Source organism: Anopheles bellator, chromosome 1, assembly GCF_943735745.2.
Source record: "Anopheles bellator chromosome 1, idAnoBellAS_SP24_06.2, whole genome shotgun sequence".
NCBI lineage: Eukaryota > Metazoa > Arthropoda > Insecta > Diptera > Culicidae > Anopheles > Anopheles bellator.
Window position 1 is genome coordinate 52,571,292 of NC_071285.1, and position 63,569 is coordinate 52,634,860.

The following is a 63,569-nucleotide window of genomic DNA, read 5'->3' on the forward strand; positions in this document are numbered from 1 at the left end:
CCAGTAGCGAGGAGGAGCGTCCGCCAGTCGCCAACGGGACGGCTGACTGCGCGGGATGTGGCTGTTGCATGCTGAAGGACTTGGGTAGAGTCGAGCCACCAGCCATTGGGCCGGGACCCTCACGGATCACGCTGTACCCGCCGGTGTCGTATTGCTGCTGACGTCGTCCGGAGCGTACCGAAGCGGGAAGTGTGCTGGATTGGTGCGGTCGCCGAATCCTGGAGTAGTGTGGACTCGGTGACCGGCGTTCCGCGTAAGGATACTGCTCGGTGTCGGTGCTGCGACTGGATCGACTGCGCCTGGTCGGTGAGAGTAATGCCTCGTGGCTCTGGCTGATTGATAGGCGGGCAGCGCTGAGACTACCGAGGCCGAGCGCATCACCGGAAGGGACGCCTACCATCGGGATGGAGTACGGTGGATTGCGGAGCGTCTCGTAGGTCGGTTCTCGCGCTTTCAGTAAAGCGCTGGCCGCCGACGGCATCATCCCGACGTAGGTCGGTGGCGTCTCGTAGATCTTGCCACCCGCCATCAGGTGCGTTCCGGCGGCCACGGGTTGCTGCTGCCCCGGTGGCTGACTGCCCCGCTTGACCGCGCTCACGTGCTTCATGAAGTCCTCGGCATACGGTGGGGCCGCATAGTAACCGGCCCCAGACGGATCCGGTGCGTGCGATGCCCGCGAGCCACTCTTGCTCCGTGAGCCGGCGTGCGTCGTGGTATCGTCAAAGTCGGACGAAAAGTAGCTCGACGAGCAGTCACAGTTGCGGCAGTCCGAGTAGCGGCAGGTGTCGGAGAAGCTACACTTGTCCACCTCCACGCTGCACCGCCGGCAGCTTTCGGACGCGAACCGGCAGCTCTCGGAACTGCCAAAGTAGCGCCGATTCGCCGGGTACGAGAACAGCGAATCACCCAGGCTGGAGTCGGACATGTTCCCTCCGGTGCGCCCGTACGGCTGACTGGCGGGTTGGCCACTCGCCGGAGGAGCCTCCGCCCGGATGCTGGGGTGAGTGAGGTGTGGCTGCTGAGCAGCTTGATGGGTTTGAAGCTGCTGCTGCTGTAACTGCTGTCTGTACGACCCATCACTCCGTCCGGACGCTTCACTCAGGATCGATGCGTTCGAGCTGACCTTGTAGAGCTTCGCACCGACCCCGGTGGATGGCGGTGGAGCTCCGGCCACTAGCTGCTCCTCCAACGGTGGAGCCCTCTGCTGGTAGACCCCCGTCGTCGAGCGATGGTAGAGTGGCTGATCGCGCTGCAGCCGCCGCTGGTGAAGTGAATCGCTCGATGAGGACGATTTCTTCCGGGTTCCGGCGAGCTCCTGATAGTAGTCGGACCCGGAACCAGACACAGTGCCAGGCTTCTGATGGAGCGGCTTCTGGTAAATGTGCTGTGCGGCCAGATCCTGGCCACCTCCTGGGGGTCCAGGCATGGTCCCCTGGGGCGGCTGGGGTTTGTAGTAGATCTGCTGCAGCGGACTGTAGTCGGAGCTGAATGCGACCGGGGTCGTTTCAAGTTTGTAGACATTCGGATTGCTCGGGTTATACGACTGGTACTGGAGCACGTTCCGGGACGCGTACAGGGCCGAGGTGGCACCATTCAGGTCCTCAACGCTTCCAACGTATCCTTGCTGCTGCTGTGGCTGTTTTTGGCGGCTCTGCTGGACTTGCAGTTGCTGCTTCTGTCGCTGGTACAGTTCGTCCATGTCCAGCGATTTGGAGGCCTTCGTCCTGGAGGTCAACCCGGTGCCGGATCCGCTGCCGGCAGACGAACCACCGGAACCGTGCTGCTTCAGCTGTTCGTAGATATTCTGCTGTTTCTGCTCGGCCTGCCGTTGCTGCTGCAGCTGGTGGTGATGGTGTTCGTGCTGCTGGGCCGTATGCTGAGCGGCACGGCCATGGCACAGGTCACAGCTGGCATTACTGCACTGCTGGACGCACAGCTCGCAGTCGATGAACTGGATTTTCTCATCGTTTGCCTCGCGACGCTCAGCGCCCGTCGTCTGCGTCGATGGATCCTGCTGTGGGACCTCTTTCAAGTAAATTCCCTGCGACTTGGGACGATCCTCGAAGTAGATCTCTTCGTAAATGTTCTCCTCACACTTGGCCGACGGCCGCCGTACCTCATCCGGCCGATGGTCGGGTGGACTTCCCGCTTCCATCCCGGCTACCGGAGGTGGTGGTTCCGGCAACGGAGCCGCTTGTTGCCCGTCGGCAACCGGGGCCACTGGGGCCGAGCGTTGTTTGAGCAGATTCTTTTTGGACGACTTCAAACCCTCCTTCAGGAGGTAGTAGTTGAAGCTCTTGATGCCGATCTCACCCTTCAGGAACCGTTTGCCGATTTGAAAGCGCCCGCCTTTCGAGGAACCCGGTTCTCGATCGCCCGCTTTGGATCCGGGCTCCTCCGGATGCAGTGGGTCCTCCAGCGGCTCGATCGGTATCGGAACTACATCCCGTTCGATGGTCTGCCGTCGGGTGGGATTCCGATTCTTTCGGCTGCCACGTTGCTGTTCCGCGTCATCGACGGTCGTCACGTAACTCCGCCGGTCTAGACTTCGTCCTCGAGCTCGATCCAAGGTGGTTGCTTTCGCCGGCAGTGCATCCGAACTGCTCGACTCGTCCGTGTTCAGCAGGCGGTTCAGTAACTCAGCGCTCGTGTGGTGGTTGTACTTCTTGCGCCGTGGCTTCACTTCCGGCACATTCAGACCTGCGCGCCGTATCGACTCTACGTCCAGCTTATAAAAGTCTTCTGAGCCTCCTGCCCCAGTGCCGCTGATGTGCAGACTACCGGAGCCACGCGAATAGTCCTTGCCGACCGAGTTGGACTTTTTCTTCGGTATCATGTAGAACTTGCGGCCCGGATCGTGCTCGGGGCCACTGTTGCGGCGCATCGGAAGCGCCAGATGGCGCACATCCTCCGTGTACGCCGGATCGTTGATGAACTTCTCCCTCACCGAGGACGATGAACGCTCCTTCAGCTGTGACGGGGGAAGGAAGAATTGGAAGTTGTTGTTCGCTGTCGTTAAATTTAAGATGTTCTCAAAAACGCTTTTCTAATGAAATTAAAACGGAAGCACTCGAGTTAAGCCCGATTCGGGCGGATTAATTTGCTCACCCGAAACTTGCTCTTCTTGCGCTGCTTCTGGGCTCCCGGTACCGGTGCACCGGTCGGGTCTACGAGAGACCCGGCGGATCCGGCCGCGATGGCAGCCATCGGTGGCGCAGGGTGATTTATGATCGGTAGCCTACGCCACCGGTACTCGGCAACCTGGGGAAGTGCTAATGAAATGTGTGGTCATATTTAACCGAACGGTGCAGCTTCAATTCCTAACACGTGCCGTCGATTGTTTGTCGAACTGGATTTTCTGAAACGAATTAAAATATTAAAGTTCATTTTAGTGCACGATTCATATTATGCGTTTCAATTTGACAGTGGTACTTGGAGCGGCTGAAAAGATTGTTAATGTTGGTCGGACCCGAAGGAGTTAATTTGCAGATCCCAGAGGCCCGCTTTAGAAGCCCTGCCCTGGTTTTTGTTCGCTTCAAGGACATTCATTTCATGGACTGAGGAATGGCAGACGTGCAAAAGAAGCACCCAATTCGAGAGGATTCGTCAAGATTGGCACATTGATTAATGATGCACCCGAAACGCAACCGGATTGCGACCCCGGACCTCGTTGCAGTGGTTCAGCCTCAACGTCTGTGCTGGTGACAAAATGATTTATTACAAGAGGCGACTAAAGTGACACACACGTCGGGTCGGACCCCGACTGCCGACTGTCACCAATTTAATGCCCGTTTACACAAACCCTTAACCTGTGCACCGTTAAGGGAAGGATTCGGAAATCGATCGGGCATGCAGATCGGCGTTCGAAGGCTGCCGCACCAGTAACGTTAAGGTGGGTTGCGTTGAAGTCTTTAAGCAAACCTTTGCACAATGACTGACGAATGGCAATTTTGGATTATTTTCCTCTTTTGTGTTACAAAAATTACGGCGAGGTCTTAGCGTAAGCGAACGGAATGAAGGCAAACGCCGTCGCCGTTTCGTGACGTTTCAAGGCGGGTGAATTGTTGGTAGAGCTAAAAGGCTTACAAAGTTCCCGGCCCTTAATCCGCGCTCTGGCCAAGTCATGGGAAATCATGGGCCAGCGTTATGGGAAGTCGTAGCGAAATAAAAAACAACGTTGTCTGTCGACTACTCAACGTCAGCGCGACTCGTTGGTCGAAGCTTGACAGAAGAAAAACTATCGTCTTAAAAAGCGCTCACCAGGGCGGTTCACAATTCACGGCTCGATGGACCTGACAACGCAGAAGCTTGGCCCGGTCTGTCACTAATATTTCTTTCGCTCTGATATTCCTTCGGCTGATCCGTTTTTTGCAACCAAATCACCTTTGTACGTTGGGTAGATTCATGTTTCGTTTCGTGAAATCTGAACAACTGCAAAGGCGGATGACTTTTTGCTGCTGGCAAGTGCAAGGGCTTACCATTCTTGCTTTATTCTAACGCCACTTACTTTCGCTAGACATCGCAATAAACTGGAGGACACTGAGACGGAGGAGTTGCACCCAGTATGTGGTTTCCGGGGATGCAAAAAATCAATGAGAAACTATCCTTACTAGAATCCTGTTCTTTATGGACGATATATTTTGCCAACTCGACTGTTTCATGTGACAGCTTAGATTTCCGGATGTCCTATTTCCTCTTTCCAGTTACTTTGGTATCAAATCTGATTGAATAAGGGACTTGATGTTTGGTGAAGTTTCTGTTCGGAGCCGTTGGTCAACAAGTAAGTAGGTACTAAAATAGTTACAAGTCCTTGAACAAACTTCATGAACCTTTAAAAGTAATGCAATACGTGTCCTTCAAGTCCATCAAAATCAACTAAGAACAACGAAATCATCAGCAACCCCATTAAAGCAGTTTTCCATATTGAAGTTGGTTTGAAGAGTTGGGACGTAGCTTCTGTTTAATTATTCGCTATTTATCGAAACGTTGAACGGTGGCAAAAATAAGACTATTTAAGACTTACACCCTATTTCGACCCCAACCTACTGTCCGATCATGGAAAGGCCATCGAATCAACGTACGAAAAGTGTGCCCATTCCATCGAAAAGAAAGTTCTAATTTTAATTGGCCCTTGCCGTGCTGATGAAGACCGGACGGCCTGCGCCACTGCAGCATAATCCGATTCTTCCGGGGAAACAGAACAAATTTAATGATCTAATGAGCGTCGCTTCATTTTGAAATGTTTCGCCACGGCACGGCTTTGATTGACCCCATTTTTCTGCTTCGCTCCGTTCCACGAAGAAGGCTCCTCAGCACGGTTCACTTCCGCCGTTCCCGTTGAGGCCAAAGCATCCCGAAGGAGCTCCTGGAGACCTCGGTCTACCGGGTCCACTTGGAATTCGATGAACTCCAGAACAAGAACATAACTTTGCAATTAGACTTCATTCAGCAGCAGTCGCCTCGATTTAAACGAAGCACAACATTGGAAAGTGCAAAACCAACATCTTTAGTGCAGCAGTGGCCCCGGTGGCAAAGAAATCAATATCTTTTGCCGAGCTCGTCTGAGCGGTCCATTCGGGCGCCAACGGAACGGTAGACTTAATTACGGTTGGCTGGAATATTTCCCAAACGAAAGGACTCTAACCTGCAGTCTGGAAGAATCTGGAGATTTCTTTTAATTCCTATTCTAGCATTCACTCCTTGTAAAAACCATCCATTAATGCACGACGTGCGAATTGTTTGTCAAACGAACGATGTTTCCGTAAATCTCGGCCACGTCGGGGAACCACTCAACGGCCAACTAGCACTGGGGTCGTTATCGGTGCTGCGGATCGCAAAATACAGGAGCCGCACGGAATGGTGTTTAGTTTTTCATGTGGTTCCATTAAAACTACAAACCAGGACCAGGCTCTGGGGCGTTCCATTTCATCGCTTGCCGCCTTCAGAATGTTGCCGGGTCGTTGCCAACTCACTGCTGCTGCGGGCGCAAGATTTCCGCCGTTCCGGGTAATGGTTCGGCGTGCAAAGAATTGGATTAACCGCAAGCTTGCGCATAGGAAAGCGATAAAAGATGAAAACCTTCGCATACATTCCGCATACTGGGCCAATGTCTTGGGCCCAAAGGCTCTTAAAATATTTCGCAGCCCTACCGGGAACCCTCGGGCTGGGTGAATGTGTGTGGAAAGAAACAACAATCTCCAAGAATCAAGAATGGCACCGTACGGGAGGCTCGCCCTTGGGTGGCGAAGCGCAAGGACAAAGAGTCACGGACCGCAAGAAACGAGCCCCGAGGACAGGAAATAAAAGCATCCATTCCAGGGCGAGCCTCGGAGACGTCGAGCAGAGTGTCACAACCGACAGCGTCCGCTCTCTCGCTCTCTCTCTCTCGCTCTCTCTGTGTTTTAATATCCCACGGCGAGAAAGGAGGTCCTGGCGCAGCCGTCTCTGCCGTGGTTAGCGTGCTGTAAATCGTTTACTTGGCACCCAACGCTCCCAGCCGGAGGTGCGCCATCCGGGAAACATCCGACTCTCGTTAGACTCCTCGCCCCTGGACCGCGCCCGAAATAAAAGCAGCAAAAGAACACCGCACCAGTACAAGGACCTCTTACATTTTTGCACATTCTGACGAACAAGAAACCTTTTCGGCTAGCTTTATGACTGCGCTGCGAGTGCGCCAAGGACCAATACACTCCAGAACGCGCGCCTGCCGGGAGATTCCACACGAGTGCCTTCCGATGAAGAAGTTTCGCCGGCGCTTAGAGCCGGGTGCTGATGGCTGCCGTTATCATCCTGGCCCTCGGTTCGCTGCGCTCAGCCAATGGTGCTGCCATTTAGCGAGATAGTTTTAGCCAAACACATGGCTCCGGAGCAGCGGCTCGAGTCGCTCCAGCTTCTCCCAAACGTGCCGGTTGCGATGTATTGTTAACGAGGTGTGCTGCGAATCTGGTGCCTTCCTTCGGTCGGTGGGCCACCAAATCAGTCCAGCGTGAGAAGCAACCTGTAGTGTTTGCAGCAACCCACATGGCATGGGGCCTTCACATGTGCAACCGGCATAGGAGGAACTTGTAATGAGAAATTGAAGAGCAGGCACACTTCACCAGGTGTCCCTCTGGCCAGCCGTCGTCGTAAAAGGAAGCCCAACAAATTGCAGGCGCGATAGTGTGAAGAGCCATTGATTGGTTGGAAAAAGGTTGCTATCGATTTTTCTGCCGCAGATGAAAGCGATGTTGTTTTTCCGACCAGCGTTGGGTCCAGTGTTGTTTGCCAGAGACCACCAAGCTGCTTCGAGTGGCACAGAAACGGCGTGGAGTGATTTGATGTGTTTTCGGGGCACTTTTATGAGATTGTCTGGGTTGCGCTGATGGTGGTGTTTTTCGGTTCGGTTTATTATTTGTTTGTTTCATTCCACTCCAAACTATTTTATGTTTGTGTCTGCTTCATTCACCCACAAGATGGAATAACCCACACCCACAAGATAATGTTGGATAAAATATAAACATTCCGGATTGTAGAAGATTTTTTTAGTTTAATATATTTTTAACTGCTTCAAAATGATAGTTTATGTGGATGTTGCTCAAATGCAAGTTCAAAGAAAAGAAAAACATAATAGTTTAATAATCTAAATCTGAATTAAAAGAATGTTCAGCTCAATTCAAGTATGTTTCAACGATATTTGCATAAATGATTTTCTTGATTGTAAATCATCATTATCCTATTTAATCATGGGAATAGGTAGGTAGATATTTTGTTCTTTACATTTTAATGCAATATGCTTACAAACAATAGAGTTCTGCGCAATTTGTAGATGAAAAGGACTCCGAAGTAAGTTTATGTTTTATGCTCGCATATAAAAGCACATTAAATCCGTATAAAGGTTTACCATTTGGCTCAACCGTCACTAGAGACGAAAAGCTCCAGCTATTCCAGGACCCAAAATAGCACGACCAATGACCGACGGTCCCAGCTGTAAATTTGTGCCGGTAAACGACCAATTAACAAATCGTTAAAACTGTTGATCTCCCACAACGGGCGGAAGTACTAAACAGCTTATCCACACTCGTTCCGTACGCCGTCCGTACCCGTGGAGATGAAGCCCCTGCGACGGTACTTGATTTACGGTGCTCGATGGTGGGGCACCGGGGCGGTAATCAATTTCCGTTCATTATTATATTTGACGTGAGTTTTTATTTTATCCACAACAAAGAAAATGGGAAACATAATTCGATTCATGTACGCCATCACCCTTTCAACCGGGAGCGTTATTTCGTGGAAACCTGGAACACTGCCAATCAATTACTTGTGCGAACGACGATAAAAATTATGCGTTAATACCAATCTTTTGCACATGTTCTCTGTCTTGCTGACATCGATTGGATCGAAACGGAAAGTATTACTTATTCCGCCTATCGTTCTTTTGCATTCCATTTTAGATGTGTTCGTCACATCAAGCTTACGAGTCGAGCGATACCGTGAACGTTCCGTCTGTGGGCTCTGGGCTTCCGTCTCGAAGGACCAATTCCAATTATCCGCTTATCGGTCCATGTGCGTCTTTCGTCGTCTAATTTCAAGAAAACCCAGCTTTCCCATTTCCGGTGACGAGCGACACACAAATTGTCTACCGGCATGCGGCACCATCCCCGTCATCGATCAAATTTATTCCCTTGGCGTGCGGTCCCTCCCGATTTCGGTTTTTTCTATTCGAGACCGACAACATCCGTGGACACTGACGGACTACATCGATTGACGTAACGGTAATGAATCGAAATGTGTCACACCACATGGGTTTGTGAGCGGCAGAAGAAAAATAAGAACACTCATGATCGAGATGAAGAACGGGCAAGTGAACTGCAACAACACAGTTTTAGTCTTATCGACATTAACTACAAATCATATTTGACGGCTCCCGGGACACAACATGAAATCAATTTACTTCTCGTTTGACAGTAAAAAAAGACAGAAGCGACAGCACGGTAGAGATTGGAATTGAGTAGCGCCGAATGAGAGACAACCTTTTTGAATTTAAAATCGCCACCCATCCCTGTTGAGCCCTGTTTCGAGCCCTGCAAGTGACCAGCTGCAGTTTACAAATTTAATAAAAGCTCTCTGGGCCAGAGCAGCGTCATGCGACCGTTTCTACTCCAGCTACAGTACGGTGGCCATCCGTGCTGTGCATTGTGCTGTGTATTGTTTTTTATTACATTGCACTCCACTTTCTGGGTCTTATGAAATAGCAAACAACCGTCCGCGTTCGCTTCGCTTGTGTGACCATCGAGGGCCCTTGGCCGCGTGTGGCGCAACGTAAGTATCGTAGTACGATGCAGCCAGGATCAACAACAACAACCAGGGTTTCAATTTCGCCATCGCTGGCCCGTGCTCCCCACTCAGCAGAAGGCAGCAGAAAGTAGTGGAGCAAATAGAAGTGTGGTGAAAATTGCAGTGAAATAGCGTTTCACTCCACCGTAAGTAATGTGCTGTGCAGTTCGGTTGGCTCAGGTTTTCGCCAATTTGATTCATGCCTTCCATGTGCCGGGGGCTGGCCGGTTGGCTGGCACGGCACTTGTGGTCCGAAAGCATTCGATAAAAGAAACAAAGTTTGCCGGGAAGCAATTGTGATGCAAATAGATATTTGCGTTTCCCCAGTGAGAGGCTCCATTTTGGTACGTTTTATTACGCGATCGTTTGACATTAATTAAAAACGTGTTTTATGGTAGAAACAATATTGGCATCAGAAAACACCATTCTGCCAATCAATGTGTAACGAAATCAATGTAATGAACTGTCGTGCATAAATATAAAGGCTCCTTCTAGCAACACTAAATATAGTTTGTGTCACGGTTCGGACGGCGAACCGAGATCGTTTCGGTTCGCTGGCTCACCAGCTGGTCGAAAGTCACGACGGCACGACGGCAGCACTCGAGAGCCCGACGCAGGCTGTCGCATGATTGACATAAGACAGGCCCTGGCACCTTACCACCCGACACCAGGGCGTGCTGGCGGAATTTTCTCCCTGACTTGAGGCACGTTCCGCCCAATGAATAAATTACGGAACTTCGGACCTCGGTAGGGCCTCGTCAGTGTCAAGGGGAATGGCAAAAAAGCTAGGCCAAACTAGCCCGCCATTGCTGCGAGCGTGTAATGCAATCAGTCATCGCCAGAGCCAACCAGCGTATCCCAGCGTACGCCGCCGGCAACGTCTCGATAAAATCTAATTAAAGAGCGAAGCTTATTGGCTCCGTAGCGCCTGTGTTCGGCAGCTGTGTTGGTGCTGGCACATGGCAAGATCAATCGGCGTGAGAGGGATGATTATTATCATTTGCGGGCCTCAATTAGTCGCTTGAGAGGAGGCTTGACAATAATTATTCAATTTTCCCCATCGCTGTCCGATTCGATCTTCCGTTCCGGGTGGCGGGCGTGTCGGGGCAGCTAACGCAGAGATTATTTGTTCGAATCAAAGCGAATAACAAAAAGATTGTTTAACGATCGCATTACTATTTAAACGATCTTACAGGCCACCAGGCGTCTCCATCATAATCGCATTCAGGTACCAGGCGCCTCCATGCGGTTGGCACGGATATTATTAAAAACTAGATGTAATTTTACCATGCCGTTCGTAATCCTTAGTTTCCTCGTGCCTACGGGGAAATCTGTGCCGCAACCTGCAATGTTTCGTAACAGTTAGCTTCCAACCAGCTCTTTTCATTAAACTTTCTCTCCACTTCCTTTCACCACCACGGCAGTGGCTTCCAGTTCCGGGGCAGTGGATAATGAAATGAAAGAGGCCGTTTTTCTGCGAAATTATTCATGACTGACGTTTTCAGCACGCACGGAACGCCTGTCACACCGGTGTCTTCGCCCGAAATCCTTGTCTTTTACAGCTGCTGCGCAAATTGGCTTCGGTCTCGGTCGCTGCTCGGACGGGGCCACTAAGTAACTGTCTGGAACAGTTGTTTCAGGTTGGCGGCACCCATCGTGCAGAGGATGTGCGTTTACTTACGCTTCTTCAATGAAGCGCTAAAGTATACGCCCTCGATGATCAACCACGTCGCTTCCCACACACTCTCGCCAACGGTGCAGACACTTTTGCAGACACTTTGACAACTTAAGTCACTATTTCAACGTGTGCTCATAACGAACTGGAAAAACAAGCGACACCGTAACTCGACAGTGTCTGACGAACTCACTACGCCACGCATGGACACGCACAACGCGACCGGTTCGAGGAAGCTCTTAACGGACACGACACTTTTGCCCGTCCTCCCGAAATGCTGTTCAGCGCTAAGGCAATGAATTATCTCGCACTCCACGCTTATGGCACACTAGTTTTGGGACGTGTTCCGAGAAGTGGAGCGTGTGTTGGGGAAGTTTGAAATGATTTTCAAAATTTTCCGAAATGGGCCATGATTGAAAGCGAAAAGTTTAGCTCCGCTTCGTGTGAGGGCTTCAGTTTCCTTAAAGTTGTTCCACAAAGCGTCCAGTGGATAAATGTTTAATAGCAGGGCACGTGCAGGGCACCGATAGGATGTAACGTAAGGATTCTATCGATCTCTTACCCCATTCAAACGGTGGAACCGGTTCGCTTAGTAATCCTAGGCCATGGTTGAGCACGTGCCACAATGAGGTACATGAGACGTGCATTAGAAACCCTAGTTGGGTAACAGCGTAAGAAACAATAAACCCGGCGGCTGTAGCTGATCGAAACAAATCGATGTGCCAACAGCAACCATTAGCCATTTTGCGAGCGGATTTTGCAATTTGAGAAACAATTTTTCAATCGCTTTGCAAACGACAGCTCCCGTTCGGACCATTGGGTTAGCAACGAATCGAAATTTGTACCAACAAATGTAGCCGTGGTGGTGGTCACCGGCCGCATGCCAAGCGTTTGACCTTGAAGGTTTACTGACACGTGCGCTTATCTCACACGTGTCCGGTTCATTTCTAAGGAACCTAGTAAGGGTGCTGCTTGCGCAGCCATGTGTAATGGTTGTAATGGGGTTGCCAATGCCACATTTTTTTATTTCCAAACAAACATCCACCAGTATTATCATCCTTTCAACATCCATCTCGGGTTGACGGTGGGATGGCCATTCGATCGGAAAATAAAACATAATTTTCTGTCATTTCTGCTTACTACGGTTGGCTTTGTCCTTGACGCAGGCCCTGCGTGAAATCCAGAATACTGAATAATTCATCATTTAGTGAAAAGAGGTCCTGGCTTGGGTTCGGCGCTGCCCAGGACTCGTAGCAGCAGTAATGTTTATCGTCGGTCCAACCTTCCAGCAATCGCGGGGTTTTGGATTTCCTGTTCTGTTTTGGTTTGGTGGTTTGCTCGCTGAAAGGGTCTTGGACGCCAAGTGGCAAGCTCCATCGAGCAAACATTGTCATAATCTTGATCCACTTGCCAATCGCCGGGCACGCGAAAAAAGCCATTGTCAGGCGCCTTCAATTTGTCTCCTCGGCATAAATAAGAATCCGAGGCCGATTCGCGGCGCCGTGGTATCCGTTAAAGGAGCTCGTAGATCATCGTGATATTGCACGTTTTATGATTAAGAAGCACTCGGGTGGCGTCTTTTTAGCGATAGCACATTCGTTTGATTTCCGATCCGATCGGATAATTAAACATTGATAGTGCTTTAACCCTGACGCAATCGCTGTCGTATATCAGACAGCTTGTTAGTCGCTCAATAGCTTATGTTAAAGCCACATAGTTAAACATTTCTTTCACTGCATTTCTGTCCAAATTCGGAACGAGTTGTGTGAACAAAGAGAGAACGAATAAGCCCTGATTGTAGACACACAAACCCAAGAAACTGGTGCCTAAAATACCCGATGTCAATTAGAGGCGTTCGTTTTAACAAACATAGACTGGGCAGGTTTCCTGACTGCGGTTCGTGCGTGCATTATCTTTCAAACGAGGTACTGTGTGCGTGTTTGGCCCTGTCGATAATGAGTTCCAAAGACACTTGGAAGCCTCTCAGGGACACGTGAAATTAAAGCCACTGTTTAAAGTCGACATTGTATTGGGGTCCGTAGCAAGGAATAATCATCGGAAAATGTTGAAGGTTGACATCAAACGGCGACCGATCCATCGTTGTCACTTTTCATCAACAGTGACCCCAGAGAGAGAGAGTGCCTCGTTTATTTATGCCCGGCGCTACGTGACCCAAATAGAGAAGGAGAACGCACTTTTAAACATGCCTTGGAAATGCTTCGATGAGCGACGTAACCTTTCCTTCGGCCGGGCGGAGGCTGTTCCATATTCCTACGCAGCCAAAGAGAAGCTCGCGCTATTGGAAAGGTCGTCCGGTGGGTGCTCATTACGCAGAAGCAAGAGTAACTGAATAATTCCACAAACCAGGTACGAACGGAGGATCAGACATATTTGGACAGGTTTCGACCAGCGTTGGAAGGACTGAATGTTTGAAAATTGTCATAAAAATAAGTTAAGAAGCCAAATACGATTCTTTTTTAATCACCACAGTCCAACTGTTTGTGGTGACGAGTGGCAGGCATTAACGGAACTATTTACACTTGCCCCTCAGCAGTCAAATTAATTAACTGGGACGATATTTTGTTTTCAGGTTCACAATCTGGGCGCTCAGGAAATGGACGGAATGGGCCAACATCGTTCAGTAATCAGTTTCGTACAAAAACCGGCAATAAAACCGTCTGGCATGTCAGCAAATATGCGAGCTCCGAGACCACGAATTTCGCTTCCCGGACCCGGACCAAAAGAGCCGTCGAATTGACGTGGTTTTTTTACGGCCCGAGGATTGCTGGCGAGCCAGAGGCTTGCCAGCCAGGCAGTCGGCTCGTTTCGAACGATGAGCAATTTCCGTGTCCGGCGAGCGGCGAAGCCGACGACTTCGGTGTTTGTCTATTTGCTCGCTCGCTACACCGCTGCAGGTCGTACCGGAAATGGGAACAGACAGTTATTTGAAAAATCAACCAGACTTGCAGTCCTAACAGGATCTTTGATTTTGCTACGCTTTCGCTCATTCCGACGGCCGTAAGATATTTTGCCAGCTATTACGAAACGAAGCTGAATAAATATGATGAGTTATGTGTGTGTTTTTCCAGGGAAAGCAATTTGAGTAATAGCCCAACAAAGATCGCAATAAGGAGTTTGGATAAACCGCAGGACAGCAGGGGTCACGACTAAAGCAACTGAGCCAACGCAATATTTTGAATGTGGTTTCTATACTTACAAAGTTTTCTCTTCGATGAGCAAAGAGAAAATCTTTGCCCTCCAAAATGGTGGGTCTTGGTTCAAGAATCACGGTAACAAAGTTTCTTTCACCAAAGAACAATGGAACGCCTTCCTATGAAACTCTGTTCTGTGAAAGCAGAAGACGCAATCGATCGATTTCTTGGGCCGCAAAATTCATTTTAAACATTAAATTAATCTTAATGCGCTTTTTAGCATCACATTCCAAGGTTACTGACTGGCCGGTCGGCCAACCAACGGGCGTTACGCTACTCCGTTTAACATAAATATTTATTGACTCGCTTGGGTATGCTAACTGGCCCGATAAACAAAAGGAGAAAAAACCACAACTTCCGCCCGAAGCTGACTCATCGATCATCTTTCCATATTTCGCTTCCCTCACACAAAAAGATCTCAGGGAGCAGCTGCAGCAGCAGGTTCCGGTTCGTCAATTCCGCCGACGATGAAGTTGCCGGTGGTTGTCGCAAAACCAGCTCAGTGCAAAGAAGGAAATTATTACGACAAAACGAAACCACTAACGGTGGTTCGTTGTGAAAAACGATAAAAAAAATCGACAGTCCCTATCGAACCGTGGCGGCCCGTATTTATGTGGCGCGATGTTTTTATATTCGTTCTTTTATGCTTAAGTGCAAAAGTTTCCGCTGGTATGGAGACCAAAGCAGGCCATGGCATGCCCGGCAGTGACGGAACCGATGGTCGTGGTGCCGGCGACAGGCAATTCAATGAACCGTAAAGCTATTAAACTTAAACATTTTCGCAATGAATAACAAAACCGATTCACCATCGCCATGGAACCGATGCCGATCGGACGTTGGCGGTCACTTTGATGCTGAAAACTTTTAATAATAGTCTGCGAGGTTTAACGCACCAGACGCACTTCAATGGCGGAGCTAGGCTGTGTCCGGTCTGGAGCATGGTTCGAAAATACGGCCCCAATTGAATGGTTAATGGAACGACATCAACGTCTCGACGGCTCAGATTCAATTTGCGAAAACACATTCGGAAATGTAAGCAAACGGACCACCTTCTACCTTTATCGATCACATTTTTGTTAATATTCATACATTTTTGGTTATTCAGAGATTAGTAGCTTTGTCATATATGAACCTTGGCCAATGGGGGCAGCGGTGGTTTTGACAGATAGTCTGTCAGTGAGCCATACAAACCATGGGGTTCAATAGTAGAACAACAATAATTAAAAGCTTCTAGGAATTAAAAAAAACCTGTAACATATTCATGTTATATTATTTCCTATGTGCCATGCTTCTGTTAGCCGTTAATCTCTTCGAAAGTTCCCACTAGACACTTCATTAATAACTACAGAGGCCCCCAACTAAGCCCCTACCAATCCAACTGGTCTCAAGCTTAAGGTTTTCCCATTTCGTCTCCATATGCAGAATCCGTACCATAAAATGCCTCCCGTAACCCCATTGAGTGGCAGGGTTCCACGGTTTGCGGTTTCAGCTGCCCGTCGCGAGATATCCGGGGAGATGGCGGATGAAATTTGGGCAAATTCTTTTGGGCCAGCCAATGGACTACACTTCGGTCGCTGCGGAACATAAAGTTCTGATGCCCGCGAACATTTGCACAGCTCACTGCGGCTACCGAAAAGCTAACGAAGGCTCACGGGAAAGGATTGCTGGCCTCGTTTCGAGGTGGATTTTCGGCGCGTCCCAATGAAGCCGTAAGCCGATTGTAGATAAATTTAATGGAATGCCTGCCCTGCTAGCTAGACAGGGGCGTCGGGAGCTACGCTGCCGGGTTACCGAACAAATGAGCCCGGTGGTGTGGTTGAGTGCAACAATTTCCAAACGGAGGGCCAAGATTTGTTATTGCTGGGTGGCTTTCCCTGTGGTCCCATAGCAGCCGGGCTGGGATTTTCTCTACCAGCGAGCTGGAGTTTTGTGGGCAAACTTTCCCCAACTTTTTCCGACCGTCTGGGGAAGCTGAGCTCATTTGTCAGGGGACATAAAAGCGGAGGCCTTACACTTTACAACTCTTCTGCCAGCGTTCCGCTTCTGTCGTTCTGTAGTCGTTAACAATCGGAGTATATCTTATGAGGGGGTTTAAACAGTCACTGTGAGTGTTCTGGTTGCCAGTAGGGCCAGTATTTTTAATTGAAATGGAAATCATTATCTGTTTTATAGTGTTACACGACAGCTAAAGTGAGAGTACGACCTCGTAAGGCTTTTCGTTCAATTGAGCCTGTGAACCTGTTTAGTTGCCATCAATTTTTACAATGAGTTTTTAAATACGCTTTTAATCAATCTTTCCCCAAAAGGTATTGTGGCTCCATATAAACCAAAATACAGATTTAGGTTAAATTCTTCGTGTACAGTAACATCAAAACGGACTGAAAACATTTGTAAGCTTTTGAATTCAACGATCGAGCAGAGTAACGTGGGATCATTGTAATAGGAAAAGTAAACAGTTGGTAAATAATAATTTTGCCTGAGACTTTTTCAGACGGTCTGATGAATGTCCTTAGATCACAAGGATCGTATCAGCGTACTGACGATACTATCATCCATCAGTAATTTCAATTGACACACTCGATCTCATTCCACATCAATAGATGGAGCTAATGTGTAGCAGAAGCCACGCGTGTGCCCTCACAAATCGGCATCTGAGATGCACATTCCGGGCTTGTTTCGTCCCCACATCTCGGCTACCGGCTAGCAGCTCCCCAAACGACGCCCTCGGTAATGCCTGTAAACGAACTGCAAACAAGCGACCTTCGGCGAACATTGTAAGCATCGTCTGTCGAAATGAAATTAGCTGCAGCCTTTCCTAGAATCCGGCCCAGTCCAGTACGGACGGCCGTATTTGCAATCCATACGCAGGCCGGAAACGAAACCTACAGACTGCCATGAGCCATCACAGCAGGATGCAAACCGCATACGCACACCCGCTACCAGATGGAAATGTGGCCGACAGTCACTACCGCTCGGTGTCGGTGTCGGGCTATTCCGTCGGGAGTTTCATCCACATCCTGCAGATTGTGCCCGGTGCACGGGTCCTGCTGGGCCGTGGATTTATGCTCCCCACGCGTAGCACCGCCTTGAACGAAGGGTTTCGTTGGCGCTGTGTGTCCGAGGGAGCACCGGATTAACATCACTTACAAATCGCTTTCGGTTCGCTGGTTCGGTTCAGCTGCAACGATGCAGCAGATGGGGATGGATATGTGTGGTGCGATGCAATCGGTTTGGTCATTGTTTGTTTTGAAGATTTAATTTTCCACTTTTTTCCGCGAACGGCGAACGCTGCGAGCCATCCGAATTTGCGTTTTCGGACCGGCGTCGCGCATTATCTCGCCAGTCGATTGTTCAGCAGCATACTTCAAATGCTAAAATGAAAATATCTTCTGAGCATCTAATAAAAACTTCTAGAAACATTTTCGCACGACAAACGCCCAACAAGTTTCATATAAAAAAATTATTAGAACGAAAGCTTGTTCCGTTGTAATTCGTGGATTGCTTAATTTCGTTTCTGCACGACCAATGATTGCATTAAATCAAATGATTACATCATTCACCATATCTCGCCAGATTGTTCATTTTGGGAAAATTTAAACAAAACGATTCACTCTTTTCCAGCTGCGTAGTTTCGTCGAATTTTCACCGAAATAACGCCTGAAAGCATGCAATGTGCATTTAACCACATTTCGAAACTCCCAACCAAATGCGCCTCAAGGTATGCAATCCCGGTTGCACTATTGACTCGCGTTACTTTTTACGGAATTTCAACCGCACATTTAAATGTTGCAACGAACTCGAAATTAATGTTGTTCCCAGTTCTAACGAAAAAAGATGTGGAATTCGATGTGGAAGTCCACACAATTATAATGGCCAAAAGCAAGGTGTGCCCATTGTAAGCATTTTCCAATGAGCGCTATCCCTATCTGGCCCGTAGCCCGTGCCAGTGCAAAGGCGCAATTTAACTTTGCCAGGTTAACCTTCATCGCTTGCAAGCCAGCGCCAGCCGTGAAGCGGTAAACAATCGCCTAATCAAATATGCCGGGATTAGGGACTGAAGAGGTAGCGCTCCGGAAGCCCCTTGAACGCCCACGGCAGCAACCGTAAGGCATAACCCGGGAGCGCTGGGCCGTAAGCAGGTGGCCCTTCATCCAGCGCGCGCGTCGGCGATAACATCAGCGGCGTTCCGGTGTCGGTGGCAGTGTGCGAGAAAAAACAAACAGCACGTCGAAACAGCCCTCCAGTCCTTCAGCGCAGCTAAATGCGCAGCAAAGTGGCAGTGTAAAGGGATGAAGCAAAACCGTGCTAGGGGCACGGCGGGGGGTGGCGTCCTTTCATCCCACACAAAGGGACTTCCTGCTTGTCCCGTTTCTCGCCGTCATCCCGGTGAAACGGCTTGTACAATGATTCATTGCACTTTGGTGAGCAAGAAAATGGAAGTGCTTCGCGCGCTGCTACTGTCCGTGCACTGTCCCCTTTTGCTAAGGATGCTTTCCGCGGTCAGAAGAGTCCTTCGACACCGCAAGAAGCGTCTCCCATTAGTGGGCGCTAATATGCGCCACCCTGTGAGTGAGAGGGAGAGCGAGAAAAGGAGTAGTTAGGTCCACTGGGCCACCATGGTCAGCGCAGGAACACGTGCACCGGACCGGAGCCATCCCGAGAGCGTAGCGCAGAGTTGTTTGTGCACGCGACTACAGCTCGCACCACGGGTGGCAGCCACGTTTCGTGTACTCTACGCGGTCCTGTCACGGTTCCGACCATCATGTGCTACGCGCGAGCGTGAAGCAAGGATTTGGGTTTAAATTGGATTTTCCAGTTCCAGTCGGTCCCGGTCGGTGCAGTTTTGCAACGGTTCCCTGGCCGGGATGCACGAGATGCAACCAGCGTAACGACCGCTGCAGCATCCCTCGGCTGACCTCGTAGCGTGGTGCGCGCCGCGTCAACCCTTGATTGGTTCCCCAGCGTGTCATTGACCTGATTTGCTTGCCCTACTGCACCACCACGGCCCGAATGGGGCTGTGTATGTAAGAGAGCGTCATTTTCGCAGAACCGGACTCTCCGGGGTGAACATAAAACGGAATCGAAAAGAACACACCACAGAACCTGCCCTGGACTGGGCGCTGGGTGGACTCGTTACATTGAAAAGGATGCTAAGCGGTTGAAAAATGGTTACTAACCTTCCGTTCCATTGGCTATTTGCAATCCTTCGACCGGAGCATGACGACCACCGAGTAAAATCCGTCTAATTAGTGAACCCGCCGTCGTTTTCTTCTGGAAGTCACAAAGGACATCACGGGCGAAAGCCGAAACTCACTCATAAATTGCACGACTAGACGGCTGCCTGCCAAGCACAGCACACTGCGTTAAGGCATGCTGCCGTCTTACTCTCTCACTTTTGCTTTTCGCACTACATGCACAAACACAAACACCTATGCACAGGGCTACTAATCACGTGCGCGATGATTTTCACATTCGCCACACGCCACGCGCCGACCAAGGCCTGCTACTCGTTCGCACTTTAAATTTTCCATCAAAGCCCCTTCCGCACTAACACTCACTAATCACACCCTTGAATACACCATGCACACAGTTGCACACTTATTGCTCATACAGATACACAAACACAGCACTGTGCACTGACACAGGGGCCTGTGGCACGCATTCGGAATGAAAAGGACATTTAGTTGTGCTGCTGCCATTATGCTTGTGTTTTGTTTTTGATAATAATTTTCAGCTCGCCCCGAACAGTGCATCCATTCTCTATCTCTTTTCATCCTCAACTCTCTCTCACTCTTTCTCTCTTTAAGCATCGTGGATTGCGACTGGTGACGATCGGCGCTCACTCGAGCGTAATTATGTAATCCATCGTCGCCGTCGTCGTCCTCCCGAACGGTCCTGATCGGGCACTCACGGCCACTCGCGGGCTCCACACCCCAAGTGAGGGGTCACGTTTCGCCGTCCTCGGCGCGGGTACTCACGTGGAAGAATTGGCAAACAGCGAAGCTTTCTCGGTGGTCGTCTGCAGCATCCTGGCTTTGGGGGGGACGTGTTGTTTGCAGAACCGCCTTGCGTAGGGCACAGGGCACTGGGTTCAGCGAAAGGAAAAGTCATTCTCCTCCACCTCCCGCTGCTGGGTGGCATCCTTTGGCTATGGGGTGTTATCCTGTCGGCATCCTTTAGCCAGCCAGGGCGTGTGTAGAACCCGCTCACAACACACACGCACGTACACAGACGACCGACCGGAATGGAACCGGAATGTCTGTGCCCCTCCAGGCGATTAGGCGTTTTCTTTGTCCCAGCCCAGCGAGTCGGCTAGTCTGCATCTAATGGCGCATGAAGAGTCCACGTTTCGTCCCCCTGGAACAGGGCTGCCATTCGAAGCAGAGAATCCTGAAACACGTGTCCGGAATTTGAGACGCACACGGCACGCACTGACAGACACTCGCCGCCGTATCGTCGGCAAACAGAAAGTTAAAACCTCTCTTGCCACTGTCTTCCCTTTTTTGGTTTGCACAATTGGGAAAGGCACCTTTTTTGCACCGAGCAGCGCTTCCGGAAAGGGAAAACACAGAACCGAAATAAAAAACTAAAACCATCGCTTCACGGTGCGCGACAGATGGGGAGGCCCTTAGGAAGACATCCAGTTCCGACAGATGCTCACCGACTACTGGCGGCCCCGAGCACGGCCCGAGCGAGGCCAGCGAGTGTCAGCTGCTCGGAAAACTCGGCTCGGAACTCCGCCGGAAAAGGACATCCAGGACTTTCTCTCTCTCCCGTTCGCTCAGCGCCCTCAAGGTGGCATTGTTTATGTTGTTGTTCTACAACGGTTCCCAGTGCCATTCTTACGCTTTTCGGAGTGTGTTTAGGTTGCCCTTCCTGCTGGTCGCTTTCCTGCTGTCTAAGGATCCGAGTGTGAGTTCCGTGAGAAGCGCGTTTCGGTGGACACGGGTCTCCTCTATCAATGTCTATCTCATTCATCTTCACGCACGACGCCTTTTTTCGGTCTTTTTTTAATGTGTCGTGTGTCAAACTCTGTCGTGAATAATGCTTTGGCAAAATATGGAGTCGTTGCTGAAAGCTTTCGGTCATTTGCTTTGGTTTGATGGTGATAGAAGACGAAGGCGAGGCGAAGCTTTCTGAAAGCTCCCGTTCGGTGCACGTGACTCCTTGAAGGGTAGCAAAATTTATGTGAATGTGGACCAGGGGCGATGCTCAACACCAAAGTTCTAGCTACTTTATTATGACAACGCGCGTGGGCCAATTGAGCTGGTTTTTTGTGATGGAGACGCCCAGTGATTTTCATTCAAGTTGTGATTTAGGAGAACTGCAATTATGAAGCAACACAGCTCACTGTACTCCTTTACAATATTGTTGAATGATGTAGTAATACTCCACTATGAAGTTCATATATTATTAGTCCAATGAATCATACAAATAACCCAGCATTCACTTCCAATGCACCGCAAAAGGAGAGAATCGTTTGATTTGCATCTTCACCACCGAAGTTTCGGATTCGGAATAATTGAAAGCACTGGTAATTTACAACGTTTTTCTTTATTATGATTACCAGCAACATTTGCCATAAATAAATAAAATTATATTTGTATCACACACAAAGAGAAAAATAAAGTAGCGATGCTTGCGATGCTTCTTCTGTCGGTAGTTTCGGGTAGTAAAAGTAAGGCGTAAGAGAGTAAGAGGCTGCGCTGTGTACAAGGAAGAAAAGAACGTTAAACATCGACACATTCGGACACGGTACGGAAGCGTTAACGGATCGCCTAGTTCGCCGGTTCCGCCGGTGCGCCGGTTGCGAATGCTGTGTGACGGCCGCAAGCCGTCACTATCGTACCTACGAACGTCTCACCAGCTGCGTGAAAGCTCTCTATGAATCTAGCATAAATTTGCGATGCTCTTAGTAATGTATCATCTCTTGTTTTGTGTAACTTTTCGTTAAAAATCAACCCCTATCTTTCGCTCTCTCTCTCTCTCTCTCTCATACCTTCGTGCTATTCATTCATGTATTCTACAATCTTTCAACCATCTCTCTCTCTCTTTCTCTCTCTCGCTCTCTCGCTCTCGGCTTTCCTTGATCGAAAACGGTCGCTTGAAATATTTCACCACATGCCACCGAAGCCACTTGCACGGTTGTTGCGATGTTGTACGCAAGTGTTCCTCTTTCTAGCTCGTGCATTCGAGCAGTTCTGCTCGAACGGGCCACTTTTTGGGGATTGTACCGAAAATTCTGCGCGCTCTCTCGGTTTTTGTCGATTAGTTTTGCTTGTTTTTGGTTTCGTTCGAATTAAATGACGCACTTTAAATGTGAGGGTAAGGGTGCCGGTGTGTGGTGACCCCGTTTAGCGAGCGTGGTTTTTGCAGAACGGGCGTCCGCCCTTCGCGAAGAAGCTCTGTCCCTCGAGGTTCTTTTTGCAGCTCTGAAAAGTAAGGTCGTAAGCCACGTGAGAGGTGTGAGTCGAGCGGGGCTCCGGGCCGATCACTTACGGTGCAGTTGAAGCACTGGCTGTGGTAGTTGTTGTTGAGGGCCTCCACCCACTTGTCGCCGGCTTCGACCGGGAAGCCGCAGGCGAAGCACTTGGTGGTGAACAGGTCGTTCCAGTCCTTCTCGCAGTACGGCTCGCCCTCCTCCAGGAAGAACGGGCTGTTGCCGAACTGCTTGCCGCAGTACGTGCACTTGAAGCACTCCGGGTGGAACTGCTTGCCGATGGCGTTCAGGCAGTCGCCCTGTCAATGGAAAAGCCCGTTCCAGTTACATCGCACTGCTCACTAGGGCTCCCTCTCAAACAACGTACCTTAACTCTGCCGTTGCACTTGGAGCACAGCGGGGCCAGGAACTCCTCGAAGCAGTACTCGCAGTACAGGTCACCCTTCTCCTCGACGAACCCGATGTCGGCCAGCGGGCGCTTGCAGTTGGCGTTGTGGCAAATGAAGTGGTCCGGGCACCAGATGCGTCCGAGCGCGGTGATGAACGGACCTCTACAACCCGGAAGGACACACCCGCCATTAGTCGCTGGACCAAGCCACTCTCGATGCGCACGCCTCCCCCCCTTCCACACCACACCCAAACCGACTACTTACGTGACGATCCGGTGATTGCACTGGTTGCAGATCGGTACCTTGTCCTTGAGCAGGGCAGCCAGCGCAGGGCCACCCTCGGTGGTATCCTGTGGCTCCTGGGGTTCCTCCCGGGACTGCTTAGTGCCGCTCGGCAGCAGCAGATTGTTATTGCGCTCAACGTACGATCGGCGATCGCGGGCATGCGAGGTTAGCTCCGTACCTACCTTGCGCCCATTCACCACCGTCTGGGTGCCGTCCGCCTGACTGTTGCCGTTCTTGGCGCGCAGAACCACCTTACCCAGTGCGGCGGGTGCGGCAGGCGTGACACTGCTCGGGTAGAGCGTCAGATCCCCGGTAGCAGCCACCGGGACTAACTTCGCCACGGGACCGTTGAGTGCTATCGGTGCCTTCGGGGGCTCTAGTTTCCCGGTGACCTGCGCCGACTGAAGGGAGGCTCCGTTGCCCGGGAGGTTCTCCTTGTTCTTGGCCCGCACCGTCGCGTCCGACGAGCGACGCAGTCTCGCTTCGAGCATGTCACGCAGCACGTTCGATGCTTGCTTGCGGTAGTCGGCATTCCCGTTCATACAGGCCAGCTTGCTTACCGAGCTGTCCAGCAGCACCGTGGCGGCGTCTACCTCTTCGATCTTGGCCACTGCGAGCCGAGTGAAGGGGGATGGGGGTTAGTGACCGAAAACAATGAAAAAAAAGCAGCACACGTCAAGCAGCGAAAACAAGCAGCAGGCAAGTCAGCCCAGCGATGGACACAGCAAAGTAACTTCAACTGTTCTATGTCGATATACCCTGCTAAGGCATGCCTAGGATTAGCTCTCAACAGGGGTCTGACGTCAGCAAACGTGTTTTCTTTCGAGATCTGTGAGCAGGAAAAAGGTCTGCGTAAAGGAGTTGAAGATCCGGCTATGTCTTCTTGTGACATTGTGAAATCAGACGGGAACTTATCCCCAAAAACCCTGAACCTACATCTAATTGATAGTTTTGCTGTGTCCATCCACCAGGTTTCCGTTTTCCGGTGTTCACGGGAGGGTAACCTCAGATCCTCAGACCTCCAGGGACCTCAGACGAAGACAGCGAGGGCAAGCGAAAAGAAAGGCCACGAAACAAACACACACGAAACAAGAAGTGGCAACGGGCGCACCTGATCTGCTGGCTGCAGCACCCGCAGAGCGGGACTCGTCCGCCCGGGCCGACCGCCTTGTTCAGCACGCCCCGTCCACGGTTCGGGGCCGACGTGGAGCACGCCGCCCGTCCCTTGTTGAACGCGTTCGAACCTGCACCGGAGTGGCGGCGATCAGAATTGGGGGTGAAAGAGGGTCGATTGAGGAACTCTAGGAAGGCGTTGCTGTTACTGCGGCTCGACGGTTTGCTTGACGTGGCACTACCGTTACCGGCCGCCACCGTCGGTGCCCGTCCATCGGGACCGGCGGCGGCAGCGGCACTGGACGGCGCACCGTTCGTGTTAGTGGCGGCGCTGGTAATAGGCGGAAGTTGCGGTGGCCACGATTGGATGAGCTTCTGCGTGTCGGTGCGCATGTCCTGCGGGCGCCCGTCATCCTCTTCGCGTACCGCCGGCATCGCCGGCATCGGAGCGGCACCGATGATGAACTCGTTGAACTGTGCCTTGAACGACGACGGACTGGGACAGTCACCGGCACGGCCGCTTCCCGGGGAGGGGCGCCCCGCAGACAGCAGGACGCTCACCTTGCGGGCGCTCTTGGTCGGGAAATGATCCACGTACTGCTCCTCGTCGAAGAGCCGCGTCGACGGGAAGGCCGAAGGTGGTGGTGCCGGTTTCGGGATCGGTGGCTCGACGTGCCGGATCGGTGGCCGTGGGGCTGCGGCGGCCGCTTCCGCCGCCTGCCGTTGCGCTTCCTCCTCGGCGCGCTCCTGCTGCTCGATCAGCGCCTGAATCTGCTGCTGCTGCTCGGCGGCTCTCAGCTCCTGCTCCGAAGGCGGCGCTGGTGCCGCGGTGCCAAGCGATGCCTCATCGTGGCCCGAGAAGCGACGCGTCTGCTGGGCCACGAAGCCCCGCTGGGGCGCCTCGTCTTCCTTGATTTTGGAAGAATACCGTGAGCTGTCGGCGGCAGGGTCTGCGGTGGTCTGTCCTCGAGCTATCGACTGACTACGGCTACCGGACTCAGCGTCCTCTTCTACGAAGCGCGTGCGCTTCTGGATCAGCGCATTGCCTACCTGCTGGGCGCTTGGTTGGCCGCTGGCCGCCGCCTGCTGCTCGGCGTGTTGCATAGTTACCTGGGGCGGCGGCGGCTGCTGCTGCTGCTGCTGCTGGGCGGCGCTGCGGCTGAAGCGCTGCGTTGCCTCGGCCGCCAGCTGATGCTGCATCTTCTGCTGGATGTCGGCCGGAACGTGGTCCCGATGGGCGTACCACGGCACGCCGTGCAGTTTGCCCATCGACAGGTAGAGCCCCGACTCGACCGGGATGCCTTCGCGCGACGGCGGCACGTGCGGCTTGAGCGGGTTCGGTGGCGGCCCGAACGCCGGCGATCGGGTGCGGCTCGGCTGGGGCGTCGTGTGGCCGTCGAACTGCTTCACCTCCGCGAAGTACTCCTCGAAGCCGAGCTGGTGCTGGTAGTACGGGATGCTGGTCGCGTGCTTCGTGAGGATGAGCGACGGCGTGAAGGACTGGCCGCGGTCGATGACACCTTTGTGTTGGAGACGCGCGTGAGCACTGGTGTACTGGGCCAGCTCGGCGTCCAGCTCCACCTGGCCGCCCGGCCCGGTCGGCGGCTGCGCGACCGGGATGGCGCGGTTCTGGATGGTCGTGTAGGGGCCGGCCGCCCGGTGGCCCCCGGGCGTCGGCGGCTTATTTACAGTCGGCTGCGGCGGCGGCTGTTTGGCGATGGGTTTGGTTAGGTGCGCGTTAGAGTGAGTATTTACAAAGGCGAGCGGCACGTTGGAGCGGAGCTCCTCCGGCTCGGGCGTGTGCGGCGGGTTCTGGGTCGGCAGGTTGAACCACTTCCGCTGGTACGGCGGGATCTCGGCCGGTTTGTTGAGCGGCGAGGCCGTCTCGCGGCGCGGCGCCAGCGAGTAGTGGGGCATCGCCCCCAGGTCCGCCGCCAGGTGGCCCCCGTCCCGTTTCGGGTATGGAGGCGCGGGGCCGCTCGCCACGGCCGCCGCGGCCACCACGTCACCCTTCGACGAGCGGCGCGAACTTTCGGCCGTCGGAGCGTCCGGCGGCGAGCTGCTCTTCTCCGACGAAGGTGGTGCTTGCGGCGGCGGCGGCGCCGGCTCCTCTGCCTCCGCCTCCACCTCCACCTCCTGGTCGCGGATGCGCACCACCGGCGGTTCCGGTTCGCGGATCTCGGGCACTCGGATCGGGACGAACGGTTTCGGGGTGCGGTTGCCGCCGACGTTCGCGAACGCCGAACACTGGCGGTCGGGGTCGAGCGGCACCGACGGCTGCTCGGTCACCATCGTCCGGTACACGTCCGAGTTGGTGCGGTGATCGAAGCGCACCTCCGAGAACGGGGTGTACGGGCGGTCGGGTGCCGTGGCCAGCGCCTCCATCATCGAGAGCCGCCCGGCGGCCACGGCCTCGGGCGGCACGGCGGGCAGGTCCTCGAGCTGTGACGGGATCTCGCGACCGAACGCCTGAAACGGGGTGTAAGGGGCGGTCTTTAGCGCCTCGACGAACGGGGATGGGGCCTGGCCGGAGGAGATCCGCTCCACGCGGATCGGTTCCATCGAGTGGGGAGGAGGGAAGTAGGGCTGGGTGGCGGCCGGCAGTGGCACCGGCGGCGGCACGTAGCGGGCCGGGAAGCGCTCCGACCGGACGGTCGACTGGGCCGCCCCGGCCAGCACCTGCGCCATGACCGAGCCGGTGCGCGGCACCTCGAGCGGCGGCCCTGGCGGCGGCGGCGGCGTCGGTTCAGCCGCCGCCGGCGGCTGTTGCTGGCCGAGGCGGCGCTCGAGCGCGTCCACCTGGCGCCGGAGTGCCTCCAGCTGGCGGCGCTTCGTGTCCTCCTGCTCCCGTCGGTACGCTTCGTTGCGGGAGCGCATAAAGTTCGCCTCCTCGATTTCGGCCGCCGTCAGGTGGATCGGTTCGCGGGGCGCGACGCAAAGGGCCTGCACCAGCGCCGACTGCCACTGCTTGGGCGTCGGGTTCGGGATGGCCGAGCGGGGCAGCTGCGGCGGTTCGGTGGGCCGGATGAACGGGAGCTCGTAGTGCGGGAGCTCCTCCTTCGGCTCCTCCCGGGGCCGGGCGGCTGCTTCGGCGGCGGCGGCGGCCGCTTCGCGAGCTTCCTGCTCCGCCCGCAGGTAGCGCTGCAGCTCGCGGCTGTAGTCGACGAACTCGACGCGCTTCTCGGGCGCCGCCGACGGCGCCGGTGGCTGCTGGCAGCAGCTCGCGTCGGTCAGCGGCCCCAGCGGGGGTCCCTCCTCCTCTTCCTCCTGCTCCTGCTCCTCCTCCTCCTCCTCCTCGGGGGGCGGATCGCGGAACACAAAGTGCGTGTAGGACGCGTCGGACATGGCGCCGGTACTTGCCTGGGCGCTGCTGCGCGGCCCGGACCCGGAGAAGGGCCGCTCGAGGACCTCGTACTGCGGCGTGTCGTAGTACGTCACGATCGGCTGCGACGTCTGCGTCTGATACATCCGGTACTCCTCGGACGAGGCCGACGTGGCCGCCGTCGTCGCGGTCATGCCGAACGAGTCGGACGAGAGATCCTCTTCGTCCTCTTGCGCCCTTGCGCTCAGCTCCGGCGCTGACTTACTCTGGCCCTGTGGGGGGTTTGGCCGTTCGTCAGGTGGCGGCGCTCCATCCGACGGTTCTTTCGCCCGGGGCGGCGGCGGCACCACCGTCAGCGGCTTGATGATGACGCGTTGCGTTTCGGGCGGCGCCACGTAGATCGGTGTCGCCGTCGGGATCGCATCCGGAACGGATGGTTTCGGTGGCCACGCAAACAACGGTACCGGCGATTCACCGGCCGCTTCTTCCTCCGCCGCCGTAGGATCATTCTCCGGAGGCTCATCAGCGCCATCTGGCGACGCCACGCCACGTCAACCGTCGAGCGTTAGTGTTTAATGAGAAAGCCAGCGAGAAGCACACACGTCAAGCGAGAGACGCCACAAGAGAGCGAGAGAGAGAGCGAAGGGACAGAGAAACGGAGAGAGAGAAAGAGAGAGAGAAACCAAAGCGAAGCGATGAGCGCAAGGCGACGGAGAGACACAGACACGGACACGCCAAGACTCACGAGTGAGGTCAGCAGGTTAGCAGCCGGAAAGGAAGGTGGGGTTAGTGGCACAGGGGAACACACGCAGGCAACAGGGCGAGGTGAGGCGAGTCAAGCGGGGTCACAGTGCCCCGTTGCTCCAGGGACTCCTGGGCGTACCTCGGAAGTTAAAGATCGGTCTCTTCGCAACCGCTGACGGCTGCTGATGATGATGGGGATGATGGTGTTGGTGTCGATGATGAGCATGCTGGCCTGGTGACGTCAAACGGGCGACGGGCGGAATGACAGTGGGGTTTCGAGTTTGTTTTTTTTCGGCGACAAAATATGAATGATCGAAAAATGGTGAACAGAAAGTGGTCAATGTGGGGGGGGGTTGGGAACCTATCAAATCTCGGGGTACTCGGGGGGGAGGGAACACAAACAAACCGGAAACGGAACGAAAAAAAAAACAAACGGGAACAGGAACATTTAGTAACAACCTTGTGGAGCTGGCACGGTCGCCGGAGCGAAAGGAGCGACTGCCGGCGCTGGGGCCTGGGCCGGGGCCGGGGCCGGGGCTTGGGCCACAACCGGAGCCGGGGCCGGGGCGACCATCGGGGCCGGGGCCGGGGCCGGCGTCTGGCCGGTGAGGGCGGCCGAGAACGGGGTCGGGACGCTGCCGGCCACCGGCGGGTACGATGCCGGTGGTTGGACCTGCGCCAACGGGCTCACCGGAAGTGGGGCACCGAACGGTTTCGGCGTAATGTTGTTCTGGTTCACCTGCGGTGGACGAGACAAAGAGAGAGAAAGAGAGAGAGAGAGAGGGAGACAGAAAGCAAACAGAATGGTGTTAGGTCGGCGCCATCTCGGTCGGTCCTCGGCGGACCTGAACTGAACTGAACTGAATGCGAATCTCGCGATCTGGGTGGAATGCGTCAAGCCCTTCGTCGTGGCCGTTGACATGCAGCGAACATTATCTGCTATTAACATGCTACGCAGCGAAGACCTCGCATAATCTGAACGGAAATAACCTTCCGAATGATCGTGTCCGTAGATCATCCCCGTCTACGCTGCATCCTGGCATTGGACTAACTTGAGTGTAAAACGTGTAAACAGATGCATAACAACAACAACAATAACCACAATAACCTCGATGCGAAGACTCTTACCTTATGTTAAGGCTAATGGGTTATCTGTTCTTTTAGGGCAATTTGGGTGAGTGGACCATTCTACAGTTGTAGTGTCTAATTTCAGAAAAGAACTTTAAAGCCACAAATGAAAAATTAAGTTTTGAATGAAATTTTTCGAAATGGTTTTATCATAAAGTAACACAACATCGTTCAGATGCCCTCCTCGGGATAATTTTTGATTACTTTTTCAACATTTCGGGACGTACCTTCTCCATCATTTGGCGAATGTTATTTTTCAAACATTCCAAAGAGCTTAAACACATAAATTGTTACTGTTTAAGAGCTTTGGCGTAGCCCCAGCAGACAAAAGTCCAACGGTGTCAAATCGCACGATCTTGGTGGCCAATTGATATAACAAAAATGGCGAAATTATAAGCTAATTAATGTTCTGATCGCGCAATAAATCGAAAACTGCTCGTGTTTTGTGAATCGTTTCCCCGTCTTGCTGAAATCACATTTCTTTTAAGTCCATATCTTCAATTGCAGGCCACAAAAACTTTATGATCTGGCAGCATCGCTCGGAACTAACGGAATTGACAAAATATGATAAGATAAGTCAAAATAATAATAAGATAAGAGATAAGAGCTAATAAGGGAAGATAAGAAATTATAAAGATCCAGTAATTTAATTTGGAAATTTAAAAAAAAACCAATAACCCAATAGTGCTTTTTGATTGCACTTCATGAGACTAAAACTCCATTCTGCATTCGGGCAGGTCTGTGTCGGAAGTTTTGTTTTCCAACAGTCCTATTTTCCTATTTGTTATTCCATTTTGAAGCAGTCTTCATAAAAACAGAATCCTAAAAGGATCAGTAGGACCCAAAATAAAACTGTTACATGAATGCCAAACAATGACCAGTGATGCAGTTTTCTGTGTGGAGATTGGAGATTGGAGATCCAGTGGAGATTGTTTACGATTGGAACCCGAATGAACCCGATTTTACCCCCAATAAAGGTCCTTATTTAATGTATATTTTGGGCAAATTGTGGATTCATAAGATATCCAAAAGCTAGCCCAAAAGGGGCACGAAAACAAAGCAACATCGAACGTTGCCATCGGTTCGTCGGTTGTTGGTGGTCTCCGGCACAGATCGGCTTCGTCAAGGTCGACCATAACCAAAACACGCCCAAATTCGAGCAGTTTCGAGCAGCAGAGCCATCTTGAAAATAGCGCGGGCAACCAAAGCCCCCGGTATCTATAATTAGCGTGAACGTTTCGAACCAGAGAAACGTCTCGATTTCAGCTCCGCGAGCGCGTGACCACAGTCACGTGTCCGGTTATCCACGTGCCCACAACCACGGGATGATGATCCCGGGTATCCCGAGCCCCAAAGGATCGAGTGTTGTGTGCGCGGTACACCACACCACGTGACGCAGTCAGCGACGACGACGACCACTGTCGTCGTGAGCCAACTACCCCCGTCCGACCGGAATCCCTTCGGGTCGGCCGTCTCACGCCGTCGGCACTCGAACGAAAAAAAAGAACGATTATATTTTTATGTCCTCCCATGCGCGTTTGGGGGGCAGAGAAGAATTCGGGCCACACCACGGTATCCTAAATATTTCAACGCGTTTCCGCCGCGCGTCACCACGGCCATCACCGCGGGTCTCCCTCAAGTTTCTTCCCGTGCGAGGCGAGGCCCTCGCTCGGTGCAACGACGACAACATTGTCACCGTTGAGCACCGTCGATCTTATGTAAAAGCGGGCCCCCCCGGCACCAGGGGTCAGTCACTGCACTCGGCTCAGGACACTTCACTTGCGTTAGTACAGCACACAAAACCATGCGCCGTTAGTGGGCGAAGCCCGGATCCGGATTGCCGGGACTTCCGGATTACCTCCTGCTGCTGTTGCTGCTTGCGGAGGTCCTGGTTCGGGGTCCTTTGGACCCGCACTTACCTTGTAGTTGGAGCTCTTGCCCGGCGGGAACACGCTGCGGATGACGTGGCCACCCATCGTTTGGTAGTAGAAACCGTAGTCGTTGTCCGTCACCGTGGCCCCCTCCGGAGCCGGCGGTTCGGCCGCGGCCGGCGTGGCCAACCCGTTGGCCCCGAACACCAGTGTCGCCCCCTCTTCCGGTGGCGGTGGCAACGGCAGCGCACTATCGGACGCGTCCTCCATGCTGGCCGACGGTTGGCTGGCAAACGGGAGCGGTGGTGGTGGCGGTGGAAGCAGGAGCGGAGGCGACGGTGGCGGTGGGTTCCGATCGATCAGCTCGTTCTCGCTGCTGGTCCGCGAATGCAACGGGGACACCTTGGTCGAAGGGACCGGCGATAGGGAGCTCGAGTTGCAGTAGCCGCTCGAGGACGTGGTGCTACTTGATCGCGAGTGGGACGGCGATTGACTGACGGTGCCCTGCGCGCGGCGACGACAGCGGCATTGTGTTTTGCGGTTCCGCCGTTCATGTGCGGGTGTTTGTGTGCGAAACCGCGAAAAGTGTCGCGAAAACCCCCGCGACCCACGGCGCATGTCAGTCAGTCGAACGTCATCGGAGCAGCGGCCCAGCAGCGCATTGCATAAGCGGGTTGTGCAAGCCCACGAACACGCACACGCACGCATGCAGAGGGTTAGTTGGGAAGGAAAAGAAAAACGTTAAACAAAAACACAAACACAAGGAAAGCACAACAACAGCACCAAACGACACTTATCGGTGTGACACTGATCGACACTGATGGGTTCAAATTTTGGGGGCTTATGGCGCCACCAGAACCGACGTCAGTCGGCCGTGTGGACCAGGAAAACAAAGGGAGGCCACCCATTAGTGGGGTGGGCCTCGGGGAAAAGCGCTGACGAAAATTGAGTCGCGACGACTAAATTTAAATCGCCACGACGAGCAACCGATCGTCGATCGCGATCAGCCAATCGAGTGTCGATCAAAGTGTGCCACTCGCGGTGGGCAAAAAAAAGGAGGTCCTGAACCGAAAACACGAAACAACACGCCAGAGTTTACTTACATTAGCACCGTACGGTGACTGCGAGCGGCCGTTCAGGTTGGCGTGTGCGTTGAGCGCGGCCGAGATCGCCTGGACGCCCGTTTTGTGGCCCCTGTGTCGCCGCAGGTCGGTGAGAGAGAAGAGAAAGGGGGGAAACCATTAGGTTCGGGGGGCCGGTGGACTTGCTTCTTCTTCACAGCTGACTTACGCGATCGGAGTGAACGGAAAATGGGCTTTAAGGGAATGGAAGGATATGCGCGGTACGCGGTAATGACGGTATTTTGATAGAACCTTTTCACAATTGGCCAATCGAAGACGCTCTCTACATGAAACTCGTGATTCCTGAGTGATGACAGAACGGGACGACACCAAAAAAAACGAGAGACAACGACACTTACTTCAAGTTCGAAATCTGTTCAAGCGGTTCCTGCCTGCAAGCACCACTCCTTGTCTGCTCGAATTCTTCTCATTCACTACCAGCTATCAGCTCAGGTCAAACGGGATTCGGGTTTTCATTAAAGCTACTTCTTTGGGGGGGTTCTGGGTTCCTTTACATCGCTAACGTGTGTGGCTTAAACTAACCTAACGGGTGGAGGCAACTTGCCGCCTACCAGAGCCCCGCTAGTTGGCCTCTAGAACGGTTTTGCTTGGAATGCTAGTGTACACAGCTTTATGGGTACGTCCCGCGCGGGGGATCACCGGAAACCGTGGTAAAGGATAAGCCGAAGGAAGAAGGAAGAAAAGGAGGGTAAAGAAAAGGAGAAAGTAACAAAACAGCACACCAACACAGAAAGACGTGAGAAAGTGTGGAAAATTGTACAAAGAAAGAAAACGAAAGAAGAACAATAGACAAACGAAAAGAAAGTGCGAAACGGAGCGGAAAATAGAATAAAAGCAATAGTGAAAGAGGGAAAGAAAGAGAGAAAGTGCGCAGTTTTAGGTCCCGGACTGGTTGGCGAGCCCCCCTCTCTCGATACGTACGGTTTCGTGACAGTGAACGGAACCATGCCGTTGGTGCCGGGCGGCGGGCTGTTGAGGGCCGCCAGGCGCGCGTGGATGTCGCAGTACAGCTTGTCGTTCAGATTGAAGTAGCCCTGGTTCTTCAGGGACGTGCCGCAGGTGGCACACTTGAAGCAGTCGGCGTGCAGGTTCTTGTCCTTGATGCGCACGAACACGCCACTGTGTGGCGGATGTTTATTGTTAACCCCCCCAAAAAAAAGGGGCGTTGTTGTTGTTGCGGATGGTTGCGTGTGTTGGGCGAGTGACGTGAGACAAAGTGTGGACAAAGAGTAACAACAAACCAACACACCACGGTGTACAACGGTAAAAAGTAAAAAGAAACAACAACAACGAAAAAAAAAACAAACACACAGCAAACGGCGACGTCGAAAGTCGAAGTGATCCCAGGAATGGAAACAGAAAGAGAAAAAAACAATAGAAAAAAAAAACAGTAAACCATTAATGCGAATGAAGGTCCATGCTGAATCGAAACGAAACGATGAAAAGAGGAAATGGTGGGGATGCGATGAAAAGTAAGGCACGATCCGACTCGATCGGTCGATCAACACATTCACATTCATCGAGATCACGCGCACACACACTCGCACACAGACCCGTGAGCCTTTCGCATCCCGCGGCGGATCCGCCGGAGAGTCCCCCCACCCGTCGACTCGTCGTTGTCGATCGTCGTCCTCGAGAAGATCGAGCAACGAGCATCCCAAAACGGAACCAGAAAACAAAAACAATAGAAACTCATGCAAAACTCCGGGAACGGTTAGCGGAAAGGAGTTGGAAATCGCAACCAAAGTCAACCGTCGTGTCGTCGTGGAGCTCGCGTTTTTCTGGAGGCCCCTTGTGAGCTCTCCTGTGAGCGGAGTGTGTCCTTACTCGTTGTGAACCCTCGGTGGGATGCCGGCCCGGGGTGCCGAGTTCGGGGCAGGCCGGAACGCCGAGCCGGCGGGTGCCGGAGCGGCGTGAGCTGGAGCTGGTGCCGGTGGCTTGGCTGGCTGCTGCGGTTGCTGCTGTTGGAAGGCCGGCAGTTGCGGTGGAGCTCCGACGGTTCCCTGTGGCATCATCGGTGACCGCGGCAGGGGTGAAGGACCCCGCGGACGCTGACCGGTCAGTGGGCCGACGGGGAGCCGGCCAGCCGTCGCGTACCCACCGATCGCGTGGCTCTGCGTGGCGTAGAAATGCGACGACGCTGATTCGAGTTTGTTGACCGAGTAATGGAAATTGTTGGAATAAACACTATCTACTTTCAGGTGAGCCCCCGCCCCACGCGCCCGTGATCGCGCGTGATCCTCCCCCCCATTACAGCAAGAACGACAAGACACAGAGACAGAGTAGTGTCCGAAGGGCCGAAAGGAAGTCCAGGAAGTGTGTCCAGAGCGTCAAGTCCGGCGAGGCATTGTTGGATTAGTTGGAGTTCGTCGTCGTCGGCGTATGTACAGCACGGGGAACACACGACAGGACAGTAGTGGGCAGTTACACAGGACGACGACAGGACGAAATGATGGCGGGCGATCGAGCGAGCAAGAGAGAGAGAAGGAGAGACAACAATTAGACAAACCTCCAAGGGAGAGGGTGCTGCTGAACTCCTGAACCAACGCGGAACCCGAATCGCAGACTGCGTGTGTGCGTGTGCGTGTGCATGTGTGTTCTGATCCTGAACTGAACCACGTGGACTCCCCACTCCGACGGCAACCCACCCCGCTCACGATCTCATTCGCCCAGACGAACCATTTCTCAAACACTCTCGTTCCGTTCACACACGACCCGGATCCGGGGTCATTGGGATGAAGTAGAGAGACAGACAGAGAGAGAAAGAGAGAGAGAGAGCGAGAGATGTGTGGGAACCGGCCAACTTACACGATCAAGCGCTCGCAGGAAGCACAAATGTTCTGGCCCGGCGGAAGTCCGTTGCTGGACGGAGCGACCGGACGGTCGACGGGAGCGGTCACGTGGCGTGTAACTGGCGTGTTGGTGTTGCCAACGAGTTGCTGTTGCTGTGGCTGTTGCTGTTGCTGCTGGTGTTGCTGGTGTTGGTGTAATGCTTGCGCCGGCGGCTGCTGCTGTTGTTGGGCTGCTGAAGTTTGACGAAAGTGATCGAGTGGATGTGATGTATTCTGTTCTGTGGTTAGTGACTCAAGAGGGTTAGGTCAAGAATTGGTCAGTACTCGTTGTTAGTGCACGGGTGGCGTCCAAGACAGTCAGACAGACAGACGGAGAGCTCAAAAGACACGGTCAGGTCCAGGTCGACATTCGATCTACAGCGTCTCGAGCGGGTCTTAATTAGCCAAATTGGGGGTTAGAGTTAGTGGCACACGTTAGTCAAGCAAACCACACGCAAATTCGTAGACGTCTGCCAATGGGGATGTCTTTGGGGTGTCTGGTGTCTGGAATGGGTGCGGCGCTGTGAGGGCTACTACGAATCAGATCCCGCTCCCTGTACTGTGTCCAGCATCGTGTCCGTCACCGTACGGTATCAGAGTATCCCGGGTCCCGGGTGGGGTTGGAGAAGTCGTTACCTGGCTCGGGATCGTCACCCTGCTCGTGCAGCAGCTTGTACACCTCGGAGTTGGCCGGTGAGTAGACGCGTTCGTTTTTCTTAAAGTTCACACTAAAATCACAGAGAGAGAGAGAAGAGCTCATTGTAGACATGACGATACCAGACCACTGCGAGTCACACTTACCCGAGGACACCGCCGGCGAGGACTTCCGCCTGCGAGGAGAGCGTTTCCGCGATCGTCTCGTCACTGTACATGCCCACCGGCGTGTTGTATTGGTTGTTGACGATGCTCTTAATCTGTCCGTCGTTTCCATTAACCTGCGGAAAGTGAGGAACCCAGTGAGTGAGGGCTGTGGACTTCCTGGACGAAGAAGCTTACGGCTGCGAACGGTTTGGCGGCATTATTGTGGCCACTGCCGATGGGCTTCATCTCCTGGGGCGTTGCGGCCAACGAGGTCCTAGTTACCGGGGTGATGTTGCCCGGCAGCGATGGCGACGGTGACGGCAGCGATCCGGTCGGCGTCACCGAGGGTTTCCAGGTGGCTCCACCTCTGCAAGAGCCGAAAATCACGATTAGGGGACTGCTGCTGCAGCGACTGGTGAGTGACTTACCTGGACACAGTCAGCTCGAACGAGTTGCCGGCGGCCACGATCACATCCTGCGCCTCCTTGTGGCGCATGTTGAAGACTTCCGTTCCGTTGACCTTGATCAGTGCATCGCCGGCCATCAGACCGGCCTGATCGGTCACGCTGCCACCGTTAACCTAGGAGTGCGGAGAGTTGAAATCAGTGTCAGTGACAGCCCCCGTTCATGTCGTCCTCAAAATAGTTCAACCCAACCCTGTTGTGTCCCGCTCAATGTCAACCGTGGCGTCGTTTACCGTGGTTTACCATTCTCGCGGGCGCTCGAGTGATCCGATTCCCGCAGTAAGCAGGTTTCCGCTTTCGATGGCATCGAGCCATAAGCTCAGCCCTCTCGAAACCGCAATCGGAAGGCACTTCAGACAGCGCGGGATTCATGACGCGAGCGCTTCTTTGTTGCGATCCAAGGACCCAGCAGCTGAGCTGGCAATGTCATGCCGAGCGCCATAATTAACCAACACGCGCTTCGGTAAGGACTGAAGTGTCTCGCGAGGAATGTGGCGATCAGCGCCTCGTTAATGAAGCAATTAGCAGGGCGTTGAAGGATCTTCGCCGCGAATTGCGCTCCGATTTGATCGCTAAATCGTTTTGATTCCTTTAAAGGCTATATTTGTGTGGTGTCTCCGAGGGTCTTCGCTTTATTGGATAATTGAGATAAATGGGCACAGGAACTGCATAACGTCATTGATCTGCTCTGCTTTTGGAGCCGATCATAGGAGAGTTGTGTAAATAAAAGATTGATCGATAGATTGTTCATTATTGGCAGTATATGCCGATGATGGTGATCATGAAGCTTTTGGATCCCTTTTACTTTGAAGCTTTTGGAAAGTTGGGTTCCATCTTTGGCCGAAACCTCGAAATATGATAAAGTGGACTGATGAAGAACTGATCGAATGGTCCGGAATATTCATTTTAATGGTACACATTACGATATTGTCAAAACAATTGGCAAAAGCAGGGAAGCAATCGACAAAATAATCAACGGTTCATCGTATTAAAGCTGGTTAAATCAATCAATTAAATCAAAAATATTCAATAAAATCTTGAATCAGAAGGTTAAGAAGTCTCTTATGTATCTTATGTATCTTACTTAAAATTATTTTTTCGTGTACATTAATTATTTCTAAACGATAGGCAGAAATATTATTTACATGATCCAATGTTTGTAACTGAATTTTGATTGAGTAAAGTAAATTTTTCATCCTCAAATTTCATCTTTTTATTTGTTGAAACTAAGTTTGTTTCGCTAATCACTGTGTCTTATTATACTTATGAGGATTGCTTATAATTAACCAACAATTAATATTGAATGGGTAAAATGTATATCATTCCCTTTGTTAGTTGTCGCTTTCCCAGACCTGTCTCTTGATGGCGTTCGAGAACTCATAGGTCTTAAAGATACGCTGCACTCATTTGATGTCCATCTTTCGCGAGGGAATTGACAGACCTCAACGCGAGGCCTTACGAGTGGCTAGGCGTGTAAAACAGCATTCAAAGTTTGTTCCACCAAATACGGGCTTTATCAAGGCAGTCTGCGGTCTAGGGTCTGGTGCCTGTAACTGCGTCAGACCCACAGCTAACTGTCAGCTCATTGTTATCAAACATTCGAAAGTGTTACGGGCTTGAGCGGACACGCTGCTCGTTTTGCTCCGTCAACGAATGTCAACGAATGACGGTCCACAACCGAGCACGCAGCAACGCAGTGCTCCGGTTTCCAGCAAGCCAACCCACGACGAATGCGCTACGAATTCCTGCACCCCAGCGGGAGGGCAGCCGCTGCACCGCGATGCATCGCCCTTCACCGATTCCGATTTCACTTGCGTTTCGGACCGGGCCGGAACGGAGCCACCGAAAGCTGCCGGGTTGACGAATGAGTCGCGCGGACCCATTATAAATCAATCAAATCCCATTAACACGCTGGGCCGCGCCTGCCCCCGGGAACCCCTGTAGCGCTGAGGCACAAGTTTCACGTTTGCCAATAATGTTCGTGCTGACTTCCGTGCGAAAAGAACGGCGTTCGGTACGTGCTTCTGGCTCAAACTGGCGCGATGTTTAGAAAAGAACGCACGCAGCACGGGGTCTGGGTGCGGCCACGTCGAGATGGAGTTTTTGCGGACCGATTTTTGCGCGAATCGATCATGAGTCACATACGCGGCCGCGGCCCGGTTGAGCAACGCTTCGACGAACTCTTATCGTTGTGGGGAGAGTCCAGCGAACATGTCGCCCACGGCACTCGACGGTGCGTAAACCGGTATCGGCTGCTCGATGGCTGCGGAATGCCCGAAGACGGTGCCAATCAGCGACTCCACGCGGACTGGCCGATACGGAGTGGTCCTCGCCAAAACGGAGCTATTCAGGAGTTTGATTTATGATTCATTTTCTTCGCTCCGGACTCACGGACATCTCACGAAGTTCCCGATCACGAGGGGCCAGTCTGGAGTTTATGAGAACTTTGAACCTCTTGCAAGACCCACAGCAGCCTATCTGTGTTTCGCGGTGCCGGCACACATTTATCGCACCATTTTATTCTAGGTCATAAATTATTGGTCCCACTCCAGGGCCGGGCCACCAATCCTGGGCCGATACGCCAACCTTTATGGTGTTGCTGCTGGGCGTATGCTAGCGATATGCTGCAACATGAGCAGCATAATGGCAGGAAAACCCCCCCGTGCTCCGTGAAGTCTGTCCCACTGATAATTGCGAGGAAACCGGAAATTCACACACGACTCCTCACCGGAGCAGCCCTTCTATGCTTTGTTGGTCGGGTGTTTGGGTGCTTTGTTGGGTTGGGTGACGGAACTGGAGCATGCACAGCCTGCGATAGCCCGGAATGGTGCGGGAGCTGAGATTTCGGGTCACTCGATAGACTAATTTAGGTGAAAGACAATAGCAGTCCTGGGTGAGTGGCCCACCTATTAGGGGGAATCTTTTAGGGTCAGCAGTGTCGGAGCTTGACTCACTCTAAGACACTCGTAATGTTTTCTTATTGAAACTTTGTATTGGACTACAAAAGCAGCATTGAATAAAAACAAATGAAAGTAGAACAATGGAGCTAACAGCAGCATTTTGCGAATTTAATAATAATAAGTTAATAATTTGAACCGCTCCGCGGCAAGTTTACACCAAGTGCCTGCGCACTGGAAACACTTTAATGAGCCACATTAACCATTCTTTTAAGCCCATCCAACATACTTCTTCGCCGGGGGCCCACCATCGGCTGGCCGGACGGGTGTAGTTACGGCCGAACAACTTCACACGCTGCGTTTAACCACTCCTCGGTCGTAAAGTGGCAGGGCCACCACCATCTTGAGGTGCTCACTCCATACGGGCAGCAGCGTCGAGCTGACCATCATCATCCCACGGACGACCCACGACATGGATGGGCATAAAAATTTCCCGTAAATTTTCAATTTATGCACCCCAATAAAACTGGTTCCCCGGGGTCCCGGGTCGGACCCCCGGTGCCCGTTTGCGATTTCACTGCTCACTGTCACTTTCCGTTGTGGCTGGCAAATATTGTGACGAGCCGAGGCGTCCCTCGAAAGAGACCGAAAGTGGACATGCCTCGGCTCGGTCTCGGCGTCGCTAATTTATGTAATTTTGTTTTCAATTACACCTCACGTAACGTTGGCTCACGGCCTGTGTGCGGTCCGTGCGCAGCTCAAGAGGACCCCTCGACTCGAGGGACGAAGCACAGCGAGATCGCACCTACAGAGATTACCGAATGTTTCGCAATCCAGACTCACGCCCTGGGTGGGTCCACGTTCAATCTGTACACATACCTTCCTAATTTCAGGTGCTCGCCGGATGGTGAACCGAATTCCGGTGCATCGAAGCGAAGCGAAGAAGAATTCGGAGCACACCAAAGGTCCACCGATTGGGTCTGCGGGCAGAGGCCCCAGCCGGGAGAGGAATTCCGATCAATGAATCATGGGTGCATTCCGGAGAAGCTGCGACCGGGTCTTCGGTTCGCCTTTGACTCGTCTGCCGCTATCGTCGATTCCTTTCACACACTTTCGCCCTCCACACAGCATAAAACCCCTTTTTCGGTTTCCTTGATATCGTCGTCGCCGTCGTCGTCGTGGAGCGATGCATTATTGAGCTCCAGATAACGGCCGGTGTTGGACCACGATGACTCATGCACCGAAAACAGGGCATAGAAGTTGGTGGTGAACGCATAAACGGCCAAAGCCACTTTGTCTGCGTCATGCATCGCGGACCCTGCGCAGGGTCACTTGGGGTGAGAAAATGCGGGGAAAAAGAGCAACAGGTTTCGCCTGATACGGGTGCGCCGGCCACACCATGGTGCGTATGAGTCGCTGGTTTTCGCGTTTTTCTTGCGGTCTAGACGTAAGCAAAATGAACATAAACTTTGTGGAAACTAATTAAGCCAAACTTAGTCATCAGCCAAGCGGGAGCTACGTGCGAACCGGAGCGAACGTGTCCTGAAGTTGAATAAACTCAAATGTGTGACTAGAGCCGGATAGAGACTTCGAGCGACGCGATACAGAACAGTTACTTATTGTGTGTTGTTTAAAGTGTGGAACTGTAATTTGAAACACCCATCGAATGCCAGATACTGGGGAGGTAACACGAAACCAGCCTCTCAACCTGTAGCCTCCACTGCGAAGAGGAACGAACGTTCACGCTTCATTAATCGAAGCCCTTTTTGTAACGCAGCCCTTCCCTTCAAGGTTCCAACTTAAGTTTCTTTAAGCGAAAATTTTTCATCTCTATTTTTGTTCAATTCAATTCCCAGATTTGGCTTCGTGCATCGCGAATGTCGAACCCGCGACGGATTCGTGGCAGACCGTCTCTATCGCTGTGCCGGTTAATGAGCGTGACACTTAATCACGAGCCCCTCGAGGAGCCAGATGAATGAAACATGCCGCTACCCGCAGGTACCCCGGGGCAGTGGTCCTGTTTTACAACCCTGCTGCATCTCCCCGGGCGGGTTATTTCGCATTTGATTTAACCGACGGAATGTCCCAAACATGGCGCACGACATGCCGTAATCGGTGTAACGTTTTATGGCCCTACCGCCAGGGTTCGACCCAGGCCGGTGGATAGTTTCCGGTCAGGCACCTTTCATGGCTCAGGTACCCGCTGTAAAACCACCGTCTGCACCGCTTCCCGTCAGGGATCTGCCGGCAGGTACCGTCGGGGTACCGTCCGGCACCGGAAAGGACTGAAACCAATCATAATCGTTAAACTGTTGGTTGGGTTGGCGGGTTCGTAGCGTAACGATTATTGACAGGAGATGTAAGATAGTGCTGGCGGGTAGTCGTCTGGTTATCGACCGCAAGTGATGCCGAACGAACAGCGACGGAGACATTTATCTGATAAACGGCCATGTCGCCGGTGCAGACAAAAACATGCGGACCTTAAAGAGTAATCCTCGATCGACGACATCGCTAGCCTTCGAATTGATGGAAGTTTGGTGCTGCTTCGGGAATGGGATCTCAAAACAATCCGCAAAACGATCGACATGAAAAATGATCGTTCTATCGATTCTTGTATCTACTTTTCTCTTTTTGTAAAGAAAATTATTTAAAGCCAATTCGAGCTAGACGTTTCTCAGTTTGCAAACGATTCCTGTTTTAAAAACGTGATACTAAATTTAATTAAAAAATTCCAAACTGTGTGGAACTCTCTTTTTTTCTGTCGCTCACTGTACTCCTAAGATTTGCTGCAAAGAATAGTGCCGTGTCCTTCCGATGGGCTCCGAAGTAATGTGGCACCCGTGTCGTGTGATGGCAACGTTTGACAGAATAGATCGATCTCAAGACGGGGGAAAAAAATGTACGCAAGAAAGAAAGAATAAATGACATCACTTAGGGGCGCGCGCGGCGTACCGGCGAAGGAAATTATTTATGATCGTTTCGGGCCCGTTCGCTGTTTCCTTTCCATCATTTCTACTTCCTGCGGCCAACGCCGCGAATGGTTCTGGACGCGCAGCGGCAAAAATGGCCGAGCACATTCCCATCGCCAAGAATCGCGGCGGCTTGCGCTTTCCGACGATTAACAGAAAATTAATAGAACTAGTGCACCCCGTTGGCGGCAGAAAAAGCGGCATCCAGCCTGGGAACATTCCTCGGCTCGGCTCGCGAAGCGTCCCATCTTTCAAGATGCCGCCATGCCGTGAGATTATGATTGAAATTGAATCCCGCCACGCATTGCGCAGTGCACTTTGCGTTGCACACGCGGGCGTATCGGGAACGGGCCGGGGCAAGGCTGACTGGCTGGCTAGAGTTCAAGGGCATCCACCCCCCGCGGGGAATTGGCTCGCCCGTCGGTGGGTGGTGGCGATTGTTTTATTGATAGCTGGCACTTTATGGGCCATTTATGGGCCGCATTGTTGTTGGCCCCGCGATGCTGACGATAAGCGCTCGGAGTCGGATATCGGACGATGATGAACAATTTGCATTGCCCACATCTCGTGTCGCAACATTCTTCGGCCGCTGGGGAATTGAAACGAGTTTGCCGTATCTTTGTTTGAAATATATTAGAGGTTACCAACAATTTCAATCTCTCAGAGTTTATTGAAACTATTTCCTAATCAACTTACACGTCAACATATTTCAACCCAAAGGCCCGAAGATCGTGATCTTCGTGTCCATCTTTCATCTCCATTAGTCATCCCGCACGCGGGGATTACTCATGGCCTTTCGATCGGCGATCGTTTTGTCACCCTCAGCGCTCGAGACTCAGATGACACATAACGAGCCGGCCGATGCCGGTTGACCGAAGTGTAGCTTTGCATACATCAACCCTAAGCCCTTAGAATCGCCGAGACCACCCTGCGGTACGCTAAGTCTCCCCGGGGGATGATCGTCGCCCGATGAGGCCACTTGGCCAGCCATTTCGACACACCATTCCGACGGTGACACCACCGTGGACACTTTAATCAATCATAATTTAGCGCAAACTAAATCGGTCGCCGGGCCGGCCCGGGCCCGTTCCGATCACCTTAATTACGTGATCGATCGGTGCGATGTAGCGTTCCGGGCAATGGGCACATAATTTCGAGCATTAGCCCAGTTCAGCCGCGGTAATAATTTCCTGAACTTATGGTCCGTCGGCGCGTCGCGTAAATTCTGTAATGATCGTATCTCTTTCACCATTTCGCAGCCAGCGAATGGGCCAGCCTCCAACAAATCGAACTGGCTGGAATCGGAGCCCGGTACGAACTCGGGTTTTCTGATGCATTTAAGTAACGGGAAGTTTATATTAAATTGTAATCAAAACTGTATTTATATCATCGAATGCTGTGTACAAAAAAGGTTTGAACAAACATCGAATTGCTGCTGCGGTCCAAAGCAGCGACTTCAAGGTGCCAACAAGCGGGGAGTGGCTTCTCGCGCGCCCTCCAGCGATTGTGCCGGTGTTTTCTTTTTCACTTTATTACGGTTGCTCATAAGCAACGGTGACATTTATCACCGTCGATAATTAATTGGTCCCACCCGGTCCCAGTGCCGTGCTGGACGGGTTCGTGACACGCGGTTGCCGCACGATCTCGCACCGTCCGGAGCTGGAGCCGAAGAAATTTGATCAGAAGTCTGCCCAAAAAGTGGGTTAACACCAAACGCCACCCGTCCCCAGCTCAGGCCCCACGGTTTCGAAAGCAGTCCCCAGACCACGGCCTGCACGGACTGGAGTAATGGTGGTTTACTTAGTTTATTGAAATATTGCCCACATTGTTGGTCGGTCCCGGGCCAGCCAGCCAGCCAGCCGGTTGGGTGATAAAATATTGTAATTGGAGCGCCATTTTGTTCGACGGCGACACCGGGGACCGGCACCTCGGAGCCACGGCCGGTTCCAGAAGGATCACGCGGTGGGCGCGATGGATTAGGGCGTGCGATTAGATGGCGGCCATCGTAATTGCTCGCTCGCTCGCGGGCCGCGGGCCTGACTAATAGGTCCTTTAATTGGACAACCATTTACAAACAATTTACGCCCCGGCAGGCGTGGTAGCGTGGGAGCCCTCGCTCCGGTCCACTCGCCCGCAGCGCTGTGCTTGGTGCACTTTCACCGACTCCGACGCTCTCTGTGTACTTACCCTCTGTAGAACGAGCGGCGCCGAGAAGTCCTTGCCACCCTGCAGGCGGAATCCCCACGCCTGTCCGTCGGTACGCTGCAGACGCACTGTGATCAGATTGGCCATATCTGGAAGGACGAAGAATCAATACACAAATAAATCAAACCATTCTCCGATTGAGCTGTAGAGATGTTGCGTGGCCCTTGCGGACATCGAACCGAGAGCCGGAAGTTTATCGAAAGGGGGGAGTCAGCGACTCCCAGACGATCGCCGACACCGATCTTGCTGACCTTCGTGTGAGTTGGGGGGGGGGCCCCCTTGTGTGAGCGATTATTATTGGTATTTATTTACTTTTCAATTTGTGTCCATACCGCGTCGGGTCGAGCAGGGGGGCGCACCAACTTGTGGCGGAACCTGATCGCAGTGCATCCGCAACCGGAGCCCGGTCTGCAGAATGGCCGCCAAGGGCTCTTGAGGTGGCGTTTGATCAGTGCCGCCACCGGTGCAATCACCGTTCAGCGCCTTCGCCTCGTGACGAACTCTTCAATTGGTGGCGACGATCGCGACTGTCGTCGTCGTGATGCACTTTCTGGTCCGGTTCACTTTCGAACAGCAGAACGGAACGCAAGCCGATCGCACCGGGTGCTCGGCCGAGAGGTCAGCCAGTCTCAGAGGACAACCCCGAGCGATTTGGAGCACTATCGTTCCGGCTGGAATGCGAAAACTTTCGCTCTCCGGCGCACCCAGGAGGAGTGATCCTGAAGCCGTCTCGTCCGCCGATTGAAGCACCACCCCCCACCCCTTCGGGTGTCCATTGATTGATCGCTTTTCAACCCGATCGCCGGGCTCCGATAGGCCGAGGTCCGCCAAAAGGGCCGTTTCATCGTGCGCCGTGGAAAGCGCCGGCTCGGAGTGGGGAAAATTGCGCCCGAGAGGGCGCACTTGACAGAGAGTAATGGGAAGATTGTCGCCGCCAGTCAATAAGGGGTCGCGGGATGCAAATTTCTACACACCCACCGGCCACTCCACGGAGACTTCAACGCGCGTCCGACGGGCGTCATCCTTGCGTGATTAATGGTGAGTTTCAATAGTGTTCGGGCCAGGGACCGGGCCCGGGCGTTTAGTGTTTGTCAAGCTCAAGCTGACTGATGCCCGGGGTTGACGCGGGGCAAATTAATAACTCCACTGGAATGTTGTCCTCCAGTGGGTTACATTTTATGTGAATTAAGGCCGCGTGAAAGCACTCGGTGCGCCAATTATGCGGCGCGGAATCTTTGAAGATGGGTTCCCCATTATCGATCTTTCGTTTGGGAGATGGATTTCTATTAGAGGGTCGAGGTCAGCGGAAGGGAAGGCTGCTGTCAGTTGGCTGGCGTGGCGTGAGGTGGAAGGCTTGTGGGAGGCGATAATTGATGACGATCGGTAATGGCTATGGAATGAATTTGTAACCACATCGTGTCGTTTAGGCTGGGCAACATTCTGATTCCGGAATTTGTAAACAAATTTAGCATCAAAAGGCAACTTAATTCATTTCAGACTATACGGTCTTGCCTGAAGATTAAGGACACGTTCACCCTTATAGCCGTTCATTGAATGACAATTGGTAATGAGGAAACAGGTTTATCCATTTTGTCGAAATCGAAATTACGAGGCAGGCACTTTTCAGTTTTTGACTGTAGCTGCCAACTAAAACATCAAAGTTTTAGTTACTTATCTGCCATTTCAGCGGATGAATTTTAGCGTCACTGAAAAACCCTAAATCATTATTACGGGCTGGTGGCGTCTTAGGACTCTATTTTTTCGGAAGGAAGGACTAATATCGTCAATTGCGAGCCATAGCGCCAGATGATAAAAAATGTTTTTGGCCTGCAATTGAAGACAAGATATTTCACCAAGACGGAGCAGTGAGCCACATGAAACGAGCGGTTTACGATCTACTATATGATAAAAGGAATATTTCACAGAAAACTTAATATTACATGCGTTCGGTTAAAGTTCTGTTTCGAAACTAGAAATTTAATAACCTTGTAATAGTCGCAGAGACTCACGCAAGCCTGAAGTGATCAACTTAAACTCGTTGATTTTTGAAACCATCAACACCTTGGGATGTCAGTTTTCGGAACTGAACTTAAAAATCAGCTCTGTTTTCCTAGAGTTATCATCTTGCCTTGAGCCTTGTGGACATTGGGAGTCCATTGCACCACTTCCACCCATCAAAAGGCGAACTCAAAGTATCACAGTTCTGCGCTGTGCCTTTTTCAGGATGCCTAGCAGCTTTGCCCTAAATTCCTAGTGATTGCCATTCCCATTGCCACGAACGCTGAATGAATGTTCATTAGTCACTGCGAAACAGTGAGTAAACAATAAAACATGAATCTTTGTGTAGCCCATGCCTTGTTTTTATATTGTAAAGATATTGGCTTCGGCTGCTTCTTATCTTTCTTTGTTCGCTCCAGACAACTTGCGTGTGCCATTTCGTTGTTGTTGTTCATCGCACACAAAAGTGTCGCCTATTGTAATGCTGCTTGTGCTTGTGCCTTTCCGTATGCAAACACGACCCTAAAGACCCCGCACTTTGCGATCATCTTTAATCACTTCCAACCCGTTTGCCCGTTCGCTGCAGCTAAATTAACTCGCTGGTCATCCTCACTCGCTCTCGATCATATTTCATCGACACTAACAAGGAACGCCTTTGTGTCGCGATCCGAACGGAACTGGACACCCGGCATGACATCATAATGACTCTCCAGCCCGACCACGCGGTTTATCGGTCCGTCAAGTGAGATCCTTTCTTCCGTAGTTTGAGGCCGTTTCAGCGACTGCAAACACAGTGACGAAATGGCCCCAAACCTCCGACAAACCGTGACTCAACCGCGGGTGCGTCTGCGTGTGCGGAGTTGAAGTGTTTTCACTTTTATTTGCATCATGTCAACGGCCATTAGCAAACAGCGTCGTTTGCTCGGGCCTTTTAATTCCCACCCAAAAAAAAACGTCCGTCTTCCAAACGTTGAGTAATTCGTATTGATCGCGGCAAAAAAAAAAAACGGTGGCATTCAATGACAGCATAACTGTCTGGGGCGAATGAAAACTGAAACGGCCAGCGCATTCCAAAAGCGCGGCGGCTAAGTGGAGACCCTCGGGGTGAACCTTCTGGCGCCTTGAGGGGCCATTTACTGGGGGGGGGAAAGCTAAGCCAGCCGCAGCCGTTTTGGGGTCTTCTTCGGCAGCGTCAGCATTCTTGCGCCTTTTGGAATGGCACGTTGGCGTAGAAAACACAAAACACCAGGGCTGCAAAAAACACAGAAACAACATCACCCATCACCGGAACACCGGAGCGACCCCCAATGTGCGCACAACACACGCAGCACCTAGGAAAGTGGAAAAGAAAATAACATCTTCCACGGCCGGCCAGCCAGCCAGCCATGCGATCGTCGGAATGGCTCCAAAACGCACCGGATTTCCCACCGACACGTTTCTGCTCGGTTTCTGGTCGGTTTCACGTGCACCAAACGGTGCAGTTTTCCCGGCACTTCACTAGTGCGTGGTTTGTGTGGGAATTTTACATCGCAAATAATTACGGACAGTTGAGCGGAGAGCAGAGCCCGTGGTTCCGTGACAAGTGAAGCAAATGGTGGAGATGGTGTCCAATGGTGAAACGCCTAAAGAAAGCCTTGTTTCAATTTTCGCATTCTTGCTGAAGACATAAGCTATGCTTTGAGAAATAAGAGCAAAAGGAAAATAAAACCAATAGCTCACATTAAATTGAACCGTTGTTGGTATTTTAATATTAACTTTTTCCTTGCTATCTTCAACTACTCTATTTTTATTAGTTGAATTAGTTGCATCAAAATTAGTTGAATCCATTCTAGAACCCCTGCAAAACGCTAGCTCTACGGGTTCTCGGACGAGAACCATTGCCAAGGCCCTTCGCAGAGTACCTTCCACGTGCCTTCGTCGTCTGCCAAGGGGGCGACCTGCCAAGAATCCCGTCGTCGGCGGCAGCCCCCGACGACTGACGGGACGGTCCGCGTCAAGAGATCGAGCCAAACCGATTGCCCGGTGCAGGCTTGGGTCGGCTCGGGCAGCAGCAACGACGAAGACGCCAGGATGTGGAGCCAACAATTATTTAGCCCGCAAGCGCAGCGCAATGAGCACTGCCCTGTGCCGAGTAGTGACTGTGCACCGAACGAATGTTTAAATCGCTGTTAGTCGGGCTGGTCGGTGGAAAAGAAATTAACATCATTTATCGAGCGTTCTAGCGCGTCACCCTTCCGTGGGACCCTTGTCCACCCGGTGCTGGCATCTTCGCTTCGCGGAGTTCGTTACGCTCGGCGCGGTGCGGCTATCAGATTGGGCGCGAGCGGAATACGAGCGAACACGAGCTTCCTGTGAGCCCAGGACGCGGGCGGACACAATGGCGGACGGCCGCCGTACCGGAAAGCTGCTGCTAAGTTCTTCCGATCGTGAGATTTCACATCGATTACGGTGTGCCCCCTGGTCCAGGAACAACTGCCGCCGCCGTCGCCGTGCTGGGAGCACTGAACTTTGAGGCGAGTCTCAAGGTGTCGCCGAGGCGAGGAGGATGACGATTCCGTTGACACGCTGGATCGCCAGTTGGCCGCCAAAAGCTGGCCGGAGTATTTATGTAGCAGAGTGTCGGTCAGATGACACCCATTTAGCTGCCAGTCTCGCAACACCATCCTCCGCTGGAGGTGATGATTTATGGTGAGATCGCGACAGTGTGCGCAAACGGGAGATCGGGCAAGTGCGAACGCAAATCTCGCCAACGTTTAGCAGGGACGAAAGCATTTAATTTCATTTTTATGATAATTTCACTGTGCGCTTGATGGTTCCCATTAACACTGCAGCATAAGGCGATGTAAGTGGGCAATCCTTCATTCTACAATAAGGATCCCTTTGGATCGTTAAGATACGAGGGAATAAGATAGGGAAATTGCTGTGAAATAATCGTTTGAGCGAGTTGATGTCAGTGTTTTCATTAAACCAAATCGTGTACCGGCCAAAACATCGCCAAAACATCGCCAAATAACACCCGGCAACCAGCGTCATAAAGTCACATGTTTGAATTGCGGATGAATTGATCATCCGCCTTAATTAGCAGATCTAGCCAAACGTGATTTCTTCTTGAAACCTGATCCAAAAATTGCGCTCATCCGACAAAAATTTTCGTGCAATCAAGAGGCAATTAACTTTGGAAATTGAAAAATAAGGTTCTTATCTCAGTTATTTCGGTCTGTTGTTTAGTTCTATAAATATTGATTAAGCCAGCAATATTTTACCCGAAAAAATTCTTAGCATGGTTGAAGTGCATGGTCGGTTGCGCCTGCATCGATCTAACTCATCTGCTAGCAACGGTCTATTAAATGGAATTAAAAATCACCAGCGCTGCTATTGAACTAATTTGGAACCCATTCCGTGGACCGCGGCCACATGCACCAGTTAACTTCCCATAAACAGTCGCAAACCCATCTTCGGCCGGGAAGCATCCCGAGCGAAGCTCATTAGTGCAGCAAATTTATGCACCCATCCCCGATGCCGTGCCGGGCCGTGTGGCCACGGAGCATAACCGGAGAATGCCGCCCTTCGGCACGGCGGCCCGAAGGCGGTTTGATGATTCATTAGCAAATGAAATGCATCGCTCCTTGCCTTCTCGGACGGCCTTCTCTCTGCGGCCTCTGGGCGGCCGGTTCCCTCGGGTGTGACTGATTTACGCCGAACCGGTGCACCGGTGTTTGCGGGGCGCGAATGCAGCGCGATGCAATCACCTCGCCACGATCCGTGGCGCGTTACAAAAAATAACCTCCCCGCAGTATGTGTCACCCACCCTTTGGGGTCTGCCTCTCACGGCTCTACGTGTTCGATTTATTTATGATATTTTTTCAAACGAAACGTCGCTACCGGCGCGAAACTCGAGAGGTTATTTTTAAAACAAGTCCCGCTCGAAGTGCCTCTTTGCGTGCGCGCCGTGGAAGTCTGAGCCAGTGCCGTTGGAGGGAGCACTCTTTTTATTATTGTTAGCGTAAAAAGTGCATGGAAGATAATCGCGGAGACAGTGCACGTCGACGGAGGCAGTCAGAGTGTGGCTTTTGAGAGATTAACGCCGTCACCGTGGCCTCAGCAATTATCCATCTCTGTGCCGGAGATGCACTCACCGTCTGACGGCGACGTGTCTACCGGCCCACTCTTCGAAGGCGCACGGCTCTTCTAACATTGACATTGAATTCACCCGTCGACAGACGCACCTTTCGAGACGGTTCGTGGCGACCACCTGCGGACCACCAACCCACCGAGAGAGAAGACGGCCGTCGTCCTGCGCCGTCCGCTACTTAGTAGCATCACTTTCTCGATCTCGGAGTGCGCCTTCCCTAGCGCCTTTCGGTGACCTATTTTTAAACATTACTCAAACCTCGGTCGGTCGGTCGGTTGGTGGCCGGCCGGTTCGCAAAGTGTTGCACACTTTTTATGCTAAGCATGTTGTTGATGGGATGAGTTCCCGGAGTCCCTGGCCACGCAGAATCGTGTACCACGCGTAATTGGACACCGTGTTTTGTGTGGTGTCTTTTCCAAACCCGATGTTGCCGAGAGTCAGGCGTTGGGGCGCTTCCCGAGAGGATCACTCTACGATCTCAATGATTTTACTGAACACAGCTCGGTTAAACTAAAATCTAAAATTTGATACACGCTGATCTGTTGACCTCGAAGTGCACCTCTTCAGGGCTAGTGATTGACACGAAATTCCATCCGTTGTTGCTCCGATGATTTAAAGCACATGACATGCGATCGGTTGCCATTTTGTTTTTTTTTGTTGGCCGTTAACCATGTTGCCACGGTGAGGGTCGTGTGACTCAAGCCATGTGGGCGTGCAAATTTCGCTTCGGGTTTATTTATTCTGCAACAAGCACGAAAATAGATCATCCGTTTGGTGTTTTGGCGAACGGAAGCGGATCTGGCCCATCGGGACGGCGGACGATGATCGTCGTGTGCAGCGCGCAAGGACCGATTGGCCACGCCCGGAGAGTCATCGTTCGATTAGTGCGCAAAGTAATTTCGGGCAACAAACCAAAAATGCTGGTGAGGCCATTTTGCGATATTTGCTGGATTCTTAAACATGTTATCGATTAAAACCCAAATAAGAACGGCCTTTGGCCTTTGGCCCTTCAAGAATCGGGGTCTCATCTGCTTGATCGGATTCGCAACATCCCGAACGTGACTCCTGATTGGACAACCTACGAAGGAGAAGCGAAAACCTCGGTTCTTCAACTTGGCCGTGCCGAAGAAAAGGGCCGTGACTGCAAAAGAGAAATTTCGTAGGTCACCGTGGTGCCGTTGCGTGCCTTCGGATCGTTCGCCAGCCACCGCCACCACCCGCCAGGAGGGCCTTCTGGTCCTTCATCCGGGTTGTAAATCATCCGTCCTTCGCTTAATTGCATCGCTTTTGTCGTTCCGGTTCGGGGGACCCTGATGGCGGGGCAAAACTCGAGCTTCTCACGCGACAGACGTGCGTTGCGACCCCGTGTTCACGCGATCAGCTTTCGTCAGCCGGCCATTTGCATTTTCCACATGGGGAGTCGCCCGGAGGAGGCCAAGTAGTCCTTTCGTCCTGGCCCAAGGGTGACGCTGACATCAGGCTTCTGGCACGTACTAAGTCGCATTGTTTAACATAATTACTGACCCCGGTGACGGCGTCCAGCTGCGTCCCGGATTGCGCATTGATCGACGAAACCCGAAGACGCGCTCACGCGGAGATGCATCGTCTGGCTGCATCGTTTCCGCCGACGGTGCACCGATTCAACGGCACACGATCACCAGTCCCCGCCGCCGGGAGAGGATCCCGGGAGGTCAGCAACCAAGACGAACGTGATTTTTTCGGTTTTTTCACCTTAACCCACAGCTTCGTGATCTTCCGTTCAGCCCTCCCGCCGGACAGACGCCGGAATCGCCGGAATCGCCGGAACTGCCTCGGAATTAACTTCGGACGCGCACCAGACGGGCGAATTATTTGTTTAATTTTCGGTCCGATTTCGCGCGGTCGGTGGGATTTCGGTGCAATCCGGTGGAATGTGACCTTTTTTCTGTCGAGTTCGCCGAGCGAACAGGAGAGTAATCCAGTCCTGGGTCGCGCGCATAAATAAATGTCAGTTCCACAGCGGATTGGATTTTTTTCCACCCATTCCCCATTTCACCGACCCGCGCCGGGACCGGACCGGAACCGACGGTGAAGTGGGACCGCCGATTGAGGCGGAAGAATTGGGTTCGAAAACAGAAATAAAGGCGGACGAAAAATGAGCTTCATTTTGGAAAGCGCAAACATCCCACGTTCCTCCCGTGGGCCACGGGCGGTAGTCACGGGACAGAACATAACTTGGCACGCGGTAATTTACTTCGATCGTTGATTTAACACACTTTTGTTGATCGTTGCGTCGTATTTGGGAGGTCATTCAGTGTGCTTCGCTTGTTTAAAACAAGGGAAGGTACCTTTAATAAAATAAGATGAATCAACCTATGAACCTTAAATTAACCTCGTTCAAGCTGGCATTGATTCAAATTGCGGTCCAAAAATACATCCTTTCCTCCATTGCAACAAAGCTCCATCTAATCCTGTAACTCTCGCCACGGTTCGCTAACACTGTGCATTTGTTTTTCCCGACCGTAATTTAATCCATCGTGCGCAATTTGGCACCACTCTAAGCCCTTGGTCCGAGCATCTGGTCCATCCTCAAAACAACAGGGAAAAAGTCTGCCTTCTGCCAACCACGGCAAGACGGCGAAGATCGACACGAAAATGGGTGCCCTCGGGGGCCCACTGTTCTAATTTTACAATCCACGGCCCGGCACCGGTTTCGCTAATCCACTTTCGCTTTCCACCTCGCCGACCGCCACTTCGGCCACAGGACGAACGGGTTTCGGACGACGCTTGCCACATAAATTCGGGGCCGGCTTTTTTTCCCGGATCCCGGATTGCATCAGGTTTTCTGGATTTCCCCGTGTTGTTTTCAATCGCCCGACTCCTCGAACCGATTATGTAAACGGTCCGCAACGCGCGAGGAAATCTATTTTCGAGTTCGAGTTCAATTAGCGTCTTTCTGAGCGACGCGTCCACCGGGGGCTACTGTAATTGGATTCTCTGGTCCACTGGATGACACTAGAGTGGTTGGATCAATCTAGGCACAACCGCGGAACCCAGTCGCGATCGAGGAGTTCAAGGTCGTCAGATAGCAACGTGTGATGCAAAAGTGAAAGTCCCGGCGATCTCTTCATCACGTCACGCGAAGAACGGGTTTGGACGGGCACACTCATCAATCACTGAGACCTTCTCCTCCACGACCACATCCGGAACCGGGGAAACCGGGGTGTCCTCTTCGTGTTTGACCAACGCCCGGTGTGGGGTGACGTGTGCGACGCTACGTACGTCAGCGTGACGCAAAGCGGGAAAAGAGTTAACACGACGCGTTACGTAACGTTTCCGTTCCGAGACGGCCCATTTCCATCGGTTCGAGAAGATCTCCTGCTCATTACCTGCCACCGAACCGATTGATATTTAGTTGAATCAACAAGCGGCCCCCGACGCGGGTTGCAACACGCCAGCATCCGAAAACCCGACTCACTCACTTGATGTGGCCTAGTTTCGCTTCCGCTTCGAAGGGCACCTAATGCTGGCGACCGGCAGCAGTAGCAGTCGCATCTGCCCTGCTGGTACTCTGTTCGCAGTCAAAACAGATTACTCGCGTCCGACACAGGATTTGTGTTGGAGAAGGTCGCCCGACCGACCGGCGGCTGAGTCAACACGTTCGCTGGGCCCAGAGCTCAACATAACTCGGGGGGGCACGGTAACAAGCCATCCAGCGCATACAGAGTTGCAGTCGCTGATCTTGTGGTCGTGTTTGGGGCAAGTCAAATTAATTTCGTTTGCATGTTCGCCTGGCGTCTCAAACGATGCGTCATGGGCAGCTGCTGCTGACAGCTTCGTGTCGTTTAACGGACCCATCACAGGATGTGTTGGATGACAATTTTGCAAAAGCATGGAGCTCCCAGATTGGATCCGGATGGCCGTCAAAATTAATTACTTCACTGAACCTACCTCAAATGTTTAGGGCTGAACGAAATGCTGCAACGAGAAACAAATGGAAATGGAAACGTTAGACTTGGCGACTTTTTACATTCGCGTGAGTCATCGCGCGACAGGGTTTTTACGTCTCAATTGGCGACTCAAGCACCCGAATCACGTTAATCGAATGATACGACATTTTTATCACGTATTTGGTAATTCGATTACGATATCTGGGAAGGTGTTACTTGTTGTGCTGATAACGTGCTAGCTTACTGTGGCTGCTTGTGCCTTGTGAATGGTCGAATGCTTGGAACCGACAGGTCGAATCGATTTCGTGGCGTAAGATGGTGTCCATTTTTGCTTATTCGGAGAAAAGCCAAAGTTAGCGGTAATGAAACTTTCAGTGACTAAGATGAAGTAGACAAATCATTTAAACTGATTTAAACTAGAATCAACAAACCTCGAGCACGAAAGGAAAGATGCTTCTGGCTTCACAAGTAAATTGGGGAAATTTTTTTTAGGATAGGCATTCAACAATGAATAAGAAGCCTATCACGAGCATGACTCCAGATAAATCGGTCTCCACGTGAAGATCTACTACGAAGCGGATACTTATCGTGTGGGATAAAACAGCGTGTGAAGCCGCGGATTCGAGGGCACTGAGAATCTAGGTAACTGTCCGTTTGATAGACGCGTCGCATTTATTTACCACCTTGGCCAAATGGGAACCAAAGTCGGGCTTCTCCGAAGAAAGCTGTTTGGCCAGCAGTATGTGTTATCGCCTCTATCTTATCGGATGTCGGGGCTGGACACATTAATGTCACGTCGACTGAGCTCACGTCGGTTGGCCCTTCAAGAAGCAGCAGTCATCTGGGGCCGTCACGTTTACTGTTGCGTGTTGTTTGCGCACTTTCGGTTACCGGCCTGGCCACCCGGTTTTCCCTATTCGGCCCGTTTCTGGTTAAATAGTTTACCCTTTTTTATTGCAATCTTCCAACAACACTTCGACTTCCGCGGAAAGTTTTGTAACCGAAACGAAGACACAATCGGGTGCCGGACCGTTGCTCCTTCGTCGCTAGCGGGTTGCCGAAACCGAAAGCAGATGAAATTGAGTGAAAACCCCTCGAATGAAATCGAGGAAAGCGGCGCTAAATGCGCGACTACGGCCTACCGGGGCCCTGTTGCTGTTCGTTCAAGATTTGGGGCTAAAAATACTCATCCGAATCGCCCCATCGTGAGCTGACGCACCCGCCAGGAACTCTCGCCGGAGTGGCCCAACCAGCAATCCGCCTTGGGCGGAACGAGTGCAAAGGGTTTTCACCACCGAATGGCTGTGTGTCTGTGACCTCGGAACCACATGCCATCACAACGTGTCCTAGCTGCGTGCTGTGCGCATGCGGCGGATCCCACCGCGCGTCCGCGCGAGAGATCTTGAGGCCACACTTGAGAAAAAATTGGAGAAAAACGATCTTCGGTTTTTCTTCGAGCATATTTTTAAAACACCGATTCGGGGGCCCAGAAGAGGGGCCCCCGGGGGTACGGCGCATACGGAATTATAAATAATGCTTACCTTCACCAACATCGGGGCCGTTACAACATTTCGGCGCGAAATAGGTTAGGGTTACTGTTTGGCTACCGAAGCGCCCCGCTGGCGACGCATTTTCCCAAACATGATCGATGGCGGACCACAGCCAAGAAGGCGGCCGGGTTCTCACGCCCACCGGGCGTGCGGCCCACCGATTTTTGTAGGTCAGGAAAAAGGGCGCTCGGGTCTATGTGTGAATGATTTGTAGCCAGTAACAGGTGGGTGAATAAGTAGTGCGGCTAGTGCCAGTAGTCGGTCATCCGCAGGGTTTCGGTATTTTTGGGGAAAGCGTTGCTATTTGAGTGTATAAAGCTGTGATTTAATTGAGCTACAGTGTTCCAAATTCACCACTAAATAGTCCGGTTCACGAAATTTACAGAGTTCTTGCTTGGACTTTGATTGAAAGAGACAGGCGTTGTTGGAACACATTTTAAAGGCTCCATTTGGCCGAAGTACTGAAATGTTTTTGAGGCTCAAAGACTGCCAACAACCGATTTCGGTCAACGTAGATGATGATCCCATATCGCTTAGGAATATGTCAACACACGTCCTCCAATGACCGGGCAAGAAAGTTGTCCTTCTGACGTTAGATTTCTCGTCCTGTTTCATGAGAGTAATTTGAGGGTAAAACCTCAAGACCCGAACCTGCTCAAGGATGTCGGGTGACCATTCTTTCGTCGCGCCAACGCAACAATGCTTGTAGCACGCCCAAGCCCCAGCACGTGTGACCTTGTCACGTGGCCAAAATAGAACGCATGGGGTAATCGCAGTTAATCGAGCCCTCTCGGGCCCGTCGGGTCGGTTCGGAATGGGATCAAGATCGCGAGACCTATTTTTACGTTACCGGGGGACACCCTGCGAACCCTCGCCGAAAGGCTCGCTCGCTGGCTTTTGTAGTTTGAAGGACCTCAAACGGTCGGCGCCCATCGCCGGTAGCATCCCAATTCTTCGCAAACTCCACAGAGGAATCGTGAACCGAATTGGCGCAAATTACGGCACACGGGCAGCCGGCGAACTTGAAATTCCTTCGCGCTGAAACGGACGGCGCCTAGGAATGCGGCGCGTGGGGTGGTTTGGCGGTGGGTCGACCTTCAACTGGGGCCCGAATAAAACCGGATCCGGCGATCGCCGATCCCGCGGTGTTGCCGGTCTGGAGTGCAGCCATTTTGCGTCCTTTTTGCAGCGTTTTTTTCGCTAATTCCAACGATCGTCATCGGGAAGCCGTCACAACAACTTTTGACGATCTGCTAATTGAAGCTACGCTTTGGCCGCAGAAGTCTGCGATGCTGTGTCCAGCATGGACGAAATGTTGCCATGCAACAGGTGACGCATTTGGACGCCAATCGATGGGGAAAGCCCTTCTCGGTTGTCGGAGATCCGGAGTCGGACACTTGTTTGCCTGTACTTCACTTTTCAGGAATTCGCCTCCGGGGGCGATGCGAACGATCTCGGCCGCTGCCACTGTCCTGAACCGTGGGTGTTTGAACAGCTGCGCGTCCCACTGCCCGCCCCTTCCCCGCACGAATTAGCAACGTGCGCCATCGGAGGCCATTCCGCGGCGGTGCGGCTAAATATACGCTCGATGCGTTCAGAAAAGAAGCAATTGGTGTTCTTATTTGCCGCCCGCTTTTTTTTTGCTCTCTGGTCTCTGGTCTTGTTGTTATCCCTCCCGAGGATCCGCGGAGGGACGCGCAGCTCCCTGTGACACTCGCCGTGCCGGCGGTCGGGTCGGGTTGAGGGTTTTCGCTTTTCATTGCGCTCGGCGCGAAAAGGAGCGCGTCGTACGCGCGGACGTATATTTAATTTTTAACGGCCCCAAGACACCTAGCGGAGCTGCGTTGTAGTGTGGCCACAGCCACAGTCGGTGGTTTGCGAACTCATTAAACTGGTTCTGTCGCTCGGTGTTCCGTCTCGCTCTCCGCGGGAGGATGATCGTACGCAGCATATACGCGTGCGCACGCTGCGCCGCGAGTTTCGCGCTTTTTAGCCCAAGGAATGCTGGCCTTTTGCGCGCGGTGAAGAACGGTGGTGGTGGGCACCGGAAAGGAAGGCAACGTTTAGCAGAAAAAAAGAGCACGAGAACCAATCGATGGCAGATGGGATGGCCTCGCCGAAACAGGTACGATATGCAAAGTAGCCTCGCTTTGACCCTCCGGTTTGGGCCATAAATTTGGCGCTTCCATCGTGCTTCGTGACAACCGCTGGACCAGGAAGAACCCGAACCCGGCGGCGGCCGGATAAGCCTTCGCCCAGGCCCCCGGTGCAGGCGCATAGCATCGAGCCCGAGCGTCGAGCAGTTTATTCAACTCCAACTTCCGCAGACTCTCGGCGTGCGCGCAGCTTGCGTGCCGGGGCGTTCTCGTCCCCTTGGCTCCGGGGGAGAAAAAAATTAAATCGGTTCTCTTTTTTGCCCGCGATAAAGCCGATTTTGCATGCAAAACGAGCAGCAGCAGCAGGTCCGTGGCGCGCCGCCGAGCCGATAGTCGTATTTTTAGTTCCCCGGTCTCCGGTCGTATCGCCGTCGTCGTCGTCGTCGTCGTCGTGGTCCTTCGCCGCCGTTCGCGATACTTCTACTTCGCCGCCCACCGCCCGGCGCATCCGGATCCTGCTGCCTGTTTTGATTCCTTTTTCCCGCCCATCGGTTGCGTGTTGCCGCGCCATCAGACGACGCGGCCTTTGCCCTGTTCACACCTTCCCGAAACACTCACCTTTGCGTTGGAGTGGTGTGAGAGGACACCGAGAAAAATCGGACCGGAGGCGACGGAACACGCTCCTCAGTGGCGGAAGAGCTTCCTGCGTGCCGTGTGGATGCGAGTTGATTACGCACTTGAGGTCACTGTTTTGGATTTCGGTTTCGATTTATTGCTTCCTTTTTATCAACCCACAGACACTATTTTTCTTTTGCCTTCGGTCACGACACCCACACGGTAAATATCAGCCACACACACTTTAGAGAAAACTCACACACGCCCACTTGGTTACGCAAACCGCAAAATCTGCTCCTTTGCGGATGGGGTGCGCCTGTTGAAACTCTATACTGCGGAGAGATTGAACTGATTAGTGGGCTTTGTGATGTCCTCGAACAACGCGTATCCTTCGCAGGCGATCCCACCGGAAAACCTAAACTCTGGTACACGGAACGGGCACGTCACCAAATGCATAGGATCCTTCGATTGGTTTTGGGCGCTTGAAATTGTTTTCGATGTTTTCGCATTCTATGTTTTTTGATTTCCCACAAAATCATCGAACTAACTCGAACTGCTCGAAGTAGAGGAAAGTTATCGGAGACAGGGACAGCCAGGAACGCTTAGGAAAAGAACAAACTACAACGAAACAGTTTGAAGAACACAGAAGAAAACCGAAGGAAAACTCGTCCTCTGGCTGTGGCGACGGGGCGAGGTCCGCGTATCCCGCCTCACGGGTCCGTCACAACGGCCGCACCGCCACACCGGCGTAGGGGATGAACAAAAATGTTTGCTGATTTTTATTTTTAGATTCAACTGAAAATTTCTTTGAAAACCACGGACTCGGCGGGACGGGCTTGTGACGTAATGTGGGACATGCGAGCGCGGGAGGGGGTACACGAAAATCGGACCGCACTATCACTGGGCCAGGATCGTCACAGTAGGTCTGCACTTGATGAGTGATCCTTCAAGATCCCTGAAGGCATCTCCGCACACGAACTAGTCAACAATTTGTCTCATTTTACGAAGGATCTAGTCATCGGTCCCTCAACGTTCCATCCGCTCTCTGTGAGTCGTGAAGCCACCGGAACTACGTTAAGGACTACGACAACGACTCCACAGCATGCGATCCAAAGCACACTCGCCCATCGCTCCGACTTGTACACTAATCTTCTAGTACGTCTTATCGCCTTGTATCGGCTTCACTTTCCCGTTCATAAACTGTTCACATAAAACTGTTCCAATCACAAAACACTTGCTTTGCGGCCTCTTCCAGTGCCGGCTACGAATTCTCAATTCTATAACGCTGCACAGACCACAAACCGCGACTGGCGACTTGATCAACTTGCCCGAAAAATACGCAGCGAACGAAACGCGCAACCGTCCTCGTTGGAAATTTTTGAAAAACAACCCCTCTTTTCGCCTTTCCCTGAACTTTTCTTTTCGCTGCGTTCCCGGGCTCCGTTTTTCTGCGCTCTCTCCTCTCTCGTTTGCTCTGCGTTCCCGGGCTCTGACCGCCTGCCCGTGAGTTACCCGCGGCGCTCTCTCGAGCGCCCTGCGCACGCTCTCGCGCGACTTGCGCATCCAAAAGCGCAACAGGTATCTACAATGTCTAAAAGTTGAACCCCCGGACTTAAAAAAAAAGTCACATGTTTATTGCATTGGAATGACAAACTCGATTTCAATCAAATTGTTTCCCATCGCTAGATATACATTTCTCCCATTTCTGTGCTAATTCGAGGATGCCACACCGAAAGAACTGAAGCAAATCAGTTGGTCATCCAATTTTCGACTTCCTCATAGGAATTAGTAATGCATAGGAATGCACAGGCAATGCGTGTCCGGTCAACTGCTTTGATTGTATTTTGAACCAATTCTGCTCTGTGTCCAGGAGCCACGTTGCCGTACTGTGTCTTTTAACCTATTGTTGCAAACTAAAATTATTTTTTTCGTCATGAAATTTGCCTGATGTCAAAACAAGGTAATGTTGCCTAAATATCATAATTATGGGGACCAAATTCACACTTGGAACCATTTGTTGCACAATCCTATTTCATAGTTTTAGATTTGTTAGGATCGATGGCCAGAGCGAGTGCGACCATCCGACAGGGAGAGAGAGAGGGGATCAGCATCAGGAACCCACAGAAACTCATCGGTTGGTTCGACGATCGCTGCTAGCAGCATATGGATTAGGAGATTAGGGATGCATTTGGGATGGCCACATAAAACGGCTTAGGGGTGGCAGCATGCTGAGCCACTGTCCAGTCGTGCCCGAGCCATGTTTTAGTAACTGCTCCGAAGCATTACTTGATCGCTCGAAGTGGCGCCCTGGTTGATCGTTGTTCGGTTGTTTCACTTTTCAAACAGCCCCAGCTCCCGATGAGTTCGCCCGCGGATCCCCCGCCGATTGCAACATCGTCATCGCACGAGGTTCAGAACGTGCCAAACAGGTTACCGTGAACCGAGAACACAACGAAACGATCAAGCCGAGAAGGAACATCCGTCGATGCTGTGTGTGTCTGTGGAGGTCACCGAAAATTGCGCTGCAAGATTCTCGATGCACGGCTAATCGGAGCGGCTTCCCGGGGCAACATAGTTTTGGAGGGCAACATAGCGTGGCATTCGCGACGGTATGCTTCGAACTTTCCTTTCAATTATTATGAAACTATATTTATCTATTACGGCAACCGAGCTAGCTGATTGTTGTTATCTTCGGGCTGCGGACGCGTGTCGCTAAAAATATCGAACCGTGAACACTTTCATTGTTGCGTGTAGCACCATGTTCAAAAATGCTTCGGTATCATTCATCATCCGGTGAACCGCAAACTCCCATCGTTAAATTGTGTATCCTTCGAAGCTCACATTCCTCCGCATTCTCACTCAATAGGAAGCGGCAATTTCAAGTATTTTGGCACGTTTCGCGTTTTTCGATTTGTGGTGTTGTTGACGTATTATGTTTATTTCATGCATCAACTTTTTCTAGTGGAAAACATCATTTTCTAATGGTTTCTATTTTCGTTTAGATTGTTGAGCATAACAAACAGCGAGAAGTATTAGTTGCAGAGCTAAGTTTCAACGAAAGCGTAAACACATCGTGCTATGGAATCGACCATTTAAAAATTATTTGTCGCAGAATATGTGCAATCAACCATTTTGAAAATATTTACAACCTTCAATCGGATGTGGTTTCGGGCGTCCTGCAGCAAACAGGATGGGGCTCCGGCAACTCCACGACGCCCAATCCGGTGAAGGTACTCCAGGAAGTGCGCATGCCCAGTGAGGAACTGGGTTTGGGTGGGGGTTGATATCCGGGTGTAGTCAGTATTCGAGGTCTGCGATTGGACAACATGTCGACCGGTGAATATGGATACGGTTGCAGCTGAGTAGACATGCATTCATCGTGGGAAATATTTATACACATCAGGACAGGATGCTGCAAATAGTTTATTTTTACCAAATCCTGGATGACAATATTTGTATTAACTAATGATGATGTACAAAGTATTAAATGGAACGAACGGAGACCAAAATACCAATTTAGTTCGTGACCTTGATACGTTTTTTTAAATGTCTCGTTTGACTTAGTAAAATTTTTATCATTCGAATCACTTTGTATGGCTCTTTTTTCAATGGTCAAACTATCTATATTTCCTCCAATATAAATATTTTTAAATATTTTTTTATACAACAATGCATGATTGTATGTTAATATGAATAATTGAATGGCAATGTCAGGAAAAAAGTCATCCCAAAATCCTACACTTCAAACGCATTGTTCTGATTTCAAATATTATATGATTATTAGTGGTAGATTGAAAAAAAGACTCAAAACTTTAAACGCAAATTTGGTTAATTTTGTTGGAATAACTCCGAAAACTCCGAAAGAAATAATTGAATATTTTCAAATTTTATTTCAAGTTAATAAAAGAGATAAGTAAGCATGATAAAAAGCAAAAAGCAGCTACTGAATAACAGTTGATGTTTGTGTTAGTTTTTAATCATTCTTTTTCATTTTTAATAACTTTAATCAGATATGATGGTGATTTATCGAAATAATTTTTCAAAGTCACACTAACTTTTGTCACATACTGTAACTTGCACGCAGGCCCGAGGGCCATGTATGCAAGAAAGCTCAAAAGTTCCAGAAAGTCCCAGAGTGGGCGCAACCAGTAGCTCAATTTCAAACTGTAGCTCATTCTATCGACGGGTTGTTGAGTAACCCCCATTAAAATCGGGGCGTTACGATCGGAACCGACAAGCGCAGGGTTCTGTGAATCATCACTTCGGCACCATTACACGGATTAAAGGACATGAACGACCCCGTTTGAATGAGAATTTAATACTTTGTATACATCATCAGTGCGGCTCGTTATTGATTGCACACTGAGTGGTCCTTTGATTAAGTTCCATTCCGTTGCTTTGTATGTGGTGGGGCTAGTAACGGCGAATTTAAATTTGATGTTCCGGCTC

At 51.9% G+C, this 63,569-nt stretch overlaps 1 protein-coding gene across 3 annotated transcripts; it reads right to left on the minus strand.

Annotated features, from left to right (window-relative positions):
* Window positions 1-21,734: 21,734 nt before the first annotated feature.
* Window positions 21,735-60,480, minus strand: LOC131216359 (PDZ and LIM domain protein Zasp-like). 3 transcript variants are annotated; one of them, XM_058210827.1, is made up of 17 exons: window positions 60,416-60,480; window positions 59,124-59,452; window positions 54,861-54,887; window positions 44,783-44,889; window positions 36,694-36,845; window positions 36,461-36,632; window positions 36,266-36,399; window positions 36,101-36,192; window positions 34,461-34,824; window positions 33,555-33,752; window positions 32,595-32,685; window positions 31,540-31,995; window positions 28,952-29,231; window positions 24,425-28,280; window positions 23,007-23,190; window positions 22,699-22,938; window positions 21,735-22,631 (listed from the first exon to the last, which is right to left on the minus strand). In XM_058210827.1, exons 4-17 carry the CDS (start codon window positions 44,885-44,887, stop codon window positions 22,554-22,556), a joined length of 6,402 nt encoding a protein of 2,133 aa, XP_058066810.1. In that variant the 5' UTR covers window positions 44,888-44,889; window positions 54,861-54,887; window positions 59,124-59,452; window positions 60,416-60,480; the 3' UTR covers window positions 21,735-22,553. The 3 variants fall into 3 exon arrangements, with proteins under 3 accessions (XP_058066810.1, XP_058066812.1, XP_058066811.1); XM_058210829.1 differs by lacking the exon at window positions 34,461-34,824 and adding an exon at window positions 35,442-35,658; XM_058210828.1 differs by lacking the exon at window positions 33,555-33,752 and having other exon boundaries at window positions 60,416-60,479.
* Window positions 60,481-63,569: the final 3,089 nt, after the last annotated feature.

Bases quoted from the DNA above. Each gene is read 5' to 3' on its own strand.
- LOC131216359 (XM_058210827.1), bottom strand. From the start codon at position 44,887: ATGGCCAATCTGATCACAGTGCGTCTGCAGCGTACCGACGGACAGGCG. The intron at 36,633-36,693 runs GTAAGTCACTCA...CGGCTCTTGCAG, and splicing joins TTCGAGCTGACTGTGTCCAG to AGGTGGAGCCACCTGGAAAC. The intron at 36,400-36,460 runs GTAAGCTTCTTC...CACTTTCCGCAG, and splicing joins CCGCCAAACCGTTCGCAGCC to GTTAATGGAAACGACGGACA.